Raw genomic sequence first — 56,146 nt, 5'->3', positions numbered from 1 at the left:
TACAATCAGGCCTGGGCTTCTTTTTCCTTGGAGAAGTCAGACCCACCAGCTAAGGAGGTAAGAGATGTGTGCTCTTCCTCAGACAACATCTGTGTAAGGAGGGGACAAAGAAGTCCTGGAACACAGGACCATTTGTGAGCTGTGCAGGGAGCTGATTAGAAAGAGAAAATCCAGAGATTAAAAAGAAAGGGGAGGGGAACAGAGAGGGGGAAAGAGAAGGTGTCTTATTTAGCTAGATGTGATCAGTGTTAGCTTTACATTTTTCAGTTGAACCTTAGACGTCAAATAAAACTAAGTGCCAAGGTGTGCAGGATTGCCAGGAAATAACAAATAAATCTATACACAAGAGACTTACGAAAAGGGAAAAATCCAAACTGTTGCAGGAAGAAAATTCAAACAAACAAAGAAACAAACAACAAATCTATTACAAATAGCTCTAAGATGCATCAAAGTCCTAACAAACAATTTGGTCTTTTGTACTTGTGCTGTCACACGTTTGGAGAAGTACTCCTCCTTCTCCAGCATCTGCCAGACTACACCTTTTTTTCCCTCCTTCAAACTGCTTTACAAAGTCTACTTTATTGTGATACAAATAAATTTGGAAAACGTTTGATAAAGGTTGATGATGCTCTAAAACAAGTTATCATCATGCAAACAAGTATTTTAGTATTTGCCTGTAATCTCCTATTTTATGCTCAGGATATAACCCTTGACAGAGAAGTTCGACTCGGTCCAACATCCCACTCAGCAGACCCTTAGCCCCTGATTACTGGTGCCTGAATAATTCAAGCAATTTACAGAGATATGGACTGCTCAAGTGATGTACAGCATACGAGTAAAATAACAGACAACGATCAGAAGCAACTGGGACTACTAAGAAGTGTGGAGAAGACACTTTAGCCTAATAACATACAATGCTTTTAGTGTTCGTAATTGCAACGTGAAGGAACAAGATGAAATACGCTTTAAAACCAAGCGTGCAGACGGCTGAATCACTACTTTCCCCCCTCCTAGGACAGCTACAAAGTGTTTCGAAACAATCGCTTTGCTCCCTGTGAGGAAGGAGCGGTATGACAAAACGCAGCGCGGGATTTACGGCCGTGCCGAGAGCGAGGGACGGCGACACCCGGCAGGGAGGCGAGGCGAGGCGGGCCGGGCGCTTACCTGGGTCCTCCCTGCGCAGAGCCCGCTCAAGCTGCTTCGCCTCCTTCTCCAGCGTAAGAGCTAAAGCGCGCAGCTTCCCGAAGAAGCCCCTCGACACATCCATCGCGCGCGGGAAGGAAGGCAGCAGAGAGACCGAGGGGGGACGGCGCCAGCACCACCCGGCAGGCGCCGCCGAGCCCGCCGCTGGACGCGGCGCCTGCGAGCGGCTGTTAACGGCTGCGCGGGGGTCGGGGCCGCCGCGCGCTGCTTCCGCGAGGCCGTTGCCGCGCGCCGCCGCCCGCTTCGAACCTGCGGGCACCTCGCACCCCATTGGGCGCCGCGAGGCCCCGCCCGCCTAGCGGCAGGGCACGCAGTCTCGCGAGACGGGCCCAACGCCCGCTAGGCTGAGGCGCCATCTTGTTTTGCTCTCTGGGCGTTGGAGCCGTTACCGGAGCTGGTGAGTCGCGGAGGGGAAGGGCGTGTTAGCTGCGGGGCTCGGAGCGCTGCTGCGGCCGCTCTCTCCGCTTCTCAGCCGTGACGTGGCCGCGTGTCCCTCGGGCTGGCCTGTCCCCTGAGCCGGGAGATAGCCCCGGCGGCGGACGGGGCAGTGGGGGTGAAGGACACCCTTTTCCTTGGCCACCGGTGCGGGCCGGGAGGGGAGCCGGGAACCGAGCGGTACCAGTGCCGGTCCGGCAGCTGCCCCGCAGAGCCCCAGAGCTTCAGCGTTAACTCGGATCAGGGAGTTGAACAGTCATCACGCAGCTGCCCCGTGGGAACGGGGTAAGGCGGGGGTGGCTTCTTTTAGCAGTAGGGTCGAGTTAAAGTGTTTGGCCGCTTTGACAGTTTTATGAACACCTGAGATTTAGGAGTTAAGGTTGTTTAGGACGAATAAAAAGGTTAATAAAGAGCAGCTGTATTTACTGTAAATTTAGCGTGGCCTTTCTTACCCTTTTGTCACACCTGTGGATTATGTTGGAAACCATATTAATGATTTCTAGTTATGCTAGTTAGTATTATAGAGGATATTGTCTTTCTCTACAAGGTTTATTCTACTAGTTCAGAAATGAGACTGAGTAATGGTACATACTAGTAAGCTTATGTAGAGAGACTCTAATTGGAAACTTTTAAATACTGAGAGAAGGCCATAATGAGAACCCATATCTAGCTGAAACAAGAAATACTCCCAATTTTAACAGTGTAATTAGCTATTTGAAGTAATAAGGAATACAATGAATCCTTTGGATTTTTGATAACATATGGAGGGCATGCTATAATTTCAGTGTAAGGGTAATTAAGTGAAACTCTGGCTAAATTATTTTTTTTCCTTTTTAAGTTTCCAATATGTCTGTCATTGTACTGTCTACCATACATAGTAGTTGTTTGTCAACATCAGGTTCTGAACTTTAAGCTTTGTAACAGCTAGAGAAAAGGCAGGGGAATAAATATGTGGGGATTTTTCTTTTTTTCCTGTTAAATTTGTAATTTGTTCCTCTAAGATAATGGGTATTTTATATCTTTTTGCTTTTATTTTAAGGTATAATGTTTTTAACAACAGCATTACTCCGAAAGAGAATTCCTGGAAAACAATGGATTGGAAAATACAGGCGACCGAGAGCGGTTACCCTTTCAATGAAGCAGGCGATGATCCGAAGGTTGGAAATTGAAGCAGAGAATGAATATTGGCTGAGTCGACCTTACCTGACACAGGAACAGGAATACAATCATAATGCAGAAGGGAGACATGCAAAATGGGAAGCTTTCAGAACCCTGCTAACATCCAAGTTTCCTGAGCATAGATATATCAGGGATCATTTGAACCACTTAAATGTATCGAAAAAGTGGACATCTTGAATGACACAGTGTATTTGTATTGGACGTGTTGTGCGCTACCATGGAATCTGTTATGTACCTGTTATGGTAGTTTTGTATTCAGTGTAATAATGAAGGGTGGATGACAAACGAGACTTTTCTGAAAACCTTTCCTTCGTCATGCTGTATGAAATCTTACATTAAAAGTAGTCCTGCAAAACAATACGATGTTTTCTTATTATTGGCTCATTAGAAAAAGAAGTCCTTTGTGTGGCTCTCTACCATCTGTTCTACTTTTCTTGTAAAACAGTGCAAGTTTCCAAGTGCTGTGATGATGTGAACTAGATTTATAGCTTCACTAATTTGTTTTTTGAAAGCTAGAACATACTTGCTATGATGAAAGGGATTATTTGCTTGTACCGATAAAATGGCTCTTACTGGTCATTATCCTTTCTGAAGGGATACTTCTGTGTAAATTAAATTAATACTTGGGACCCAATTGAAGCTAATTATGTACTAATTTCATTAGGCTCAAGTCTAGGCAAGGATCAATGAGTGGAATTATAAAGTTATATATGTATGAGGCTGGAACTAATGGAAAATTATAAAATGTTCCTTTTTTTAAACTTTGAGGGGAAAAAAAAGTTGAATTTAATTTAAATGCAGTGTCAGTACTGCACTCTCTTGGAGATTAATTCTGATCTAAAGGGACTTTTTTGAGTTGCAGTCTGTTTCCTAAATAATGCTTACACCTTCCTGAAAGAATAGCCACGTGGTTTTTCTTTTCTTTTTTTTTTCCTCTTGAGACTTAAGTAACCTGGAAGATATATCAAGAGTGAATGTAATCCATAGGTTGTCACAGCTGGACTCTACAATCTGTGAAAGTCCTATTATTTCCACCAGCAGTTAAAGAAAGTTTCCCATGTAGGCAGTTTCTCCCACTGTTCTAATACACATATGCAATCTAAGCAATTTTCAGAATATTTCAGATAGTTTTATTAAGTCAATGTTGCATTCATTGATGAAGTCAAGTGTCAAACCCATTAATATTTTATCACTTTGGAAAAGAGGGCATAAAACGGTACAACTTTTTCTTAAACATGAATTGTAATCAGAGATGTATGAACAGGTCTCAACACCAATGTATAAAATTTGGATTGCAATCTTCCAATGGTTATGAATGGCTTAATATAGTATTTGTGGAAAAGTATACATAGGGAGAAATTGCACAGTACAATTAAAAATATGAAGAAACTTCCAGGCAAAGTAATGTGACTTTATATTTAATTCCTTTATAAAAGCCCATTTTAAAAAGTTACTTCAAGTATTAAACTATAAATGGCAACATGTTTTCTTTATGCATAGGAATATTCCTATCTGCAATGTACAAAATACAGTAAGTGTGTCATTATTACATATTTACCTTTTACACTTCAAATTTAAATACAGCTCATTACAAATTTACACATCACAATTAAAAATAATTACATGGAAGTAGAACAGCTGAGACACTGTGACTAATGCAAATGGTGATTATTGCTGGCAAATACAAATGTAGTTGCAAAGATAACCAGGTATGTTTAGTTCATATAAGTTTAAAAAGGGGGGCAAGGTTTTAACAGCGGGACTGTTGCCTATTTCTGTGATATTTTTATGATTTTAAATATTTACAATTCAGAAAGATTTAAGTTTCTTAAAATACTCAAGCTGATGCAACAGGACAAGTTAGAGAGGAACATGCTAAGCAAGTAAGTTGTTATCTAAATAGTGTAAACAGAAGGGAATCTGCATTTCACCATTAATGCTGTGGTGCCAATAAAGGTGATCCCAATACTTTATCCCCAACACATTTGCTTGACTGCTAAGCATGTGCTCTCAATTTCTTGTTGCAGGGGGAGGGGAAAGAAAGGAGGGGAAACCCCCTAAAACCAGTGAAAGCAATCTTGTAAACATCAGACTTTACTACCTAATGGAAACAAGATTCAAGTAATGGCTGCAGAAAACAGTCAAACAGTTTTAATCAGTATTAAAATTAACTGCAATTTGCATTTTTCAGTACATTTCATGAAAGTTTTATGATTAAGAAAAATGCGTACAAAAAGCTGTCTATATATACAAAATAAATTGATAAAATGAGTGTAATAAATGTGTTCAGTATTATAATAAATAACCATATGCAGCTGCTCTCTTTGGTGCTGTTTAGGGATAGGAGATCCTCTTACTTGCACACCTAACTATATTCTAGGTATTATGAAAAAACATTCTCTTGCTGATCTGCATTTACAGTCAAAGTAACTGCTATTTGGAGCCTCTTTAAATGCGTACCCTAACCCCTCAGTTATGTATGATTTTAGACATGGTCCTCTGAACATATAGTGTGAAGTTGAAAAGTATTTTTTTTATAAATATGGTCAGTCACTGCTCCAGATGTGGGCAGATCTGGTTAATTTATGTCCGATCAAGTGCATAACTTGATGCATCCGCCACAGACGCTAATCTTTCCATTACAAGTGCTGCTTCTGTTCTCCTCTTGGGGCTCTGGTGAGCTRCAATGGGACCATACTTCATGTTGTACTGAACAGATGTACTTTGAATGGTTATTATAAAAGTAACTTCAGGTAATGAACTTAACCGAAGCATCCAAACCCAAAAGGTTATTTACAATAAAGAAGAGCCACACAAGATCAAACAAAAGGAAAAAAACAGTACTTCAAGAGTTTACACATTTAATACTCTGGAAAACATGCCCAGTTTCTACAACTAGTGTACCAAAAGTGGCTTGGTACCTGGGCATGCCACAGTAAAGGGGAAAGTTTAACAACGTTACCTTAATTTCTATTCAAATCACTAAGTGCGAGAACTCCCTCTAGAACTACCCTCTGAAAATTTAAAGTACAAGTTCTCAGTTAAAAGCTTATTGTGCAACTAACTTGTGACATTACAATTTTAGGACAATATTCTAAGAAGTCAGTTATGACCGAGACTCGTACATCTCACTCCCCCCTTCCCATAATATACCTTAGGTAGGAGCAGCAATTATGGTCATCTAGTGCAGTCTGCAGAGGAATCAATTGTCATAAGAGGGAAAAGAAGTATTAGCTGAGGCTTCTGAAGTGGTTTCAATTATTTCTTTCTAATTACGTATCTCCTTGCCTCATCCACAGAGGGACTATTTTATCACCTTAAGACATTTCATAAATTTTGAGGAGAAATTTTCACATTGAAATCTCATCCTGTGTCAGGCTTCTGACCTCAGACTAGGAGTTTAAGTCATTTTGTGTGTGTGTGTGTTGTGTGCATGTGGATATTTATTTTTTAAAGAAAAAAATCAGTAAGAAATACTAAAGCACAATTTGTGATTGCAGCCAATGTCAACTACCCTACAATAACTAAAGTAACTACAATATTATTTCTGGCTTGCAATAGCAATTATTTTGAGGGATCTGAAAGCTTAAGAGCTGTTATTTCTTAGTGACAATCACAGTATTTTCAATACTTGCTGATACAGAGCAGGTTAGAGCAAGCACAAAATCAAAATATACATGACCCAGCATGCTGTAACAGTCATTTTCTGTGGACGGATCTCCCTGCCCTTCTCTGCTCCCTGAACAGGTAGGTCTGCTCTTCTCACTGCACTAACAGGAAGTTTGAGCCATTCCGTGCACAGGCCTGGGCTGAAGGGACCTACTTACTGGTATACTCCTACAGACCCTCTGCCCCTGCTAGCAATGACTGGGAACAGTCTGCTTGCAACTCAACACCCAAAGAGCTTTTTGTCCTCATCAAGGTTATTTTTCACTCTTGGCTTGCTCCCTCCTTTTGCCTATCATACTCTTTGACACAGCACAGAACACCCTTGCTTACCGCTAGGGAGCTGTCAGGACAAGTACTCTAAAAGTGACAAAACTGAAGACGTTGTCCTGCCTTAGATGTAATGCCTCCTCTGCAGCCAGGGCTTGTAAGGCCACCATCCCACGCACTGGTGGACCCTTAGACAGAGTTCACTAATACAATTCCCTTAGAGAATTTAATTCAGTGTCATGGTGTTTCACCATATCAAACCAGGGTTTCTCATCAGTTCTCTAAAACAGGGGTGTGTGTGTGTGTGTGTGTGTGTGTGAATTTGGAAGGGTCACATTTGAATCATTATGTTTCATATTTGTCAGTGACCTTTCCATAATACCTGCTTTTACACCAACAGCAGCTCCTGCCTCAACAGTATCCCAAGCAGACTGCTCTCCTACTGTTCTTATCTGACATATGAGAAAAATCTGGGATAAAATATGGTATTAGTGATCCACATAAAGATGTCAGAAACATCAGCTCTTAAAGAAAAGCCACAAAAAAGGGCCATCAGATACTCAAAGAACTGGTTTCAGAAGATCGCAGCTTGCTAGAGAACGCACACGGATTTAGCCCAGTCTGTTTATGTGCAGTGTTTCCTGCAGTTCAACTTTACTCACTTGAGAAACCAACCATGCTATACTGACGCTAGCCTGCAGTAGGTATGTATTCATATTGGTATATCGAGCACTTCAGGCCAGAGAACAAACAAACAAACAAACAAACAAAGCAGCACAGGCTGTATTGCTGAATCAGTAAGATTTACCATGTTAGAGACATGGATTCTCCTTCTAGTTCTGCTAGAAGACAACTCTGCATGTATTTGTTATCTTGGCTGTAATGGCAGTGATGCAATGAAAGACAGATGCTGTTCAGACCCGCCCCCCATTACAATTCCACCAGTGTTTGACAGTGTGAATTCTGGTAGGTAGCAGGGCAATCCGAACTTGAAATCTTCTGTCTCCCCTCTCTTCATCCACGATATTTGGCTGATGCATTCTCTCTCTCTCAACACATCAATATTGCTCACAGCTTGTTTTCACGTAAGCACATTCATTTGACATTGGACAGGAAAAAGCTAAAGCTTTCAGATACTGTGTAGCAAATGTTTTTTGTAAGTTTTAAAATCAGCAAATGCAAAATTTCTAGTATAACGTTTAATGAGACATTTTGCAACTTTTATAAAACATGCAAGTTTGAACCATTAATTCTGTCTCAGGAATATTCCAGGGTGACCAAAACATGCTTATAAGTTCATATAGTCCCCTTTCTCAAAGTATTTTTGTACTAAAAGAATATTATTTAAGAAACAGTCAATTTATGCCTCCCAAAGACAAAATACTTGTTTCATACCTTACAGTATACTTGTTACCTTCGTATCTCCACCCTAAACATATTGCACTTAAGTAGCAATCAGTCTGGGAGAGAAACCAAATAGGTTCTTTTGTCCTGATCACCAACTCAGCTATTACCTTCAGTTTGCATCAAAAGGACTCATGTTTGTGATCAGTACCTGCTAAACAGCAGAAAAGCTACAGATAAGAATATAGTATTTTTCACTTCTGCTAGGTGCAAAATGCCAATACCACCCAAAGATAATTTAGCAGTCTTCTCTACAGAGGAGTAGGAAAGAAAAATGTTGTTTGCTGTAGGTCTTGAGTTTAGGATGGACTTTATTCCTCACACAGGAAACACATATTTTGCCTTTTGTGAACAAGGTATGTCACTGCACAAAGCACTCATCTTTAGCAATTTCAGTCAGTGTCACTTAGAATGGACAGTGGCAGACTAAAGCATACAAAGTTTCAGTGTGTTAACACAGATGTATGATCCAACACTAATTTTCTCATAAGTACTTGAAATATGTTTAAATGGTAATTTAGAACCAATAAAAACATGTGCCTTTATTAAAAAGATAAAACAAAAGTATAAAACAGTATTTATAAGCCATCAAGAGTCCCATATAAAAAGCAGTACTCTTCCAGTTCCATTTTCTAACAACACACAACTGCAATAAGATTTTTCTCAGGGGTACTTTGCTGTTTTCTTACTGCCTCATACAGAACACAGCACACATTAACAGAAAATGTAATAGTTTGTTAATTCCTTTTTGGACTGGCATTTTTTTTGCATGATGATAGGCAATTGCTGGAGAGTAACAATCCATGCTTTTTCAAGTAAAATAAAGTTCACTTCTTTGAGTTATATTCTTGATACGGTTAAATAAATCAAGTTAAAATGACGAGGGGGCTCAATTCTGAAGCAAAAAAGCAACACCCAAGTAAAAAGCTTTTCCTTTGTTGGCACTGCACTGCTCCAAAGCATGGCTAGTATAAGGAATCCTCAATCCCAAAAGACGTACAGAGCTGATCATGGGGTAGGCTGCTTAATAGGAAGAGGGGGGATCACATTATCCAGCCCCTTTCTCATCACCTGGTGTTTGAGCTACATATAGTTGCATTTTTGCACTTCAGACTCACCAGCCATGCTTTATGTTGTTTTTTCCTTTTTTTTTTCTTTTTTTTCCTTTCTGTACCCAGGAGATGTGCTACGGAAGTGACCTCTGCAGCGCATAAGGTGTGAAGTTTGCCTGTGGGGAGGTAGGGGTCTCTGCAGATCTACCTACCCCTACCACTGCTGCATAACAGAAATGCATAGTTCCCACTCTGGACCTTGTGCATCCAAGCAGGGCACTTCAGGATTTGGCCCTTTGGTAGCAGTATGTAACTCAGTGTGCATAAATGCACATTAAGAATCTTAAGGCATCTGTCTTACTTCCCTGCTCTGCAGTAGTGCTGACAAGAATCCATTATACTGTGCAGAAACTTGAATTTCTTGTATCTTCCTAAGATGTTCATGTTCCATTTTTTACTGAGCAACTTCTTCCAAACAAAATTAAGTAATATTCAAGCACAAAATGTGTTGCACAAACCTAATGAAACAAAATAAGGTAATCAGTGGAACTGCACCATTAGCTTTGAAAAAACAGATCATATTGCATTATAAGAATGTACCTAGTTAACAAAACATACGTAACTTAAAGACTTCTGATTCAGGACAGCAGTTAAACTAACTTCAATACATAACTATTAGCCTTCTAGGAGGTGTTTTTTTTTTTTTTTAACCTTTTCTAATGCTTTAGAAGATTATCTGCACCAAGAATGTCCGTCCATTACTACTGGCTTGTGACTAAAATCTCTTGGATCCCAGATTGGCAAGAACTGCTCATTCATTTTGGATTGAATTGCCAGATTTATGTCAGCGATAACTTTGATTGCTCCTGCTGCATGTTATAGGTATAAAATTGAAAAATACATCTATCAGTCTGTTAAAGGGTATTGGAAAGTGCATGGAACAGATGTTTTGGATCTCCTGTCTTTTGCATGGTTGCTTGCAGTTGCAGGGGGACTGGAATTAATGACCCAAGCCTAAAGAAACTGGGATCAAATCCATCTGAATTTAAAACAGCTAAAACTTCATGCTATGGAGTTACACTGTTATTTTACATAAAGCATATGAAAAGCTTCTGCATTGGGTTCAATTATGTATCATTTAATTATACAGCTCTTAAAACTACAGCAGTTTGGGAAAGTTCTACACATAGCACACAATCTTGCCTTCTTAAATTTGGTCTGACTTCAGGAAGAGAGGGAGAAGAGAAAGGAAATCCATCTCAAACGACTACCAGTTAATAGTCTAAGCCAGTCTCTTATGCCCTCTCTAGGTCAGTGGAAAGGAGAATTAAGCCCATTCAATAATAACCCTGTCAAAGACTGCTGGGATGAACTGGTCTCAGAAGTTATTTATTTCTTTCTGTGAAGAGTGGAAAAGCCTTAGCAACCTCTTTAGATCAGATCAGTTTTTAGATAGCTAGTGGCTGAGAGAAATCCCTTGCTCGGACACTCATTTATACATTTATATAAGGTGTTAAAAAAGGAGGGGGGAGGGAAAACATCTTTTTTATTCATGTTAACCATTTACTCATGGTTGAGTAGGTTTTGTAGAAGTACCACTAACTAGTCTAATTTTGGTTTTGTTAGAGTTTACACTGATCCGTATGACCAACATCATTCCAAACATCATACCATCCTCCGCAAAGACCTTTGAGACAGACTTTTTTTTTTTTTGACAATGACTCTACGCCAATAGGCTTATTTTAAAATATTTAGGATAGACAAATGATCCTAAAATGACTCAGCTCCCCACACTCAAATATTGTGTTTTCTTCCCAAAGAAAATGGCACTTCCTTGCACGATGCCTCTATCTCCCAGTTTTTGCTGCACTTTCCTTAGGGGTCACAAAAATGCATTTCCTCATATGGGCCTTCTATCTTGTCTTTAAAAGTAAAAAAAAAAAAAAAAAAGTCAAAAAAGGACAAAAAAGAAAAGAAGAAAAGTGGGAAAAGACTCAGCACACTGCAATTATGGTAGATAGTTATCCAAGTGAGATTTGTTGCTCTTGCAGAAAGTAAAAATTAATGGAGGTTCATAAGCTCACCACACTGTGAAGTCAACGTAAGAGTAGTCTAATTTAGTCACCAGAAGTACACCAAGGGAAGTTTTCATATATGCACTCACTGAATTCCCTAAATGCCAAGTAGGGAGACTGTGCACAGAAGCTCTTACATAAAGAAGATCACTGTCAAATCCAGGTGTGACGAAGCAGTCTGTATGCAGACAGTGCTCACGGAATTTACTTATTGACCTCTCTTTCCTCACGCACACACATTTTTCTTAACGTATAAGACGAGAGCATGGCAAATCAATATATGTTCATGAAAAAATATGGTTAAGGAGCTGTTCTTTGAAAGAGTATCAAGGCTTCATCTGGAATTTCCTATTTAGCAGATTACAATCTTTTCACTGGTCAGGTAACAAATACAGCATTACCCACTCCAGTCTAATGACTGGATTAGACTGACTCATCTCAGGCCAAGCCAGCCCAGGTTTCCTGCACTACAGCTTTACTCTTATTCTTGTCTTCCTGGATAGCCATTTTGTAACTTAAGATTTTTTTATTACTCATCCACTGAGCATTAGAGGACTTCTCTGCATTCCATGACTTGTGACTTGTGACAGACTCAAGGTGTCTGCTTTAGTTTACTCATATATATATAGAAATAGTGATCAATTATTTGGTCTTACCTGTTTCTCATTGAGATGCTTGGTTAGTAATAAACTGAGATCAGCTTTCCAATGAAACTATAATATGCTTTTTTGTACCTAAAATGTGAGAGAAGCTCAATTATGTGTTTCTGCAGATTTGCACAACAAATAGTAAAGATGATGTGACTTAGTGACTTCAGACAGAAACTACATTAGGTAGTTTGTGCCTAAACATAACAGCAATGCTGTGCCTACTTTAGAGAAATATTTTCCTCCCCCTAATCCGACATGTAAAAATCTAAAATATCTCAGAACAGGAAGCGAGAAAGCCAGAATTATCTATTCATTACCTTAGTGTAATAACCAGTTTAGATCAGATCATGACACACAAGTCAGCCTTAATGTATAAAGGTGCTGACCTGACTCTGTTTAACAAATTCTCTTCTACCAGACTTCAATCAATTCCAAAGGATTTTTGAGGCTTAATTAAAAACAAAACGAAACAAAACAAAAAAACCCAGGAGAAATGCAGGCTACCTGATTTAACATTTTCCTCTTCAGAGCCACTTTCTACCCACTGACAGTCACTGGATAGCAATCGATTCTGTGATTCACTGAGTGGTCGAGTAGGAAAGGGCTGGCTGGATACAGAGCTGAAAAGTAAGCAAAGTCAACAGGAATTTTGTAATAGCAGTAACCAATGAACAGTCTAAGCCCTTAAGTGACATATGTCACTTATAGTTCTAATAGACTGATAGACAAAAAATGGTATACTGAGAATGCTACTGCCACATAGTTAAAAAAGAAGCCCAACCAGAACTATCTGGAAATGAGGACCTAATGCTATCTTATCCCATCCGTAAAAGCTAGGCCATTCTCCTGAACATCTTTCTAATGCAAAAGAATATTCTGCAATTTGTAGAGTCCTGCTCTTGTGTAAATTCTACAGGTTATACTGCAGTTGAAGCAACATCTCAGTCTTGTCTTTAAACCCCATAACACCCGATAACCCAGGTGTCCTTGTTGTTGACAAAGACCTTCATCTATAAATTCACCAAACTAAACAGAAGGCTTCTAAAATGGCTGTGTAAACATCCTCAAAAGTTTTACATACTACTATGTCTTTGAATCTGAAGCAAGAAAATACACTGAAGATACAAACCATGCAAATTTGAGAGGATATAAAGTAATGAGCTGAAACATTTCCAGTGCTGAAAACCAGCAGAATCAACAGCAGATCAGCCTCTCTTGGAATCTATGTCTCAGTATCCCTTTTTAAGCAGGCTGGAGGAGGCTAAATGCAAATAACATATACCTTCCTTTTTCCTTATTTTAAAATAAATATTTTTTTCATGAATCATTATTCACTGTTCGCTAGAGCTTTTATGTTTTTATTTTTCTCTCTGGAAAAAGCAACCAACTCTAAGTCCAAAGACAAAGATATGCCAGCAAGCTCTTTATTTTCTGTATTACTCTGTTTTCTTAGAGCCATAGCTTCAGTTTTAGGTCAAAAACAAGAAACAGCCTTTCTGCATCAAGACAACATTGAGTTAATTAGTATTGATTCACCCCATCCTTCTCTGAAGGCTTACAAACTCATTCTGAACCTGACAAGAAGTACAAAGAATTACAAAAATAATTCTGAAACAAGATCTTCTCTGGATGAAATACAAAGCAATACAAAACTAACATTTTAAATGCTCTAGTTACCTTTTGGCAGGCTCATTTTGGCTTGAGACAGTAAGCTGCTCTGGATCCATAATCACCAAACGAGTTGGAAAATTACACCCATCGCCCAAACTAAACCAGAAACAAAGATTTAAATCACCGTTTGTTGTTGACTTAAATGAACTGATCAAGTACCCATGCAAATGGCAAATGCTACAGGTCCAAAGCAATTACTGAGTGCAGCACCGAACCCCAGACTTGAGCAAGGTAGTCCTACCACTAAGCCTCATGATCAGCTAATTAGATTTTGGAGTGCAAGTAATTCCTACCCTGTCACTCAATATGGGCTACGGAGCACAGGGCTAGCCTACATGTTTCAGAAGCAACACAGTGATTCTCTAGATTGTAGCCCTAGTCTTCCCCCAAACCACCGGGCACAGGTAGTCAGATGATCTGGTATTTATACGTCTGGAAGCTGTAGCATAAATAATATTCTGGTGATCAGGCATCATTTGAGTTTAGTTAAGCCTTCTTTTAAAGCAAGTCTAATCAAGCTAAAATACTTTGGGGAAGCAGATTGATCCATCTCCAGTACAGCTTCCACTTTTTTTAATCACATGAAGACTCATGTTAGCTGAGCAAATGGCTGAGGCAACCTAAGATGCTATTACCTCTGCTGTTTACTACCAGACCTCAGTTTAGCAAAATGGTTCACCAGCATTTTAAGCTGGTACACAAACCCCACAAAGCAGTGTTGAAACATGGCACCTACTTTGTTCTGCTAACATTTTGGAGTGGTGGGAGTGGGCAGCAGCTCAGTCTTGCTTCATCAAGCTTCTGTGACGATAGTCTGCAACACCCCTAACACTGAGGGGTTTTAAAATTCACTGAGCTGAGGAATTTTAAAAGTAGTATTTTCCACCATATCAGAAACCCTTTTTGTACTGCTACTTATTTACACACACTTTAAGGCTTTCAATAAAAAAACTGTCATCCACAGCAAAGGGAAAGCTGTCAAGTTTGTTGGGGCAGGAGAGGGTGTTTTTAGACTGTTGTCCTTTTCAATGCAGGTGAAGCTCAAGTATTTGGGTCTCCTCTCTGTTGCTGATTTCTGCTCTATAATTGGATATTAATACTACCAACAAAACATATACAATCTTCAAAACATACTTCTCAAAGGTTTCCAAAATTCCATATTTAAAAGGCCCCTGTCAACGAGGCCCTTGCCTTTGAATGAAAACCCTGTACAGAATTTGCTCAGTTGTCTCCTCCAGAATTCCCACACCAATCTTCAGTGTGCAGGATTTACAAGTAGGCTCTTCAGTTGTGCTTCATTTTTGGGAGAAACAGAAGTGAGGTAAGAGTCATGGAACCAATTTATTCCCCAATTTATTCCCATTCAGATTGAATACCTGGTAAAAATAGGGAGTAGCCAATACTTCTTTTCATCTCCAAAAACCTCCCTCAGATTTTTGCTGCATCCAAGAGAAAAGCCATTTTTATCAGGGCCATTGCGAAATGTGGGTGCACGGAATGTTTCTGTAAAAGAAAGAGCAACATTTCTAAAGGGATGAGGGTGGGGAAAGAGGAATAAACAGATTCAAACTTTTCTATTGTGAAAACAGTATCTGGTAAACTGGAGTCACCTGGATGTCTATTATGGAAAAATTGTAACAGTCACCTGGAGTAATTAGCATAAAAAACCCACAGTGTCAACAACAAAACAATGAAAGGTAAAAAAGTTCACACAGGAGGAATGGTTATCTTTTTCCCTTTACATTTAACATAACGTTTCAGACAGAGCTAAGTAGCATGAGCATGCCAAAGATACCACATCCCTACTTCATTAGTGGCTAGCTCTTTCTTTGGCCTGTACATGTTCTTGAGCAGAAGAACCACTCCTCTGCACAAATAAGCAATTTACCATAGGRCATTATCGTACCAAAGCCCATACAGGATAGCTTTTTCCACTTCTGCCAAGGTCTGAAGTTGAATTAAGAGCATCCCGTGGTATCAGAGAAAGATGAGATCTATTATGTTAGAAACACGGACACACCATCAACTATAGCAAACCACCCAAACAGTTAATGTAGTATTTTTCTAGTCAGTCTGGTTATACACCCTTGGCCAAGAACTGAGGAGATTCATAGCTCTCCCCAGACAAATGGCTTGTCTTTTCACAGTCATGATCAAAAAAAGGAAATAAAGTACCCAGTTATGTTGCACTGACTTTTGGGCAGGGAACACATTAAAATTCCTTCAAAGCTAGAAGAGGGGCTGTGAATATTCCCTAGCTGCAGAGACGTCAAAACAAAAAGATTCACACTACCCTCCCATCAAGCAATCAAGAAAATTCCCTTTTCCCATCAAAACATTCTGGCAGGCTGAAAATAATTTCACTTTCAATTAACCCATTTATTCTTGGGGATGGAAAACTAAGTTCCATTGAAAACTGTAAGATTTTGACTTCTTAAATTGTGGGAAAAAAATGCAAAAACATGTTCAAAAATGTTTTAGCAAGAACTTCAGATATTTTGACTAATGCATTTAACTTGCTTACTTGGTCAACATAATGCCTTTTAGAACAGGCACAGGAATTATTGGCATCTCTTACTCTTGTATATTTAGGAAATGCGCATCAGCAATTCCATTTTTACTGCAGTGCTTTTACAAGTCACTTTCTAATAGCAAGGTCTGTTCTTATTTTACAAGACTTAAGAATACTCCTTGGGATCTGCTTCAAAATGTATTTATACAGAGTAGAGTCTCCATCCGGGTTGGGGCCATTCAGCTAGTATAAGTATTATAACAAAGTAACTGGCAAGCAGTAATTGTTACATACTTAACACTATATAAAAACACAACAGAAATGCACAGTGCTTCAGGGATCTCAAAATACAAACAAAAGAAATCAACATTCATCATCAATCTACACGCTTGGCTCTAGCAGAGAACCCACTACCTAAGTTTTATTCTCCCACATGCCCTGCAACCAAGGATGTTTCATCCATAGTACCTTCACCAAAAATGTTCCTTACTATACAATATTTAAATTTTTTCCTCAAATGTGATGGCACATCCTGTAGGCCTCACATTCCCAGCGACTTGTCAATTTGCTGGACAAGCAACAGTTGCAGACGGCAGGTAACTGACCTATGGTTGATCTGTTTTTGCCAACTAGCCAGCAGTGGTAGCTGAAGAGTGACAGTATGCTGATGAAGAACATGGCTGCCACAAAGAAAAGGAAAAGTACGTGGAACTTTGCATGGGTATCTGGCAATTCATTCTGGGAAGAAAGAGCAAAAGAGATTAACACGTTAATGCTTTTTAGCAACCAATGCAGTATTATGACTAAACATTTCCTTCCATACCCAATCTGCTACAGGTCTTTCCTCTCACTTTTCACAATGAAAAACAGCACAAGCAGGGCTCCCCTTCCACGTTATGTGAAACTGGTGCCTCACAGTAATTAGGGCTGATGAATTCCCCCTTCTGAATTGAGTAACAGGAGTGCACATGCTCATATGTTTGACAACACTGTGTACAATTCACTTCCCAATCTGGTTAGTTTTTGAATTTCCAGAAGCAGGCAAGAAAAAAAATCCCCTTACTAAAAAATGTTGACTGTGCAGCCGCAGCCAGAGAGACACAGGGAAAACATGTCCGAAATCACTGTTTTTGCAGGGGAGAAAAAGCAACAAAAACATCCCAACCCTTTACTGGCAAATTAGTAATACTGAACCTACTTCTGAACTGGTGCAAGGAAAGTAAAAGGGAAATGGCCCAGTCACATTGTGTTTCCAAGACTGAACCTTTCACTAGAGAAGACCAGTTGCCTGGGACTGATCTTCCTTTTGAGGAGCTCTCAACTTCAGGCAACAACCAGCATGTATCTAGCTGAACAAATCTGTCACGTCTGGCCAGGCAAGTTATTCACCAGAAGATCCATATGAAAAATGTTTTCAGTACAACCATCATATAAAAACTAACCTCCTCACCCATATCTGATAGCCAGTTTCACCCCCCAACACAACTATTTTTAGGGTTGCACTTTCAAGAGGCCAATGAAATTTGTAACAATGACTATGCCAGTTCCATATCCTCAAAACCATTGTACTTTTAAGTAGCTGACCTTTAGCAGCATTAGGAAAGTAGAGAGGCTATTTTTATTCAGCATTATAGTTAGCATTATTGCCATTTCTTTTTCCATTAGGTCATCCTATACACCCACTTATCTGAGGCTGATATCTCAAATATATTTTGATTAAAATCAAGTACACAGCTTTATCTATAGCTACTTACATGGCCTGTGTTACATAGGGAACACAGATTACAAGACTCCTTCCTTTCAATTATGCTGCAAACTGCTATCATGAATGACTGGATTTGAAAAATTATAGTAGGAACAATTTTAAAATAATTACATCAATATTGGATTTTACCTTTGGACAATTCTCTGCAGATTTCCTGCGGCAAAGCTTTGCGCAAACAAAGACAATTTATTACACACTAATACTACGTTAAGACAAAGTGTTTGAACACAGCACAGGGTTTGTCAAGAACGAAATGGTCGGTGTGCAGAGGTGCTCTGGGGCGTGCAGGGTTACAAGGCCCATCAGCAGTCTCAGTCCCATTCTCCAAGAACAGGGAGGTGAGAGTACACGAGAGCATATTACCAGCTTCTAAGGCATGACATTTTCTACTGATGTATAAAAGTATTGCTGTATACAAGTACTGCTGTTCATACTTTCAAGTGGTTTGCTCAGCTTGAGCAGCATGACTGCATCAGACACATTCTTTGCCATTTTTTTCCATCATAAGTAAGGTTTATGTGAATACTGGGTACGACATAAACCACTCGGAAAAACCCAGAATACTCCAGAGGTATAGAGCAATGGTTTATAAATTACAAAATCATTCTGACTTCAGAACATATCTATTATCATTAGAGGCACTTTCAGCCAAGACCATAAAAAATAAATTCCCATTCTTTGCCTAATTTTCTTTGTTAAAAAAAAAGAACCCATAAATACCAGTACTGTTTTCTTCTTCCCAATATYCTTCAATATTGAGATTTGTGTATGGGATATTCATACCTGAAATTAAACCAGCACTTAAGAAAACAAAGGAAGAAAGGGAACTCTACCTCCAAAAGGAAAGCTTAGTTTAAATTAGATTTTAAATTCTACACTTTATATTTAAATGGTGAGATTAGTCATCTTAGCTAACATGCTAACACTTAACAAATCTGTTTCAGACAAGATGTATGGCTATTAAGCTGAGCAGAAACCCTAGGGAGAGCCTGAGCTTTTAACATGGAGTCTGGCATAGATTAACAGCATTTTCAAAAATGCTGGCTTCCCTCAGGTCATTCTAGAGCAAGCGATAGCAGAGTCCAGCTCTCTGAACTGACAGCTAAGTTCAAGTTCCTCATCTACTACTTTTTTTTTTTTTTTGGATATAGTTTTATTTAGACAATTTCTGTAACAGCCCCTCTTCCCCACCCTAGGAACATAAAGTGTTTTGTGATTCCTTAAAATCAAGGCTAGCAAAGGGCATACTCCAATTGCTGCTTATTCCTGGCCTCCCTGTTAAAACTACTGTGACTTTTCCTACTTCAGAGCACACTGCAGTTTCCTGGGAAACATGATTTCCAGAATAATTTTTGTAACTTCTTGATGGCATAGATATACCCAAAGAGTCAGGCTTGCTAATGCAACACCAGAGTTTGCAGTGTACACAAAAACAAAAAGAATTAGAGCTTCCAGGTTCAGGCATTTCACTAGATAACTGTAAAGAGAAAGACCATATATAATGGGAACCTAAAGTACTTCTAAAGCATTAAAAATTTTATAGGGCTCTTTTGGAGCTCCATATTCAAACAAAATAGTCCTCTATAAAGAATTCTCAGGCCAGCCGGCTTTGAAGCTCAAAAGAGAAATAACAGCTTAGCCTTTATGTAAGCAGATGCCAGACAAGTAAAAACTGTTTCCCTTGGCCATTTTAAATCATCATTATACAAAAAGCACACATTTGTGTGTTCTAGTAGTATCTTACATATTTGCATTAATACTATAATCAACTTTTAGGTCAGAAAATAAGGTTACTTCAGTTGTATCTTCCTATAACGGTAGCTCTGTTACCTAAAGAAAGATTTTTTGAATTGGTCATGCGCGATTAACTTGCATGATCTCCAGGGAGCATCTACCACTTCTGACCACGCAGTTTCAGCCACTGGTTGTAAGTTCTTGAATGACAGTTGGGGAACTCGAGTGAAAAAAGGCGAATTCCTTCCTGGAGAACGGTGCAGATTTTGAGTGCATATCACAGCCTTACTCACAGTTGTGTTCTAGCAGCACTGCTAGCTCCATGTGCCACAGCATGTGTAAAGGGAGTGAAACCTCAGGTGTTAGTTATTTCAGATCCTCGTGCTCAGTGGCTGCATGAATGCAGAGCTTGCTGGTGAGAGAGCTCCAGAGTTTAGAAAGGGAAGCGATTTGCACAACAGAATTTGGGCTGCTTAGCACCCACAACAGACAAAAGCCAGCCACTGTTCGGAAAGGTTCTTTACAAACTCCTTCACAGAGTCATTTGAACATCTCACTTAAAGAAGAAGAAAAAAAGAAAGCCAAACGTGAAAACCTTGCTGTCAGAGTTTGACTTGTTACTCATCTTTTAGTAGCTTGGTCTAGCTTAATTCTAGAAAAAATTCAGAACATCTGGCACACATTCTTCTGTATTCTATACTAAAGGACCAACTTGTAGCTAAGGACCTGGAATTGCTTTTTTGAAGTACAGCCTGAGTTTTTCAGAAGCCTGTGCCATCCGCCTCAGAAGACATATCACATCCTTGAGTCAGCTATACTCAGGATTGCCAAAACAATTTAGAGGACACTGAAAGGTGCTGAAAAAAATGGAAAATATACATGTTTCAAGGGGGAGGGAAGATAGCAAGAATGCAAGTGGATACCAACAATACAAATATACACTGGAAAGTACTACTGTGCACTAGGTAAGCAAGGCATCAAGGACTGTGATTCCGTGACTGGGCATTTAGCCAGTGCTGGTGTTTTTGTCATACACATTTTGTTAAACTGAGCTTTTATCGCCTCATCTCTGACAATTGCCTAGGTAGAAATGAAACTTTCATGAATACAGGAAAAGGAGTCATGAGAATAGAAAAAGGAGTCATTCACATTCCCCTGATCTACAAAATGGATTTTAACACCCACATCAGAGTATAAGCCTGTGGTAAACATCTGCAGCCAGCACGGCTGCCCCGTCATTGCATGAATGGTATTAACATCTTTCTTCAGCACTTCTGCATAGAGCATGAAAGATGCAATGTAAAAATCTTGCATGTACATGTGGGATACACAAAGTTTTCCTTCAACAAAAGAGGTAGCTGGGCATCTCTCACAATGTTTGCAAGTATCTGCATGTGTGTTGTGTCTATATACAAGTATTATCGACATTGCAAAACCCTGGATTGCTAGTTTGTGTAGTTAGCATGTACATCTTTACAATCGCATTATTGCAGATTCTGAAGTGATCAAAACTATACTCCCTAAAAAGCAGTTCATTGTCCATCCCAACACTGTATATCTACAGCAGTTTGGTGCACATTTTCTCTGAAAACATTTGTGAGGAAGCAAAAAAGAAACACTAACTTCTGAAGGTAGACTATAACATTTCTGAGAGTTAGGCTTTGTGGGGAGGGGAAATCTAGAGAGCCCAAATAGAAAAAATGAAAAGTTATCTGTCTGACGCTGTAGCAAACAGAAAACTGAATATCAGCAGTATATGAAAGCAGTCTACAGACAGCACGCAACAGCAGTACACTGCTCTAATCTTGATACAGTTGTAAAGGGAAGCTTTGAGGAGTCTATTCTGCAGTCAACAGCACTTGCCTAGAAGAGCTTCTACATACTACAGTCATACTAAATTTTGCAAGCCTACACAACTATGGCGCTGCCACCTCTTTCTGGAAAGCTACTTTAGCTGATAAGATCATAGCTATTACGATTAGCTGTGTGGAACAAGTGATTTAATACAAGTAAAGTGAGTGGGAGTTCTACTGGAATTGTAAGACCATGGCATTACAAAATTCTGTTTTGGAAGTAATTGGGAAATGAAAGCAACAAGTGCAAGCACACAACTACATTTTATAGCGTCATATTCCAGAAGTAGCCCATTCTTGCAGGAAGCATTTAATCAACTGAATCATTAAAAAAAACCCTCTTAAGTTTACTTCCTCTGCTCAAGGGTCCACTTCAATATTTTGTCCAACGGGCTTTGGAATAGGCTTGCTGTAAATGCTGGTAGTATTAAATGTTCATTGTGGTCAGATGTCCTGGGGACTTTCACTGCAGTAACACTTATGAAGTGAGGTGACAAGCAAATTCATTTTCTTTGCTCAAGCACTGACTGGTAAATATGTAGGAGCGCATCTACAATTTCATTAGAAATTGCATACAAAGCACTGGAAAGCAGCCAGGCAGATGTCTGGGAGTGGCACAATCACAAATTAAAAAATTAACCATTTACAGTCAAGCAAGACTGAACAGCAGAATCAGACCATTTCATTTGGCAAATGTGTGAAGCCACAATTACGACTGATAAATATATTTATAGCTTTCATCTCACACAATACTGAAAGCTCAGTTCCCACTGAGTTCTTTGCTCTCCAGTGACAGGCAGCTATACAGAACTGAGACTGAGACACAGCACTTTGGCAAATCAGACCTTAGGTGAAGACCTTAGGCTTAGATGAATATAAACACAACGTACTTTTTGCACCATTTGCCTTACCCATCTGATGACAACTGTTTCAAAGTACAGCTATTCTGAATACATGATGAAGCTTCTCTAACCTTGACCTGGCAAAATCTTTTTGGTCCAATAATGATTATTTTTATAGCTATAGATAATTACTACTTTCCATAGCTATCCAGAGAGCAACCAGCATCTAAGAAATATATGCTGTTATTAACTTTAAAAGATGTGATGGACAGCCTTCCACTCACAGTGATTTTTCCCATGCTAGTTAATGTAGCTCTTGGTTAAGAGAATTAAGAGAAGATTCTTTTGTCTTAAAAGACAAGAAGGAACAGTATAAGGTTTCAGAGATGAAAGGGAACAACACCAGAAGACACTCTATTCAGCCTGGAACATAACTAGAACAAAACTGATAGGAGGAACAACACTGATGTACACGGATGCATATACTTCACATACATGTATCTTTCTAGAGATAATAGAATAAAGGTGTATAGATCATTTGACAACTGGTAATAGTTGCAAGGAAGATCGATATTATTAATATTGTATGTATCTTAATATTCTACCCATATCAGATCAATAAAAGCCACTAATATGAAGCTCAAATACTTGTATATAGGAACATCAAATCAGAGACTGGTGAATTCCCAAGTTCAGCTGCCTTATCTGATAGCAGAGTATCCATAAAGAGGTTTAAGAAGATACAAAATTGTTATTTATATCTGACATTTTTCAATATTTTTATATATACATGTGTGTATACATACATATATATATACACACACATATATGTAATTGTTTGATAGAGCTAGTTGTCTCTCTATATCTACATATCTATATCCAATAGTTTCAAAAAAACCTGAGCTGTGCCACTCAGTTTTGATGGAGCAGAGAAATTGCACAGTGTCCTCATTGGAACTTCTTTTCCCAATTACTCATCCAGGCCAGTGTAATACATTCAATTCATTAAAATTCAGAGGGTTCTCCTGCTTCAGTCACCTCAACTGATACTGTTAATGGTAATGAACTATGAAACAGAGTAAATGGTGAGTGACAACATGCTGATGTAGCCTTCAATAACACATGCAAGATTAAACAAACAACAAAAAAGTCTTAGAACTTACTGTCCAAAACTTTATGAAGTACTGCAAGACTGTAGCAGCAACAAACAAACAGTACAGTAAGGAATACATTAAAAACAGCAGGAAGAATTTGTAGTTAGAAAATCCCACACAATTATTCACCCTAGAAGGAGGGGAAAGAGAAAAAGGTTATTATGATATAAAAAACAAATAAAAACAATACATTCAGCTGTTTTTGCAGAGCATCATAACACTGTGCATGGTGTTATCAGTATGTCCAAAACAGGGTGGCACTAGTTTTTCAGAAGCATTTTCGGCCACCATTTTGAGCAAAGTTTCTTCCCTCAGGCCAAGTGATCTGGGCCCTCCCATAAATTTTGCCCCCACAAGAAGTTCTACAGGACAAGCCATGAGCTAGCAATGCGTATGATACATACAGTCTGTATAGGAAGCTTCTCACGTACTAGGAACTAACTGCAGTCCTTGCTGAAGATAATACAAGTCTCCATCAATTTCTGTGGATGTTGCTTTGGTCGCAAAAAGTCCTTCAAGTCAACTACTGATAGCAGTATTTTTGTAATGACGATAGGTAATATTTTTATTGGTTAGCAGTGAATACAAATTGCAAAAGAGTAACTGTTTGAGTGGATCTTATCTACCATAGATCTAGAATTGGAGAACTGAATTTCACAGTGCAGTAGATACCTTCTCTCCTGATAATAATACCAAACTAACCAAAAGAAAGAAATGTCATTTTTCATAGGTCTCGTTAACTGTTTCTCTGTATAAGGCGAGAGTGCATGAGTTGGGTTACTGGGCTTACAATTCTAAGTTGCAAAACACATTAGGAAAAAAAATATATTTACACATATCAAAACCTCAAGAAATTCTATGAATATCAAGTTTTATTTAAAATTTACATTTGTGAAGCAGCATGTAGGATCCAGTTCATTATATGTCATCACATTATACTGATCTGTTTTTTATTTTCCTAAACTTACCATGGACAGTGATGGTCCATTTTTAGCACGCATCTGAAAGAGAGAGGAGATAATTTCCAGTAAGTTAAAGCAAAAAATACATTTACTTTCTAAGACATATGCTTTTAGTTTCTAAAGGTTTTTGGTTTGGTGGCGTTTTTTTTAATTTAATTCCCCTCATTATGCCAAGTTTCCATATTACAGAAGCCATCCTCTCACCCAAAAGGACTAAGTGAGATTCAGAAGAATCAGGATGAGCTTCAAAATTCAACAAGGGGAGAATTACTGAGCAACAATTAAAACATGTTATTCATAGTTCATTAAGCCACACTAGTCTTACAAGCTCACTGAGAGAAAACAAACCCTAAAACAAACCCTTTGGAGCTGTGTGGATAACGTATGTTAGCCCGGCATTCACTTCAACTAAGTCTACCTTAGGGCTATTTTTGCTACCTGCTTGTTGTTTGTTTTTCAGAGTTCACTGAGGAAAAGAAAAGCACAGTAGGCAATCTGAATAGTCTCTTTTCACCCAGCTACAGTGTAAGGACAGAGGCTACTCATTTCAGACAGACATTCACTGTATTTCTTAATAAATTTGATTTTAGCCAAAAGATGTTTACTTCTTTAGTTAGCTAGATTTCCGTGAGCTCAGCCTACTGAAGTCTCACTCACAGACTCAGTCTTCAGTGCCCTATAGATTTCTCTGATGACTCAGAATCAGGCTAATGTCTTTGAAATGTCTAAGGCGTGTAATTCTGCAGCTCTTTGAAATAAAGGGTTTTACCAGTACTGGTAGCAAGTGCGTGTTTCAAAGATGGAGAAGCAAGATACAGTAAAAGAGAGTTCTATAATAAGCATTTGCTGGCGCTGGTGTCTCAGACTTGTCTTTAATTTCAGTCACTGATCCTTTTACATAGGCATTGTTTTATAAAGCTATAAGCACATTTCCTAACAAGTTCTGCCACTTCAGTCTATGGAACTGCAATAATAATATTGCACCAACAGGAGGAATTCTGTTCTTTCCTGAAATCCAGGTACTGAGGGGCTGAGAGTGGAACAAATAGTAAAATCAGCTGTTATGCAAGGGCTGACACACATAAGACATGAACACAAAAAAGTGATGACTGGAGGAGAGAAAGAAAATCCATCATTTTAGATTCAATAACTTACATGTCACATGCAGAACAGTGGTGGCAGCGGTCAGGTTTGATTAGCTGGCACCGATCACAGTATCTGATGGCTGCATTCAAATGGCAAGGGTCAAGTTGTTAGAACTCATTTAATTTTATGAATTTTTCCCCTTCTTAACATAAAGAGAATCTTAAAGAGTTCACTGCCTCCTGCCCCAAACACCTGTTTTCACAGACCTTCATGTGCCTACTCTCATGCAATACATACTTTTGTCTGGAGTTTTTTGGAAATGTAACACGCACAAAAAAATAGTAGTTTCATCCATTACTATTGTATTGAGCCTGTGTCTTAACTTCTGCTTTTTATTTACTATCTGGCTCCTCAGTTTTTCCATCCCTGATCCTCTGGCACTGATCCCCTAGTACTTGGTTTCCTTCTCCTCTGGACAGGGTATCCAGGCATCCCATTGTGAAACTCCCTCCTTTCATTAAGCCAACTTTCAGCATTAGCTTCCTCTGTCTTCTTCAGCAGATAGAAAAGATCTAACAGGCTGTTCAGTAAGTTAGCTCTCCCTCATCCTTTCTGGATATTTTTAAACAAGGCTTCAGGCTCTTCTCAATGGAAATTTGACGCCAGTGCAGGCAGTTCGAAATGAGAAGGAAAGCCAACATCTACAGCTAAGCAGAACTGTGAAAAGCTGGCAAGAACTTCCCAGACCACTCCAGGAATTTAAGACTGGGATTCCSTCAAAAGGGGGTTTGTATTCAAAAAAGCCAGGTGTCCTTCCACTTTGTTTGGAAAGTCACAGTCAAGTTTGGTAATAGTTATCTTGAGCAGTTTATGTTTTGGAGAAATCTACAGCATTGCTAGTTTCAAGAAAGAGAAACAACTATATAAAAATAAATATAAGCTATTTTTTTAAATCTACATATGTGTAAGACAGCGGTTTCATAGATCATTCTTGTATTAGCTGGAATAACAATGCTTATAAGGGCAAATACAGAAATAGCTCACAACAAGCTATTATTTAAACAGCTCTGTACTGAATGATGGGATTGAAATAACATTTATTGGTTCTTAAATTCTAGCCTTAATGATGAACTTTCTACTCTCACTGAACTGACATAGCTCAGAAAGAGAAGTTTAAAGTGGGATATAAATGACCGTAAATTTGAGTAGAAAGCTGAATTGTAATCTATTTCTAGCTGTATTTCTTTGTTGTATTTATTTTTATAGCCAGAGTGGGAGATAAATATTGTCATCTGTCTGCTTACTGGAAGAAGATGTTGTTTGAGAAAGCTTTTCCAAGTGCTGGCTGCATGTTGAGATCTACAGACAAAGGACTCTGGTTTCTCATGGGGAAAACACAAGGTCATGGCCTTTGCAGTATGTGTTTAATAGATTGTTCATTCAGTAACAACAAATGAATCCCACTGAATTAATCTCGCAGCTTTCAGAGAGCAGAATTATCTTTGTATCTCACCTCTTGACGCTGTTGTCGTATAGATAGGCAAGTCTTTAGCAGCTCTTCTCAAAATTTCCTGCTGGGATTCTGGTCTCTCTTCTTTTTCATATTGTTCTTTATCAGCTTTTGACAAGCAAAACTGTGAGGGRAGGCAAAAATGGGAGGAGGAGAAGAGAATAATTATTACTTTGTGTTCAACTCAAGCTCTAAGGAAAAGACCCTATGGATCTTAATCCTATCTCTTTGGACAAACTTCCAAAACAAACATGAAAAAGAATGCTACTAAGTTACAGGAGATCCCCAAAACCACAACGGGAAAGGACACAATGGTCCTGGGGATATCTTAAAGAGAATCATCTTTGTCCCTCTTCCATATCTTTTCAGTTTCCCTTTGCAACGCAAAAGCCAGAGATTCAAGGGAACGTTAAGAAGGTGAAAACCTTCCTTGAACTCATGATGAGCATAAAATCTAAATGATCCATGAACCAGCGGAATGCACAACAGTCCTCTGTTGCCATAAGAGACTGAAGTTCTCCTACCCACCATCCTGCTGACTTAGAAAAGGGTTCAAGCCAGAGGAAGAAAGGGGTGGGAGGGCAAGGAGCAACTTTTCACAGCTGCAGCACAGAAGTTGAATGAGTTTAACTGGAATTTTTACTTGGGAGTAGTCAAAACCAGTCTCAAAATCTGTTAGCTGTATTGAGAGCAACTTCAGCAAAGCCTGTGGAATTTCAGGGAGAGTTACAATCCTGAATTAAGCATAAGCAGCATTCCTGTTTAAGCCTTGCTGAAAAGTAAAGGTTTAGCAGAAGAAGCCACAGAACTTTTACTCACTTCTGAAACACTAATTTTTGTATCCACTGAAATTATAAGCTTTACCATTAAGTCCCACAAAAACCAATGTACTGATGAGCCCCTGTGGAATGGTGTCAGCATAAACTGAACTCACTATTTCTCTGATATTTTCTGTTCTGAAGCACTTTTAAACTCTGAGCTTCCAGCAAGGACTACAAGAGCCCTTTTTATGAGCAGACAGAGACAAAGTATTCATGCTGGTGAACGGAAAATGCTGTGTCTGCAACTGGAATGAAAATTGGCTTAATGTGGTTTAATAGGACCATATTTTCCTACCAAGAACATCTATACAATTAGTTCATGTGGATTTTCCTCTCATCCTGTACTTTTTCCTCTTCAGGATTCTAGTTGGCTGGCCAGCAACAACAAAGACCCCGTTTACAGCAAAAGAGGAAGCGGTAACACATTGCTCTGATTTCGCTGTGTTATTTCCTAATATAGAATGCAGACAACTCACCCCATGTCCCAGGGAATCTAGATAAGAGCATGTTACATATTTACATATATACATTCCAGCTATTGCGCCTGCCCAGTCATTTAAGGGTGAAAGGAGAAACACTGCCCCTTTTATTGGGCATGACTGGCAGGGTTTGGGTTGCAGGGGTGATCTGTGTGGGAGGAGGTCATAAGCTGCCCTGTCACAGCCAGTTCCCCCAGCTCTGTTCACAGATGGAAACAAGCCACCGTGTGCCAAAACTTCAACCAGAGGAGCACACAGTGCCTCTTGTCAAATGTATTCAAGGAAGGGCCATAGCTGCTAGGAGCTGGAGATGGCACAGCAGGGCACACGTGAGAGAAAAGAGGGCACAGCAGGGACGTCTCTGAAGGGAACGYAGCCCAGTGAGGAGCCATGCTGGAGCAGGGACACCTCTGATAGGAGTGCAGCCCATGGAGGACCATTACCAGGGCAGGGACACCTCCAAAAGGACTGTGGCCAATGGAGGACCCACGCTGGGGCAGTGGAGCATAGGAGGCAGGGAGCAGCAGGAAGAGACTGCCCAGCTGCTGACCCCAACCTCCTGCACTGCCTGGCGCCTCACTGAAGGGAGGGAGCACAACATGTGGCAAAATGAAGGGCAGTGGAGACTAGGAAGGGGAAGCTGAGCGGGGGGAAGGGCATCTTCTTAAGTGTTCACTTAATTGCCTTCTTTGCTTCTCAATACCCAAACCAGTAGTTAAAAGCCTACATTAATTGACAATAAATTCAGTGAAAATCTCCAAATCAAGACTGCTCTACCTGCAACAATAACTGGTGGAGAATGCGGGCAACACCCAAAGCAGRCACGGGCTGGGACTGGAGTAACTGTAGTGACTTTGAAACTCTGGAAGGAACCTTGGTTCTGGTATTGGGAATTTGTGGTGTTTCGCTCTGGCAGAAGCAGCGTGCCCATTGTGTTTAGGGGAATAGGGATGAACAACGTACAAACAGCAGAGAAACGGAGAATCTGAGGCGACCGGAGAGAGCTCTTGCCAGATGAAAAGGCAACTGGGAAGAAATGGGACGGCCCTGCTCCAAGCTCACGGGTCTCCATGTCCAGGATCTAAGAGTGCTAGCCTGGGGGCTGCAGGGACTGTGACACCCCTGGAGAAGTGTGCTGCGGGGTGCATCGGGCTTATGATGTGCTCCCAGCAGGGCTCCAGATAGCCTGGAACCACTTAGCAGAGCTGGGGAGACAGCTGACTGTCAGAGCAACAGGCTGCTGATGGTGGCGTTAACCAGTGCTCAGAGGAAAGGGAGGTCCCTGGTCAGCAGTGAGCAGCTCACAGTGCCCAAGTTGCCACACCGCAGCTAGATGCCAAGCGCCCGGGCAGCTGCAGGAATGGCCACAGGCTGGGAATGATTGCCCTGGGGGGACCCAGCACGCAGAGTGAGAAACTGAGGACTTGGGTTATGAACTAGAAACGGAGCCCTTCAGTTAGGGTGGTTAAGCAGAGCTATGGAAACAGGAGCACTGCCCCTGAACGTGACCACTCAACGGCACTTTACTCAAAGTGAACCTAAAGAAACAGGGGACACCTACAGCCACAGTGCCATGGATGCCCCTGCAGAGGCTACGGCAGCGCTTGAAAACTAGAGCAGCTGAGATACAGCTGATGGCTCAAGAGAGCATTGCTTTGGTGAGTCTGGGGCTTATGCCACTTTTAAACGCTGCCCTGCACAAAGGAGGGAGGCTTTGGCATCAGCTGCTGGAGGGATATGTGGAGCAATGGCCCAGTCCTTCAAGTGAGATACTCCTGTGGAGGGAGTGGGAGAAGGAGGTAATTGACTGCAGTTGCTTGGACTGCTAGAGTGTGTGGACAGGCAAGGGGGAAGGGACTCTAGAAAGATAGTGATCACTCATGCCATGGCCCAAAAGCTCTGACAACCAGGCCCCTCTGGTATCACCTGATAAGATGGTGGGATGCCCTACTGATCAAGTCATGACCTGTATCTTCAGTCTGGGGGGTACAGGTGTGAGATCAGCAGCATGGCTGAGAATGATGCAGAGTCCAGTAGTATGGTCAACCTTGAAAAAGGTGTCAAGAAGGGCTGAAAATTTTCCATGCTCTTGCCCYACAGATCAGAACTTATGGATGTTGCTGAAGGAAGAGGGGGAGGATTTGATGAAGTGGTGCAGAAAGGAATTGCAAGGGCAGGGGAAAGGTCAGAGCTCAGTTAATGCTGTCAGAGGGTGCAGAGCATGCTCCAGTCCCTTGGTGCATCCTTTCACTCCCCTAGTAAGGAAATGCTCCCACTGCATCAAGTGAACAGTCTTCACTACCTATTGTGGGTATGGAAGAAACCCTAGAGTGACTGGAGTCGTGAGCCTACTGGTACCTCCAATGGTGATGGTACTTGCTGCTCATACAGTCCTAATCATTGGTTTGTATGCTAAAGCATAGTGAATATTCAAACTGCCAGAATGTTCCTGGCTGTGTATTTTGCAGGGACAAGGCCTGAAGTGTGTAATAACAGTTCAGAATATTATGATGTCAAATCTAATAATCTAGTCTGTGGAGATAAGGGGTGGAGTTTATAATAGATATATGTTCAAACTGTTACAACTTTCTTGGTTTTGTGTTTTGCAGGGGCAAGGGGTGAAGTCTGCAATACATTCATGTTCAGTTTGAGCAGAGGCACCATATGCTCCTCTGATTGGTTGAAGTTTTGGTACATGGTGGGCTGTTTTAATCTATTACAGAGACAGCTGGAAATGGCTGTGTCCTCCACAGGGCAGCTCATGACCTCCTACAATCAAAACTCTAACTTCTATGCCCAATACATCCCTTTCAAATCATCAGAAATCAGGATCAATCTAGTAAAATGCTGAACTTGAGATTCATTCTTTGAAGTCATCAGCAAGAGTTTTTATATCTGTCTCTAAGCTAGATGCTTACTCAACTATGAAAACTGGAGATGCTCACATCAAAAATGTAAGACAGATAAGAAACATCATGCCAGCTAACAGCAGTGCAATATGCCTTTCCCCTATTGCCTCTTGTGAACCTGCTAGGTGACCAAATGCCTGTCCCATGACCTGTAATCAATTAGAAGTTGCATTAGACAGGAAATACTACTTCTAGAAGACATTTCTATGGTAAACTATTAACACACAGAATAGAAACTAGGTCACAAGAATTAACTTTTTGAATTTGTCCAAGTAACATAACATCACTCCAAAAATCCTGGACGAGGATTTCAGTTTCCCAAAGCTATGTTTCTGTTCTTATTTCAGAAATCAATAGGGTCACAAGACCATAGCCTCTTTGGACAATGGCAGGATATGTATGTTCAAAAAACATCAAAAGTTGTCTATTACCACATTGCCAACAATTTCCAATGAGGTTCCAGTAGTTCTTATTGAAAACAGAAAGAGTCCTTTTGTTTCCTTCCTCTTTCTGGATCTTGCATAATGTTGATTGTTCTTTCTTATGACAAATGGACAGGGATTACACTAGGACAACAGCAGCTGCAGAATCTTTTTTTAGTTCAATAGTAAGATCACAGGATGCTATTTGTTTTGTGAGAAGACCTAATTTAAATAACTAAAAATATATACGTTAACACTCTAATACAATGGGGAAATTCTGAAGCCAGGTTTTGTTTTTAAATAAAACCAGCGTAAATTATTTACTGGAACATGAACAGAGGGGACTTTACCAGAGAAAGAAAGGAGTGTTTTCTGAGAATTATTTTTAAGATAGCTGTAGAAGAAAATTATATATATATTAAGCCTGATTTCTGCTCCACACTTAAACTAGGAAATATTCATTATGTGCCATATGCCCAAATCATCCCTTTAATGCACTGAATATGGAAATCTTGCTACAACATTACTGTAACTACAGTATAGATATTGTCAGAAGAAGGTATCCATTATTAAAGAATCCAAGTAGCCAGTAAACATTATTAGACATCAGCTTTACCAGCAGCCTAAGTTCACACAACTTTACAAGATCTGGAGTAACACAATTCCAATCACATTTTAGTTGGCTAACCTGCCAAACATTATCATTTGTCTACAGAAACATCTCAGAAAAAGCCAGACACACCACGCTGGAGACAAGCTCCTCTGAATTTTCAGGTTTAACACTATTCAGTGCTACTCTTTTTGCTTAGTTAAAGAGTACAATAGTCTTTTACTTTTTTCAACTTAATATTCTGTAGCTTTCTAAGGTAAAGATATCTAACACATAATTAGGCGCTGCAGAGCAGTGTTTGCTTTTCCATAGAAGCATGTTTTTACTTCCTTACAGAAATGTTTAAGGCTAAGACATTAACACTGATAGTCAGTCTTGCCAAAAATAGAATGAATGTGCAACCCCCACAGAGCAACCAAAACCTCTGTTTAGCGAATTTAAAAGCTTTATAAAACTGAGGAATAATTTTTAATTTGGTGCCACTATTTAACCCCTATACACAACACCATTAGAGAAAATGGACAACAAGATAACCCATCTCAGGGTCACTGCAATTAACACCATTCTCTTTCAAAACAAAATTTCTTATAGTCATCATGCATCCTTTTGTCATTGTGTAAAGCCCCTTTATAAATTCCCTTCTTGGTTGTCACTGAACCTTAACTCTTGATTTACTACTAAGCACTTCAGTCCTTCAATTTATGAATATACACTGCATTACTAATTTTCTTACCCCTAAAAGGTCAAAATTGCCTATAATTGAAATACAAAAATGCTGTCATTTTATTTGATTTATTGGTTTTAAAAATTGTAGGTGGTAAACAAAATACTGCATAGCAAAGCCCTGCAACCCCAGAACTTTCATATCTTTATTTCATTAGCACATATATGTGAATGTCAAACTTGTGATGAGTTAAACACACATTTCATATAAGATAATGTCACTACACGTGGGATACAACGTTTTCAGAGTAATTTGATGATTTCCATTCATGATATGCTGTCATGCTGTACTATTTTAGATAATGAGAACAGAAAGGTGAATCATGCAGTACTGCAAACAAGTTTCATCACTGAAAACAGTTCAGCTATTTATATAAAAAAAGGGGGGGGGGAAAGCATTAACACTTTTCTAACATCAGATTTACCTCCTTGGAGGGGGATGCGGGAGATGTGAAAATTGTCTTCCAATAGGACCATACAAACATGACAAACGACAGATGAAAAACCACAAGGTAGACAACTGCAATAAAACACAAATAAGAGTTTGGTGAATATATCTGAAAAAAGCAAGAGATAGAAACTTATCTCTGATAAGGACTAAACTATTACACTATGAATCGCCTGTTAAGATTAAACTACATTAAACTTCTGCCTGGGTAGATTTAGCACTCTAGGAGGGCCAACTTAAAAAAAAAAAAAAAAAAATGACAGTTGCTATTCCTCAAGGTGAGTCACTGATAAACTCCATATCTATGGCAATCAAGACATTGGTTCTGAGGACTTCCCTGTTAAGATCATTGTTTCCCCTGCTTAAAAGCTATGAAACAAGAACAAGAGAGATAGGTAAGTGTTACCAGACACATATATTGGGTACAACAGTTGAATACTTCAGAAAAGTGAAAAAACCTTCAATGTCTGGTGAGACACGAAAAAAACCCAACCACCACTACACCCCAGGAAAGTGAACACAAAGAACATCTTAAATGTTCAAGTACAGCCAGCTTACTTTACAACAGAGTCCACCACATGCATTATTAAATCTTCATCTTCCCACTAAATTCTAAACATCATTAAATAAAAAACAATGTTATGGAGTACAATATTCTAAAAAGCCCCATAAGCATACCTTCAGACATACATTCATATACATTATTGCTCGTCTGGACTTCAATTTGGTAAAGTGAATGCCTTCCCTTCCTAGATGAATCAATACATCAGTTTTCCATAGTATGAACTCGGCTAGAGGAGTTGGATTAGATTTCACACCCTCTCTGTTACCCAATTTTGAACCAGTTAGGTCTGAAGTCCTGCTAAACTGATAGAATAGTTGCCTCTGAAAGCCTCCCTCAGGTCTTTTGAAATAAGGTTAGACACTAAGAGAAATATAACATTAGGACACCCAAACTTTACATGCTTAAATAAGGCAGACAATCCCAACTGAAGTAGCACCATTGTCCATTCATTTCCTAAAAATATTCCTTGTCCCATCAAATGGAAGCGGGGGAAAGGAAAGTTAAGAGCATTATGATTGCAACTGTAAGAAAGGACAGATATTTAACCTCAATTTTCCTTTAAATCCTAAGCAGCCTATTTGCAGTCTCAATGGCTTAGAATATAAAGAACTTTCAGGTTTATCAGTATCTTTTCAATTCTGAAGCTTGTCTCTCACATGTACCCCAGTAACAATAACTAGCACCTTTTCCACAGCTGAACAATATCAAAAGTACTTCCCTCCTTAATTAGATTAAATCTTAAATTTTTGGAGCAATTACAGGTCAATTTATCTAAACTTCATTCTTGGAGGTTTTCAAGACTCAACTGGACCCAGCCCTAGGCAACATGCTCTGAATTAAGTGTTGTCTCTGCTTTAAGCAGGAGGCAAGACTAAACAACCTCCCAACGTCCCTTCCTACTTGAATGATTCTGCGCTATTATGTATGATTCTAAAACACCTTTTGAGGGGGGAAAAAAAACAGAAGTGAAAACAGTTTTACCTGTGTCATGTAACTAGCTAACTTTTTTGGATAAAGAAGATGCCATAATTCCAGTAAAGGTTGCAGTAAAGCATTTGATAACTGACCTACAGAATTCTATTTAATTTCTTTGGATGCATCAAGAGATGTACTTCTAACAGAAACAGCAAAGTACTGCCCCACTATAGAAGGCACTGGCAATGAGAGTAAAAACCACAAGCCAAGAAGGGAGACGACTGCACCCTGAGATGAGAGCTGACTGAGTGAAAAATTGTTTGGAAATCTTACTTCCAATCATCGGAGGAATGTAACCTGGAATATCCCTGCTATTAGAGTCACGGTGGCAACAGAACCAATGGCTTTAGGATGGAGTCAATCAGTTCATGAATTGGCCTATGTGATATGATTGCTTTAAGGACCAGAGATCCAGACCTTATGATCCAGGAAGTTTCTTCCAATCTTATTTCCTCTTAACAGTTGCTTTTACTGCTTGTCAAGAGAAAACAGCTGCACGATGCCAGACAGCAAACCCAAGCAAAGAAGTTACACAGAATGTTTACATTATCTTCATTTATATTAGAAGGAAACTTGACATACTTCTCTGTGCAGATGAAGAGAGTCCTTTAAGAAGTTAAATTCCATACTTCCATGACATAAAATTGCCCTGGAAACAGCTGCACAAATCAAAACTTTTGGGGAGAACGGGGTGAGATGAATTGAATAGAARGAAAGAGGAAGTGAGATATAGTGGAGGGCAGAGCACACTAAAACTAACTTAGACAGTAAACAGTTTCATTCTGTCCATAAAAATCACCCTCAAAATTCAAGTTTTTTGAAGGATTATTTTTAGTGCACACACAATACTTCAAAGAGTAGAATCTTAAAGTCTTGTGATAGGCGGTAAATGCTCTGATAACACACACACTAACAGACCAACAGACAGCATGGTTAGCTGCAGCAAGGGTACAAATCTGTGGTAGTGCTACCAGTAGTTAGTAAAAAGAGGCAGCTGTTAGAGGGCTCTTGTATTTTGCAATATTGCTTTCTGCAATAACTGAGATCTCGCAACCTGTCAGCGTCATTAAAAGCCAAGGGCCTGTCCTCAACAGTCAAAGGGGCACCTCAAGGAAAAACAATACTTTTTCAGCTGTTCTGCTGATAGGCCCCATCTGGGCAACACCTAATACAGAGGAGAAAGACCATGCAAAAAGCAGTCCATACTGGCCTAGCACTGAATAAATTCTAGCTTCTTTTCCTGCTCCAGCACTGCCCATTCCTACTGTGATTAGAGGGATCTCTAATCTAGAGGCTGCGTAGCATCTGAGAGGATGAACAAGAGATAGACAGGGCATTCTCGGAGACCATACAGCTCCAGGACTCCCAAACCCCCACAGCAGTGGAGTTGCCGGAGGGCTCTGTGCCGTGTGAAATGGTATATTGGTACATCGTAACACTGTAGAAGAAGGCTGGAAACTGGTCACTTCTCGTAGGAGGAGAAAGGCTCCTACTCCTCCTGAAGACTTGCAGTTGAGGAACAGGTTTAGTGCCCTCCAGGATGAGGAGGAGCTGGGCATGGCTTCAAGGGAAGCAACTGGGCCGACAGACCCTGTGCCTTGACAGACCCTGTGCCTTGTGGGAACACCTGGAAGAAGTGGTGAGTGATTGTTGTGGGTGACTCCCTGCTGCAGGGGACAGAGGCACCTATCTGCTGACCTGATCTCTTATTTAGAGAGGTTTGTTGCCTGCCAGAGGCTCAAATACGAGATGTCATACAAAGACTGCCAAGGCTTGCCCATGCTTCGGACTATTACCCTCTGCTGCTCTTCCATGTGGGCACTAATGACACCAAGGGCAAATTGGAAACCATCTGCCAAATGCAATATTAAGACTGAAGTAGGATTTGTCAATACAAGGCTGTAACCACTTCATCTGAACATTTAAAATTATAATGTATGGTCACCTTTGAAATGGTTATGGTTATGCACAGTTCTAACCAATCCTGAAGAATGGAGTTTTGCAGAATTTGGTAAGCTCTGCAAGCAGCAGAACCACAATTCTTCCAAAGTGGTTCAGGTTATTGGGTGTGAGGAGGATGGTAAGATGAATATTCAACATCCCTTCAGGAATAAATAGAAAATGGTCTTGTGGATCTGCTGCAATTCTTTCTGTCTTCTCCTTTTTCTCTTCTTAGAAGGTGCTATTTAAAACACTAAAACTTAACCTATTTAAAAATATTTGCAAACCTAAATCATGGTTGCATTACTCACAGGTCTTGTCATCATCTCAAGCTTGTGGTACTAGACACTCAACAGACTAGAACTCACAATATTTACCTGGTTTCTTAGCACCAACATTCACTAGAGACCTTACACATAAAGGAATACATTTAAAATCTATAACCCATAATACTAGTGTACAAGAAAATTATTCAAATCTTCAAAAAACATTTAAAAAATTACCTTTTTCTGCAGTTGAGGAAATGGTAACTGGAAGAGAAAAAAACAAACATGGTAAGTAAATTTGTACTGAATCAAAAGTTTGGTTAAAAGTGAGCTAAATGGAGATAGCTGACTTGTCCCAAAGCACGTTTCAGCTGTTAATAGAGCCGCTCTATCCCTCTGGGATAAAATGGGAATTAATGTTCCTTCTCCTAGTCACTGAGGCCTGGCGACTCAGAAGAAGAGTTGAAGAGATTCAGTTCCCTGCTCCAGCTAAACAAGCATATTCCTTTTCACAGACATTAATTAGATCATAATTTATACATGTTGCCTTTCGGATATGCACCTGCCATGTTTTGTGAGGCACTTAAACAAGTAGGCTAACAGGTATACACTTGGAAGGCAGAAAATGGAATAAAAAGTTCTTACGAAAGTCCCTGTGAAACTACATTACTTACATGTCTTCTACCACCACTTCTCTCTTCCTCTGTCACAAGCTATTTTTGACTTTTCTTCCCCTGACCTGAATTCTTGAGGCATAGTTAAAACCTCTCCACTTCCTCCTCTCCTACATCGTCAATCTCTTTTTATCCCAGTAGCAAATTCTGTTGTTCAAATCTACCTTGTATTCTGCCTGACTCGGGCATCCTTCTTCCCTCAGGCTTCTCCAAAACCTTCACAGTTCATTCACCAGGACATGCAAAATGCTGAAAAGAAAGCAGCTGCTCTTATTGGTCGCTCTGCTCTTACCGCTCTCCTCGCTCAGGCACCGAATTCCTGAAATTCAATAAGGAAGGGATCTTTTCCTGTCTCTTCATCTAATAAAGCAAATGTAAGCTTCTCATCATCAACACTAGCAAAAGGTCAGCAGAGCACTGCCTGCCTGCTGCAGCTCACCTCACTCCGCCCGTCTCCTCTCGCTGTCAGTTCTGACATTTCTGCAGTCTGCACGCCAGTTCAGAAGTGCTTTTTCCATGATGCGTGCTACAGACCTCGGTCACAGAGGTGGCATGTTTCTCGCTTAACTGTAGATATCTATAGCAAAGGGGTCTGCAACTATATTATGCAACCTAGCCTCTTTTTATAGTCAAGAGACATAATGAGGTGATACCCCAACGTACAGATTTTCCCTTTTTGCTCAGAAAGGTGATTTTTATCTCTTAAAATACTCACTCAGCACCCTCTATCTGCCCATGGAATCTCTAGGAGGTTAACGGAAAAGGTTTCAAGTCCTCCCATGTAAAGAAGGATGGAATTTATCACTTAGAATAGAACAAGGTTGTTTTCAAACTAAAGGAGGTTAATCTGAAAGAACAGCTTAATTTCACATTAGCTATGCATACGTGCACATCCTCCTCCTGGCGCTCTGTCTAGGGCACAATCCACACAGAAAAACAGTCCTGAGGCACACGACTACCTACCTGCAAAGCATGTATACATTAGAAATGTGTCACGAAATAGTCTCAGTATTACTGCACTGCAAACTACAGATATCACATTATTTTTAGAGCAAATACTATACATGTTTTTGTTTGAAATTTTATTGTGTTATTTCTCCATTTCTGTGTTAATATTAATTTTTTAAACAATTCCTTGTTAATATCAAATTTTTAAATAACTCAACATAACACAAGGGAAAGATTAAAAAAAAATCAAAAAAGGTGAAAATTAAAACAAATTTGCCACATAAAGTTTTTGTTCAGCTTCAAAAATTACCAGAATATTTTAGACTAAGCTCCTGCTCTATCATAAAGATCTTTGCACACAGTTAGACAAATAAGTATTTCCCTAGATAAGAAATATTAAAAAAGATCTTAATTATCCTCTAATGGCATAGCAGAACATCATTATCTATAAAACTAAAGGATTTTTTTAAAGTAATTCTGTTTAAAGGGTTTCATAATCTGTAGTCTCATTTCTGCTGTTAGTACAAAACATAAAATTCAGAGTCAAATTTGATGCTAGAAGATTGAAAATAATGAACAGTTTCTACATGCAGGAAAAGTTTAAGATTATATCACATATTACTTGTGAGACTTCATCAAAAATCCCTAAAGTAATTTCATAAACATTAATTAAAGCTTCACAGCACCAGGAAGATAATTTTCTCATGCCTACCTAGGTCCCTTAGGTCAGAATGCACAGCTATTAGACCGTGCAGAACAATCTTAGTTTGGCAAATTCCTGAGGTTTGAAGTAAAACCCAACAGTGAAACACTTCTGATTTTCATTCTCTTACCATCCTTACATGAAATAAAAATAAAAGATGGCCAGTTCCCTTCTGCCTCAGAAGTTTATGTAAATTTTCTGACTCTGCTTCTAGGAGTCACAGACAGTTCTGGGAGAAGGGGAGAAGGCACAGTCCTGACCTCAACCAACAGTCGCTATCCTAGCTAGCATGGGTTCCCTTTCACTGATATTATTCCCATTCACAGATGAATTAAACGAAGAGCAACGCTGAGGATCAGAGCCTAGTAATTGTCCACAGTCATTCGGCAAATGACAAGTCAACAGTTTCATGGGATCTTTACACTGTAAGACGAAGCCTTCCTTCAAATAAGCTAATATTGAATCTTTACAYAAAGCAGAACTTTAAGCATTTGCTAGACTGCAATGTAACAAGTAGCTTTGTACCATCAGGAAAACTATTCTAGCTTTTGAGTTTGGCTTCAGGAAAAAAACAACCAAACAAGCAGAACAAGACATTACCATTGCACCCACCCCTCCAGCCTGCAGTTTTAGTTACAAGTTCAGCTCTCAATTTTCTGCTTCCTCCTCTGCTGTTTCTAACTAGTTAGATATTGCTGTCAGCTTCCAGTGAAATGGACACCACTTCCACTTTAAACACTTCTAAACATTTTTTTTTTTTTTTTAGGGGGGGGAAAATGTGAGAAATCAAGTGGTGCTGCCTTTTTGCTTATTGATTTTTTGGAACAAAATAATCACAGCATGTGATTTATATATTAATACCAGGATGCAATAGCACTGCACATTAAATTAGATGAACCAGCACAAACTAGTGCCTTCAACACTGCAGGCAAGACAAGCCTGTCATATTTCAGAAATGTAAGCATTACAAATAAGCTTTTGGTTTGAGGATTCAAATATAACCTTTACCAGTCTAGTGCTCAGCTACAAAAAGGAAAATAAGAGCAAAAATACTAGGATTAGCTTCTTAATATTAGGTTTTTGGTTTCTAGAGAAGCCTTAAAAAGTTCTAGCAAGATATTGGATAAAATATGGCTAGGTAGTGACAACTGCAGTTTACTTCAGCCCGGCAAAGGGCCTAGAAGTATATAGTCATGCACACAGCAAGTTTCCACAACAGCCTCAAAACCTCAAAGGATTCAGCGTTTCAGTGCCACAGCACTGTGCAAGTCTGTGAATAACGTGACTGTATCTTATCTGTTTGATTGCAGCGCAGAGCTGTACCTTGGCCACCTCAGCTATCCGAGGCGGTCTGAGTAAGGAAGGAGCTCAGCAAAGCCCGTCTGTGAAGAGAGGGAAACTGGCCTAAACCAAAGTCCACACTGCTGCAGCTTGTCCGGGGACATACCGGCCTAAAGTGCTACGTCAGACAGTCCCATGCCACAAACCAGCTCACACATAGGATCTCTGACACTTTGAGGTCACCTGTGATATGCAGCGCTCAAAACTAAGCATATAGTTTCACTTCCTACAGCACAGGGTCTCCAAAGTTCACAACGTAGCATTTTATTAGGTTGGATTCAAATATACTTTTTAACCTGGTCAAGTTAGAGGACAAACAAAAACTCCAGTTTTGACTTTGACATACGAAAAAGTTGTCTAGTTTTAAGACACTTGGCATCATCCTTGGGAGTAAAGGCACCTTTTTCCTTCATGATCTCTGTTGTTCCTTATTCCTAGCAATTCTTCCTCAAATCATTCTCCGTTATCTTTCATCTTGCCTGTCACATGAATTGAAAGAGGTGGAAGCACACATTGTATCCCAGAAAATCCTGCAGTCACAGGGACATCATTGGATTGTCTAATAAATGAGCCTGGGGGAAAAATGTCATTTGTCAGAAGCAGCTAACAGTTTTGGGTGCTTTCTTCTTGCAATACAATCTGACAGAGGTGCAAACTTCTGAAAGCATCGAACATCTACCTTCTGAAAATTTGTTAAAGTTCCTTCAAGAAAGCCTCCAGAACATCTTGGAAGTCTGTGTATGTTTAGGGAGCTGGTTTGCTTACCATTTACAGGAGTATTTTCAGGATTAATATGAAGTGTTCAGGCACCTCCAAATCACTGCATGAAATGAAAAAAAAGAAAAGAAAGAAAAAAAAGAAATCTCTCCACTCTGAGGCAAGAGGTGAAATGATTGCCAAGACCTCACAAGAGGCTTGCTACAGGAAGACACGTTCCCCCTCAATCTCTAAGGAAAAGAGGGAAAAAAACAAACAAACAAAAAAAACAAATCCCAAAACACACATAGTGCAATTCCCTACTCCCCTAAAATGCATATTCTAGTCAAACCCATCCTTTTAGAGTTAGATACTTTCTTTCCAGAGCAAGAAATTCAGCTACAATTAACGTAAAAGCATACAAAAGGAAGTGATCTTGTTCCTTATGTGCAATGCTTATTTCCCCCTTCCCCCTTTTCCCTCCCACAGAGATTCCTGACAGAAGTCATATTTGGGTATTGCAGCCTCTCCAAGAATCTCAAAAGTAAACTTCATATTTTGGCTGACGTTCCTCATGGGGGGGAAGAGAGAGTGATAAATGTGCAAGTGCATTCCTTCACCAGAAGTACAGCATTAACTTCTCTCAGTTTCTAAGGAAAAGGGTTAAATTTTACACACACACACATATAAAAATCATTTTTTATAAAAATGTTATTTTTATATAAATTGATGTATATATGTATTTCCAGAAGTTATCTACAAAGGTAAGCATCACTTACATCAAAGTTTTACACTTGTTCAGAGAAGGGTATTGAATAGAAAGTATAACTTAGATTCATGATAATGTAACTCCCATTTGCTCATACAGACCTTAATCATCCACATAAACATGGTAGAAACATTACCTACTGCCACAATTGGGACAGATATTGAGTGCACTTATGAGACCAAACACTCATTTGACTTCGGTTACAGACCTAGGCAGTGCCACTGCACTAAGACCTTAGCACCTCGCCACCGGTCTCCGAAAGCCGTACTTCTGCAACCTTTCTAACTGAGTGATTTCTTGTTTCCTGACTGGCAGTCACCTACTAGCACTTTCTTCCCTACGCAGCAGGGAGTTGTTTTTAGACAAATGACTCAAAATGACAGAGTTGAAAGCATCATGTGGCCAAAAGCCAACACAATAAGATGCTGTCAGGCAATGCGTGCTAGCCTTTCCCTGCTGAAAGGCTACAGGGGCCCAGAATCCCATACATCTCTCGTCACCAGATGGAATGAGTGTCCTGGGCAGAAATTTGGGCCACACCAAGCTACAATTGTTTTACCTTAATATGTTGCTGGCTTGATAGCATTTTTACTCAAGATAACCAGCAACAGGACCCAGGTTTCTCCACAATGCGCTGCTAGGTCATTAATAAAGCAGAGGCATTTTTTTGAAATGTGAAGCAGGAGGAGTGGCTCCACGGGTCTTTGTGCCACACCAGCACAAGGAAACACAAGTTGCTGCACTGTGCACCCATCGCCCAGAAGGTCCCGCACAATGCTTACCTCAAAGGCATCATCTGTGATGGACAACTCTTACTGCAGGGGCATAAGAAGCTACCCAAATATCTACCCACCTTCCTACAGGAGACAGACGTAGCAAAAGTGAGCATTTGCCTTCTCCAGGCACTTCAGCTCAGTCCATCGTCTTAAATTTAAGCTGGAAGGCAAGTTTGAGTGCAGACAAACAGCAGTGAATTGCACTGATGAAGATATCAGTGAATGGCCTTTTGCTGTCCTGGGTTACAGAGTCAGTCACAAGATGGGAAAGAAAGTCTGCCAGGGGCCACTAATAACTTAAAGTAGTGTAATAATTTCCACAGGCACATGAGCTAGAGCCCGAACTCCTCATGAACACTGTGCACAGCAACATCACTTGAGCGAGTGACGTTGCAACTTCAAGTGATCACAAGACCATGCCTTCAAGGCATACGGGGTGGGAGCAGGATGGAGCAGGGAGCAGGGTGGGGAGCAGGAAAAATAGGGGGGGGGGGGGAAAGGAGGATGAAAACACAGCCAGACAAGAGATGCCTTGCTGCAAGTGGGGGGTTGGTTTGTTTGTTTTTTTTGCCAGCATAAACACCACCTAATTTTTATGATCATGACCATCATCTCCACTGCTAGAGGAGTCAAAGCAGCATATTCATTGGGACAGGTAAAGTGCATTAATTCTCCAGATAAGGCAGTTAAGGTTACAGTTGCACACTGCAGACTTTTTTTTTTTTTTTTTTTTTTAATTATTTGTTACCAAACATGGTTACAATTTGTTGTATGGTTAAAACAATATTAACAAAATTCTTTAACTAGAACAAGTAATTTAGAGTGGCCATGAGGCTTCTTGCCCAGAAAACATTCTCTTATCGCAATAACAAAGGAGGTTTTTATTTATGCTAGGTGTTTTCAGCCTCAATGCAGAGACCATGTGCATAAATACAAACAGGGCTACAGCAGGAATTAGCATAATCAATGCAAGATTCTCCTTGGGTACTGTGTTACATTTGGCAGTGAATTAAGCCATGACAACTGAAAAGATTTCTGCTCTCTATTCTGGGAACAGTAAATTCTGCTTTACCACTTTCACAGTTCAAGAACACAGCTACAAAGGCAGCTGGAATCCACCAAATCCTACAGATGACTCCTTACCTCTGCAAAATATTCTTAAAAGTAAAGCCCAAGGCCTCTCAATGGTTTCCTTCCTGAGTGTACCTATATATTTTAAAGGATCCCAAAACCAAGAGTTGTACTTGACTAGTTTGCAGAAAGAAGTGTTGCCAGGTTGAGAATCTTCACAATCCCACAACTGTGTCTGTGCTTGGAACCATAATGTATAAGGACATGTTATCAGCCCAAATAACTAAAGGCTTTTTCTGGAAGTAGACGTATGACATTACTATTCAGCTGCAAAAAACATACTAGCTTTGTTGTCCCTGAAAAGCACTATTCACTTTTAATTAACCATAACTGCACATACAAAAAGCCCAAGGAAACTTAACTTGTAACTTCTTTTTTCTTCAGCTATTTAATCACAAGTGCCAGGTGCTCATTCTGTTTGCATTTTGATGCATTTTAAATATTAGCATTACTTCTATATGATTTCCTCAGCTGTATAGTAAAATTACTAGGCTTTCTTCTTTCAGATCTTTCCCCAAAATTCTGCTCTTCTCATAGTAACAGCTTTATTGCCCTGTAGTTTAAAAGTAAGTGCTGCACGTAATTTGTTTCCAATATCGCCTTTAAAATATTATACAAAGCCAAAAGCAAACATGTTTTCTTCTTGAAAGACAAAGAGATCTATCAATCGCACAAGTCAGCGAGCTGTGAAGGAATCCCTCTGCCCCTTCTGGCACATGGGGGAATGGGGGGGGGGRAAATGTTAAAAAACAAAACAAAACAAAACAAACACCCTGCAGAAAAGCATGGAAAGCCAGGCATCTGAGTGGAGCTAGCTTATGTCCACACCACAAATTAATTACATTTGCATTTGAAGGAGGGGTATTTACACTCAGGCTGGCCAGATCAAGCTCATAGTAACACCACACTCAAGTATCTGTATTTGTGAATGGGCTTTTTGTGTCAGGAATAACTCCAGCTGGTTCTGTAGTTAAGATTGTATAAGAACACTTGCAAGAGATACAAGACACAAATAAGATAATCAGCTAGTGTTGACAGAACCCTAGTATCATGTGTTGTACCCGGTTGTCTTCTATATCCTTCACAAGATTAGGTATTCTAGAGGTTAATACTAGAAACCATCAATACATTTAAGTTAAAAAAACAAAAAGCAAACAAAAAATCCCCCCCACCCCCAAACAAAAAGCAAATCATCCTCATACCAAAAATTTTAAGGTAATTAGGGAATTAACATTGCTTCTTAAAACAGAAAACCTCTTCACTAATTCATGGTTATAACTGTCAGTCAATACTTGCCTTGAATACTAAGGTCATGAATGCCTTACGGCTCAGGATGCTGCTAATAAATCCATTTACTTTTAGTTTAGATAGATGAAAACAGAGAAACAATCTTGATTTAACTATTCCAGACAAGTCTGGAGGTGTTAGGAGAGGTGTGCAGCTGTATCAGCTAGGGGGAACAAAAACTCTAGACAGTCTGACCTTCAAAATGTGAACTATCCCCAACTGGCTGACAGTTATTAGACTGTAGATCTCTTCTTTTTTAATAAGATACCTATCTTTGCATTTGGCTACACAGACATCAGGGATTAAGTGTAAACACTGCATTTTCTAAATATTTTTAAAGGTTATGTTCAAAAGGATGAAATTAGTGTCTCAATGTAACAAATCATACACAGAGCAGATTTACCAACATTCAATTTGACGTGCTAAAAGTAAGTTCTCTTGCAAGTCTTCTGCATGTGAATTTTAGTGACAGAAAAAAGAATAAAGCTTGAAAGTTTTATACAGAACTTGTTGATAGGCTTTTCTTTCCATCTCTTCCAAAATCAGTTTTCTCCTGTACTTATGGACCCTTCTCGCAGCAAGTTTTTCCTCAAACATTAGGCTGGATTAAAAAAAAAAAAAAAAAAAAGCTTATAAATCTCATCACAAAGTATTAGGCACTCTTTTTTGGAGAGAAAGATTTTGCTGCTGCCAAGTTCATCTAATAATGGGAGAAACCAAACAAACTAGTCAGCAAACAGAGATCTTTTTTCAAGCTTTAGGTCACTGGAGTTCTCAAATGGAGCTTTAAGTTCAAATTTTTTTGTAATGCTGGTCAGGTTTGATCAGTCTTTGGCACCTGAGATTAAATACAGAACTGGCTATGGTGAGCAGAGTTAATTTTTTGCCAGCAATACATTAACAACATAGTAGACAATATAGTAATTTACATGAAGTCCCACCAAGAAATTAAAAAGTCTTTGAATAGGGCCATTTAAGGAATTTTTGTTTTGAAAAGCATGTCATTGCCTATTAGTTGTGGGAAAGTTTAATAGTTGGAAATTCATGCCTTTAAAATGCCAGACTTGCAAATATTAAAGGTGGAATAAATATAAGTTCAAAGACTTCATATGATTTGGAGAATCTGTCCATATATGGCTCATCAAGTTTGTTTCTAGCAAATGCTGCTGTCTTTTGATGATAGAGGCTTCATTACTTGTTCTTTTGGTGAAACAAAATGTCACGCATTAAACCTTTCTCCAGTCGAAATATCTTGGGACAAACCTTGGCTGCAGCTAAAGCTACTTCCTCTAGTTTCTTTCCAAAAAGGGAGAAATAAACAGTCAAGTCCCCAAGAACATAACAAAAGAACCAGGTGCTGGAGAGGGGAAAAAACATTAAGGATAACAGGACAGAAAGTTTTGGTTAGAAGACAGGATCAGAAGGACATGCTTTTGTTGCACCGGATCTTATTTAACCGCTAGACCAGCTGGGCCATAAAAAGCTCACTTACAGCAGAAAAATTACATGAGCTACTGCAGAGGGATTTCTGGATACTCCAGAAAAATCTGAGCAGAAACTGAGAAAGTCCTCCAGAGTAAACAGAAGGAGGCATATATAAACAGGAGAACAAAAACCTACGCCTATGTATTTTTCATTCAGTAAATACTGCATTAAAACAAACAAACAAACAAAAAACCAACTCGGAGCTCACCTGCCTGCTGACTGTTCACCACATGTTCTTGGAAAGTATTAACTCAGAGCTGTCTAAATGGGTTGGCTGAACTAATACATATCCTAACGCAGCGCGTGCCAAGGGATGAAACAGCGCTGCCCGCACTGCCTCAGAGACGCATCAGGRCTCCGGTGGCAAAGTACTGAATGGCACACAGCTGGAGGGGCAAGCTGCCTAGCAAGAAACGTGTAAAGAGTTTGATGCATGTGCATGACCCCAAGAGAATCAACTTCCGCTATCATCTTCCTGGGATATCTTATACTGTAATATAGTTGTAAGAGTATCTGCATTTGCGGGTAGGCGAAACAGAGTGGTGCGCTAGTGGGAAACAGCAAGTTTGTGAAGACCAGGAAATTGCTGTCATTGTCAACACATAAACCAGGAAACACTTTAACTTACATAGATCAGAAAAGTGACCACTTTCAAATGTCTAGAACCACGGGCAAAATGACCCAGACCTTCAAAACTGCTACTTCCTGAGAAGCTACACAGAAACATAAAGCTGGATGGGCTGAGGAGGCGCAGACCACAGCGGAGCCGTGCGGAGAGTGGAGAGCGCTGTCGCGTGGCAGGACAGGACGCAATCCCCAAACGGGGCAGCTGAGGTGGGGCAGCACAGCTCCTGATGTCCTGCATTTGCCTAACGGTTTTCCCAGACCTCAGCTCTGCTCACAAACGTATCCCCTTTTGCACTCATAAAAGCTCCTTAGCAATAGTGTCTCCCAAATGGCTCTGTGAATGTGGGAAGAAGGGAGAAAACAGGATCATTAAAAGTTTGAAAACCTCAATAGAAAGCAAGCCACACAAAAAAGATAAAATAATTGAATCTAATTCTGAACAGTTCTTAAGCTTCCCTTTGTTAAATATGCCTAAATTATGAATTATTATAAAAGTTCAAGCCTGCAATCTGCACCGCTGGCTTTACTCCAGCAGACATCTACCCCGCAATGTAGCAAGTCATATCTTTATATGCAATTACTAGCCTAAATTCAAACTTAAAAAAAAGAAAAAAAGAAAAGTAAGGAGCAGTAGATGAAACTGATTTAAAAAGTATGCGTACACAAAAGGAGTGAATTACAAATCCCCAGAAATACCCTATGCATGGTTTGCATTCTTTTCTGGATACCACAAAAAAGACTTATATGTTAGATACTTATTTTTCAGAACAGAAGAGAAACCACAATTCTGTTCTGTTTTGGGCTCCTTTGCCATGTTCAGGTAAATCTGAACGTTACAAAATCATAGATCTGAAAACCTTCAGGTACCATCAGTCCCAACAACATGGGGATACGCTTCACTTTTCTGTTTTTTATCCAGACTTGATGAACCCAAAAGCAATGACTACTCGTCAGGAAGAATGATGCACTAATAGATTCTCTCCATTCATAGCAAGAAAAGACAGCAACTGAGACACAATGTAAGCTAAGTCCACCACAGGCAACTGTAAACCAACTTGTAAAATAACTTTCTGTTCAGCTCATTTCAACCAAATCAAGCCTGTTCTTCTCAAGGTTACTTAAATTTAATCTGAATTTTGTTTCATTCTCTCTGCAGTAACAGGTTGCCTAATTCAGATGAACTACTATTTCCAACTCTAAAATTGTCCCAAATAGGCAAAAAAGGTATCTCCCTGCTAAGTGCTTCACAGTACATGCATGTGAATTCCCTACTTTGAAGACAAACACACACAAGGATGCACAACCTGAAGACCACAGAAAAACCCCTTACACAAAAACCTCACTCACTGTCTCTGCAATGCGCGTGATTAAAATGGTTCTGCAAGCCACGTTCAAGACAACATTGCACCATATCCGGTATCAGAGAGAGACTGTGGCAGAAATTGCAGAGGCAAAGCAAGAAGTCCTAATGGGATACACAGTGAAACTATTTGCTTGGAAAATGATGGAAAGGATGTGACTAGACACAATCACCATGAAAGGAGACATCTGCAGCAGCATTTTTGATGGTATAAGAGATGAGGGAGAAGATAAATTGTGCCACAGAAATAAAATGATCGGGTTTTCTTTGACAATCTTGTACTAATAAGACAATGTTAATAGGCAAAAGGGAGTATGAATAAGGAACGGATGAGCCATTTGGCCTTTTGAGAAAAAGGAAAAAGCAGATGTTTGACATGCTGCAGAGGAGGAGGCTGCAGAGCAGGAGGAACTTGATTTTTTTTTTAGCACAGGTAGGAGGAGATGGTCAAAGGTTATGTAGAACACACTCCACAAAGATTTTCTTTTTCTAGGAAGGAGGTGGAGGGTAGAAGAGAGGAAAAGTCCTTTTTCACCTTGGCACAGGACAGGAGGGGTTAAAAATATCCCACAGAAAATAATCCAGTGACAGAAGAAGGGGGCGGCATTGGAAAAGTTGCTAAAAGAGTGGATGCATCTATTGCTGTCTCATTATCCCTCTTCCACCTCATTCACCTTGTTGGAGATTCAGCTCATGGAGCAAGGTATTGTTATTTCTCAGATGCTTCTATTAGATTCCATACATACTAATCAGAGAAAATTGGATACTCTTGCCCTGTCAGAGGAAGAATACACATCAAGGAAGGAAAGAAAAAAAAGAAAGAAAAAAAAGAAAAGGTTAACAACTAAGCCAAAAACTCCATAAAAGCTGTTTCAGGAAACTATAGCATTTGGAAGGAAAATACATCCTAAAACAGCATAAATTGTCATCAGTTGTAGGACAACTGTTGAACAAAAAGAAAGAGAGTTGGATAAACACTGATGTACTGAATGGGGTAATAAATAAATAAATAAAATCAAAACCCAACAAACCCTCAGCATTTACAGGAACAATTTTAGACAGGCAGCTAAGATTTCGCTATTCCTGTTTTCCATCACAGACAGTCTCAAGTTCCAAGGTAAAAGAYAATCAGTACCATTTAAGTGTTTCACCTGCTGCAGTTGTAAGAGGAACTCAGTTCACATATCTTTTTAACTCCATAAATTCTTTGGAGAAGCACATCTACATTAACTCATAAAAATATAAGCTGCTAGAGAACAAAGTTTTCATTCTTTAAATTTCAATAGATAGCAGAACCTGAAGTTCACAATACACAGAGCACCATCAACCTTAAAGTAATGTCTATTTAAAGCATACACTTGAAATTCTGGTACTTTTATTGCATAGTGTCTTCCAGGAAAACTGGGAAACTAAAAAGTGGTATGATAATAGATGGAGTAATGTAAAATCTGATTAAAAGCAGAAGTGAATTTTTAATTCAGGACTATTTTAACTCTAACAACCCAAAGCTTCTAAAGTTGGCATCAGAGAGAAAATTGAGAGGTTACTTTTCATAATCTTTATTACTCATGCTAGCCAAACAACAGACAGAAAACTTTATAGTCCACATCTGAAAGGCAATTGGCAAACGCTGATAGCAAATGCTCCAGTGAAGACAAAGACCAGCCGATTGCAATTGTGCCTGAGGAGAAACACCTCAAGCAGAGCTCTTGGTTTGGCTCAGATAACTGTCCTCAGCTCTCTGCTTTCCCTAAACTCCTCCCCTACCCCAAAACTATCCAGCCCAGTGGCCAATTTTGGCCAAGTTCTGAAGTGCAATGCATGTCTCACACTAATTATACTTCAGAAAATTTAATGAAAACTATTGGATGGGTAGAAGAGCAAAACTTACACTTGCTTTTAGGAAATAGCTACTCTGAGCTCAGGTGTTTTCTGTTTTGCCTGCCGAAGGCTAATCAACACCACCACACTGGTCCCTACACTGTGCTGCTTCTTGCCCAAATGATAACACAGAAACAAGGACAGAAGAAACAAGGATACAGCATATCTGCTGGGAATGTTTAGCAGATATAAGGGAAAACTGAAGACAGAGGGCAAGGCGGGGGAGAGACTGAAGATAAAATGGGGGAGGGGGGTGCACAGTTGGGGGGAAGAAAGCTGAAGTTATTCCGCTGCAGACAAGTGGAAAAAAAGTGGAAACAAGACAATTCCCTACGAAACCAGGCTGAACTAGTTTTATAGCTCTTGGAACAATTTTTTCATTAGAGGACTGCCAAGGGAGCAGATATCATACCATATAAAGGGCACATGCCCACCCTTCCTTATAAACTAATATGACCAGTAGAGTGAAAAGCACCATATAAGAAGCTTGATAAACTTTCTGCTCAAGCTGGGCATCTGACTTGTCAAAATATTTGCATCCAGTCTGAGCATCTCAATAGGAATTGTATTTATTCATAGCAACAGAAAAGGTTCTCGCATAAGATGAGAATACGCATGCCTGAGCTAAGACACTAAAACAGTATTAAGTTTATCCAAAACAGTTCAATTTCTTTATTTTGAAACTCATGGAAGATGCATATAAACATAGTTAACTGTTACTAATGATCTAAAGTAAGCATTTAATTAGCTGTTCGTTTTCTTGAATAGTAGCCTCCTTTCCTACTGGAATGTTTTTGTTTGTGTAACATGCAAATACTCTACTATACAGTTGATACTTCAGCTTTTTCTGGAGTCAGAAATCAGAAGTTACTGACATACTGCTGTTAATATGACCTTGCCATTCTTGTTAGCTACTGCATTAACATTTTTAGTACAGATTTCTTCCAAAGAGGCAGATGGAATTACTTTCCCTTTGTTTATGCAACAGATTCTTCAAACAACAGATCAGCATGTGCTTCTTATGTGGACTACGCTTTGGGGAAATCAGAGATCTCGTTGTACTTAGAAGAGCTACTCCAGCCTCCTAGAATAGTAAGAAGGAGTTACATTTGTATCATTATCACAAAGCTATGAATCCCAAATTACAAACGCTTTCTTTGCCAAGATTTTACACTTGTTAGACATTACACAGTATTAAAAAAAACCCTAAACCCTTCTGTAGGTAGATGCAATGAAAGAACACGCAACTAACTACTCCAGTGGTCTTCAGAATCACAATTTGCCAAACCTATTTACACAGACTTTGGAAAATTTTAGGGCTGAAGACACTTATGTAAACTACAAGAGTAATAACTGCATAAAAAAGTAGGTCTCTTCAGAACTCTCAGGCCAGCAGAAAGCCAGGACTGCATTTTTCAGAACATACAGTGCTAGCAATAGAAGTAAAAATGATAACCTGAACAAGATTAATTTTTTTTATAAAACCAGCCAATACACCTTAGTCATGACCTGCAGACAACTCATCCAGAGGTAACTTCCCTCTCTTATGCAGCCCCTAGTAGCGTTTATTGCCTGGCCAAATTTTGCTAGCTTTTTAGCAAAAGGGTTGCCTGGCAGGAAATAGACCGGTCTCACTTACCAGTTCCTACTACATGGATCACTATAGTGTTTTCTGATCAAGGTCAAACCAGCCTGGATTAAAGCTAATCACCTATAAAAAGGTTTTGGGGATGGTGGGATTGGTAATAAAATGCAAGTCGGCCATAAATGAAAATCATCCACAAGAGAAGAGCTCACAAATTCTGAGCTTCCAAGGGACGTGGAAACCAGAAACAATCAGTTCAATTCACTATCAACACAGAATACAGCCATTGTTTACAAAAGCAATCTGGAAAGCAAAACACGTTTTGAGAAAAAGAAAGAGCACATAAGGTGGATTTAAACTAATGAAAAGTTATTTTAAAACATCAATTATCAGTTCTTGCAAACAGAGCTCAGTGCAAGTTATATGTAAAAAAAAAAATTAATCTAGGAAGAGAGTGGTCATTCATCAGTTTCCACTTTAAAACATTTAAAGAAAATCAGAATCAGATACTGCCTCAACTCTTCTGCAGTTCCTTCAGTTAGACGTGTTCACTGATTTTTTTCCACTTTCCTGACATTCCCTTAACTCTTATGCATCTGGTGAGAAATGGTTGTTTTAACCTTTTCAATTAGCTTAATAACTAATTTACCCGAGGGATCACAATTACACAGCAATAGTGGTCTAAACAGACCCGTGTTCACTACTGTGCATCAGCAATGCTTCAGAGAGATACACTGATGCTGGCAGTTTCAGTGGGCAGAAAACAGAATAGCTCATGCTGTGAATCTCCTTTCATGTTCTCCATACCAGTCCTTCTAAGTGTTCACACCAGTACCTAAGGAATATAATTTATGGTTGTAGAAGGGGCATAACCAAGTAAATACATGCAAGCTGTGAATTACAGAGTAAGTCCAAGTCCATTAGACAGCAAAAACAAGAACTTGAGCAATATGTGAGTGCACCAGCAGAGGAGGGAGGGGCAAGCTGTACAAAGAGGCAAAACTGAAAGGAAAAAGGTGATGTGATACTAAAAGCAACCCCAACCTTACTATACCATATACCTCTTTATCAGGAACATTTTATGACACTGTGTGAAGCATGGTTTCCCACTAACTGAATACATATGTTTAGCCTTTAATACGATGAGCAGGGACTATAAGGAAAAAAAAAAAGCAGGATGGGAGAAATAGTTGGAGAAATTAAGACTTTCTTTCTTCTTGTTTCCTTGTGTTGTTAGCTTCACAACTTAACGACTAGCTATTCTGTAGGAATACCTTTGAAAAAGACATTGCTGTCTATGTGGCTTCAACTTCTGTTTTACTCACAGTATTTACTCCAAATTTTCTATTATGCCTTCTCTTTTTTTTAAACTTCCCTTCTTCCATCTGTCACTCCGTGGCCTTTACCCAGTCACACATCACTTGCATACTGCGCCCTTCGCCAAGGAAAGGGACTCAGTAGTGCAACAAATGACAAGCCATACTTTTGCACTTGCTGAGTGTGCACACCTGCAGAGACCACTGACACTTCCTTTATTAGTAGTGCAATAAAGGCATATCCTTGCTCTTCCCCATAGTACACAGTGCAGTAATTCTCAAACCAAAACAAAACACGTGGAGCACAGGGAGAAAGTAATCATGCTTGCCAAGAGAAATAGAGAATCCTGTATTTTGCTATAAACCCTCTCTATGTTGGTTTGAACTCAACTGCAGTGAGAAGAGCACAAAAAGAAAAAAAAAAAAAAACAAGGAACAAAACACTACCTTTCCTCTGCCTTGTTGATGAGTCAACCTTTTATCAAGAGTAGTGAACAAAATACAGTAGAGGCTTAAAAAGTCAAAGAACCAACTATTAGTCACAGGAAAACAAACACCTTCGTCACCAAGTATGATTCTGACAGGTAACAAGTCTGGGATTCACTGACAGCAATAAAAATGTGAAGTAATTTTCTTACTAAAGGATCATTATTTCTGTATTGGCAGATGTTAAGGATAAAATAAGGTTGATCTGTGAATAAAAAGCTCCAGATGTTTAGAAACAAGATTCATACATGTGAACTTCTTGCATAAACAGACACCAACCCATTCAGTAATTTTCACACAAATGAAACCCTGCTGAATTGGGACAGACTCTGCAGACTCGCTATGCCTGCAAAGGTCCTTCATAAGATCTCGGTCAACGATTTTTTGGGCAGAATTATTCACCAGCATCTGGCACTGCCCCACCCTGTGATCAAGGCACAGAATTGGAACTCGGAGATCGAGGTTCTGCTCCTGATTCAGCTGAGGGTGACCTGCGTGGCCCTGAGCAAGTCATTTCACCTCTAAGTTTCTGTTCTTTATTTTTGAGAGGAAACCCACACCCTTTACTTGTCTTTTGTCATCGTACTCAGACTCTCAGTGCATAGAAATAACCTCCATGTCATGTCCGTAACATGTGAGTCTGTAACTTCACATAGTCCTTCTCAGGACCACTGTAACAACTACTCATGCCCCCAGACCTTCAGTATTAAAGACTGTCTAAAATTTGCTTCTAAGTGTTTATAGTTTTAAGTAGGATTTTCCAAAAATAACAGTATTATTTACTCAGATAGACTACTAAGCCATAGCTTACAACTTGGCAAGTTTGGACACACTGACATATTTGCAACTCTTTTGTGTCAACACTTCATGTAGTATATCAACAAACTTTATTTTAAACATTTTTAAAAATTATTTTAAATCCAAACAACTTTTTGCCCATGGTTTGCATTGAGACTGTTTTTCTAGTCCACAAATGTCACAATGTTTTAAATTTCCCAATCTAAAACAAAGATTGGGAAATATGATGGGCATTCAGAAAAGTTATCCAAAAACTGTCCAAGTCCTGTAGGAACCCCTCCCCTCGATTATTTCTAATGGACACACATCCTCACAAATTTGTCCAAGTATAAGGTATACATAAGCCTTATATTTCTAGTTATGAATATCAAAACATTTCAAACATTTTACATGAACAGCAATAAGTATACAGTTAAAGGGCCCACAAACCTAAGTATACCTATACAGAGAGCTTAAAACATTTTTTTCATATTTTGGAATTTTATTTCTGTTCATTTCAGCTTCTTTACTAAAAATGCAAATCCCTACATAGTGTGTTTCTTAGATTTTCTACAACGCTTTCAGATTTTAGCAAGTTAGATGAATATTGCGCACCACTATGTTGCTCCATTTATCTTAAATGAAGAAAGCCAGGGTGCTACTGAACTCCAGTTTAAGTTCTTCCTAAGGACAGAAAAGGTAAATATCATCCTGACTGACACCGTCTACAAATAACATTTACATAACACCGAACTGTGGTACCAAAAGCCTTGACGCAGTCTGACAAACCTTTAAGCCCTAAATCCTTCCCTCTGCCTGCTTAAGCAGGATGGCTTCAGCCTAATTACACTTCAATGACACCGGGGTCTAGAATTCTTAATTAGAAGGGAGGGAAAAAATGTACCTACGACGCATTCAAGGGGTTATTTGCTCAATCAGGAAGTTCTGGCTCAGCTTATAGAAGGGGGGAAAGAAAAAAAAAAAAGAGGGAGAGGGAGAAACTTCTCCAAAGGGACCCCGGGCTGCGAGGGCGCGCTGAGGGCACCCGACTCACCACCGAGGGACGCCGGGACCGGCCCCCGGCCGCCACCAGCTCCCGCGCTCCCCTAAGGTCGCGTCCCG

General features: G+C 39.6%; 2 protein-coding genes across 8 annotated transcripts; one reads left to right on the top strand and one right to left on the bottom strand.

Annotated features, from left to right (window-relative positions):
- Positions 1–1,494: 1,494 nt before the first annotated feature.
- MRPL57 (mitochondrial ribosomal protein L57) lies at positions 1,495–3,177 on the top strand. 2 transcript variants are annotated; one of them, XM_026073725.1, is made up of 2 exons: positions 1,495–1,600; positions 2,678–3,177. In XM_026073725.1, exon 2 carries the CDS (start codon positions 2,683–2,685, stop codon positions 2,992–2,994), a length of 312 nt encoding a protein of 103 aa, XP_025929510.1. In that variant the 5' UTR covers positions 1,495–1,600; positions 2,678–2,682; the 3' UTR covers positions 2,995–3,177. The 2 variants fall into 2 exon arrangements, with proteins under 2 accessions (XP_025929510.1, XP_025929511.1); XM_026073726.1 differs by lacking the exon at positions 1,495–1,600 and adding an exon at positions 1,615–1,923.
- A 1,042-nt stretch (positions 3,178–4,219) lies between these two features.
- Positions 4,220–43,532, bottom strand: ZDHHC20 (zinc finger DHHC-type containing 20). Of its 6 annotated transcripts, none has more exons than XM_026073722.1 (14): positions 41,614–43,532; positions 38,021–38,105; positions 37,420–37,446; positions 33,413–33,507; positions 27,027–27,147; positions 25,583–25,652; positions 24,434–24,466; positions 23,475–23,595; positions 16,723–16,855; positions 14,982–15,108; positions 13,612–13,701; positions 12,439–12,554; positions 11,941–12,018; positions 4,220–9,727 (listed from the first exon to the last, which is right to left on the bottom strand). In XM_026073722.1, the coding sequence occupies exons 2-13, from the start codon at positions 38,043–38,045 to the stop codon at positions 11,981–11,983; spliced, it is 996 nt and encodes a 331-aa protein (XP_025929507.1). In that variant the 5' UTR covers positions 38,046–38,105; positions 41,614–43,532; the 3' UTR covers positions 4,220–9,727; positions 11,941–11,980. The 6 variants fall into 6 exon arrangements, with proteins under 6 accessions (XP_025929507.1, XP_025929504.1, XP_025929506.1 ...); XM_026073719.1 differs by lacking the exon at positions 41,614–43,532 and adding an exon at positions 38,296–38,972 and having other exon boundaries at positions 38,021–38,175; XM_026073721.1 differs by lacking the exon at positions 41,614–43,532 and adding an exon at positions 38,296–38,972.
- Positions 43,533–56,146: the final 12,614 nt, after the last annotated feature.

The sequence above is a fragment of the Apteryx rowi genome, unplaced genomic scaffold (assembly GCF_003343035.1).
Source record: "Apteryx rowi isolate R43461 unplaced genomic scaffold, aptRow1 scaffold_376, whole genome shotgun sequence".
In the NCBI taxonomy this organism is placed as follows: Eukaryota; Metazoa; Chordata; class Aves; order Apterygiformes; family Apterygidae; genus Apteryx; species Apteryx rowi.
Note: the sequence above shows the minus strand (reverse complement) of the source record. Positions and strands in the feature narration are given on the sequence as shown.

Excerpts from the sequence above, each read along its gene's own strand:
- ZDHHC20 (XM_026073722.1), bottom strand. The coding sequence starts at position 38,045 with ATGCCCGAGTCAGGCAGAATACAAG. Across the intron at positions 23,596-24,433 it reads ATGGACCATCACTGTCCATG|GGTGAATAATTGTGTGGGAT; the intron begins GTAAGTTTAGGA and ends CCCTCCTTCTAG. Across the intron at positions 13,702-14,981 it reads CTACTCCCTATTTTTACCAG|TTTGGGCGATGGGTGTAATT; the intron begins GTATTCAATCTG and ends TTTCTGGTTTAG.
- MRPL57 (XM_026073725.1), top strand. The coding sequence starts at position 2,683 with ATGTTTTTAACAACAGCATTACTCCGAAAGAGAATTCCTGGAAAACAA.